This window comes from Cupressus sempervirens, chromosome 1, assembly GCF_028749045.1.
Source record: "Cupressus sempervirens isolate cs-2001-9-10 chromosome 1, ASM2874904v1, whole genome shotgun sequence".
In the NCBI taxonomy this organism is placed as follows: Eukaryota; Viridiplantae; Streptophyta; class Pinopsida; order Cupressales; family Cupressaceae; genus Cupressus; species Cupressus sempervirens.
Genome location: NC_143118.1, coordinates 218844211 through 218916299, shown reverse-complemented (window position 1 = coordinate 218916299; position 72089 = coordinate 218844211). Strand labels below are relative to the sequence as shown.

The 72089-nt window shown below is 33.9% G+C and overlaps 1 protein-coding gene and 1 long non-coding RNA gene across 2 annotated transcripts; one reads left to right on the top strand and one right to left on the bottom strand.

Annotated features, from left to right (window-relative positions):
• The first annotated feature begins 34631 nt into the window (after positions 1 to 34631).
• LOC149576934 (uncharacterized) lies at positions 34632 to 35600 on the top strand. Its single transcript, XR_016362451.1, has 2 exons — positions 34632 to 35081; positions 35321 to 35600. It is a non-coding gene; the product is annotated as an uncharacterized LOC149576934 (long non-coding RNA).
• A 54-nt stretch (positions 35601 to 35654) lies between these two features.
• Positions 35655 to 63226, bottom strand: LOC149576933 (purple acid phosphatase 2-like). Its single transcript, XM_089820878.1, has 8 exons — positions 62536 to 63226; positions 60962 to 61162; positions 60118 to 60229; positions 57691 to 57914; positions 54482 to 54620; positions 52996 to 53216; positions 36412 to 36533; positions 35655 to 36303 (listed from the first exon to the last, which is right to left on the bottom strand). Exons 1-8 carry the CDS (start codon positions 62773 to 62775, stop codon positions 36108 to 36110), a joined length of 1455 nt encoding a protein of 484 aa, XP_089677004.1. The 5' UTR covers positions 62776 to 63226; the 3' UTR covers positions 35655 to 36107.
• Between the last annotated feature and the right edge of the window lie 8863 nt (positions 63227 to 72089).

The following is a 72089-nucleotide window of genomic DNA, read 5'->3' as shown; positions in this document are numbered from 1 at the left end:
CCCAACCTTGTATTAGATTCCTCCTCTAACCCAGCTTGTACCCAGATTGTTGATAGAATCTTTGAACTTCATTCTAGTCCCCTTGAAATTTTTGAGTTTAGCAATTTCGAGTCTTGTACAATTGACAAGATTTGGGAGTGGATTCGCCTTGCCGCTCTAAAAAATGCGAGCCACATTAATATCAAAGAAAGCACTTCATCTACTAATGAGGTTCCTACCTCCATTTTCCTATGTCCCGAGCTTAGGGTTTTGATTCTCAATTATTTTCTCCTTACAAAAATACCCATCTCTGTTTCAGGCTTTGCCCATTTGGAAACACTCACTTTGGTCAATGTACAAGTGAAGAGCAAAATTATTGAACATATGTTGCAGTTGTGTCCAATTCTAAAAATTTTAGTTCTATGTGATTGCAAGGGACTTAAGAGATTAAATATATGCTCTGAGACTCTTATTTCTCTCCATTTGTCTTCTAACATTAGTGTAGTAAGAGCAAGTTGCTCACGATTGGTGGGCTTCAATTATTAATAGCAGTTAGGTATTATGGGATTGAAATAGAATTAGATTTACCAACATGTTCAAGCCTGTGGACAAATATTCCAAACTTGAGGGAGTTTGCAACTCTTAAGCACTGAAAATAATTACTCTGCTAAACTTGATTATTAGGAATGGTGTAAAGTATCTAAGCGAATTTCTTGATTTAGAGCAAATGTGCATTAACAATGGTCGTTGCGTTGCATGTGTAAGTTCTACAACCTCTTATTTGGTTTTAATTGGCACCAGCTACAGTACAACTTATTTGCACCTAGCCGCTTGCCCGTTCGTATTCTGCTCGCTTGCCCATTCGTTTGCTGCCTGACACAGTTTGTATGCAGTCTGACACTGACATAGGTTGTGCTTTCCCTAATGTTTACTTTTCTCATTTTAAGAAGGAATGCATTCAAAAGAGGTAAATATTTTGTTTTACTAAGTAAATGTCTATTCATTGAGTTTTTATTTTTCAATCAAATTTATCTTATAATATTAAAAAAATTATAATTCTGTTTTAAAATTTAAAATTTTATAATATCTTTTTAAATTCTTATATTGAGTTGCTAAAATTTTGATATAATTTGACTGTAAATAATTGAATGAAAATTTTAATTTTTCAAATTTAATATTTATTTTTAATATTTTACTTTATAAATATTTATAAGATTTTTAAATAAAAGTTTATGCATAATTGAAGTTAATATTAGATGTATAAATCTAACTTCTTAAGTTTCACTATTATATAGAAATAAATGAAAAATATGAATACATTATTAAATAAATGATTTAAAATTATTTTTTTCTAAAGAAGTAAATTTTTTATTTCTTGGAATAGAATTTATAGATAAAAAATAATTAGTTCATTTTCTTCTTCAATCTAGAAATAACAATATAATGAAATCTTGTAATAGCAATTTTTAAAATATAATATAGACAATTAATAAGCTTTTAAGTTAAGCAATGCTAAGTTTAATATTAATAGTTAAGTTTTTTAAACAAATTTTAAAAATATTGTCATTATAATTATTTTTGTTTCTAATTTTTTAAATCAAATTGTTTATAAGAATTTCTCTTTTAATATAATTTTTACCCATGTTTAAAATTTTGTTTCTTTTTACAATATAAATTTTATTCACTTAGAATTGACATTTTTTTTTTTTTGGTCTATTAGAAATAAGGGGATCAAAGTACAAAAAAATAAAATAAAAAAATACGAAACAATCACATCGAATAACAACAGGGGGGGCCAAGCCACCCCATGGAAAGGAAATATCAACTGTGCATCAGAGCAAATATGCAAGAGAGAGAAACATCAACTAATTGAGAACATCATTATGGATATCCATCCATGCTGTCCAACCTAAAGGACCCTCCAACCAGACAATGTTCTTTCGTTCTTGAGACTGGGTCATCATGAACAAATCTTCTTTTCTAGCATTCACGTTCTTTCTGATTTCTTTATTCAGCCTCATGCAAGCTTGCTCAAAGGCCGACAAATCATCCAAGGATCTTTGCAACTGGTATCCAAGCTTTAGCCCGTCATGGAGGAACCCTCTCAGCTTATCTCTTTCAGTCATAATAGTCTCATAGACCTGTAAGAAAATTTTAAGGTATGTGAGTTTTTGAAAAAACTCAGTAAGAACCCTCGGCTTACCATGGTACCTTTCCTCATTCCTGCACTTCCAGATCTGCCAGAGAATGTGAGAAGACAATATATCCCATAATAAATTGGTATCTTTAGGAAGACTAGAAATATAACCAGTAATAATGTTGAGAATATTAACATTAAAGGGATAAAAAAACCAAACATGTGCCATATCTCTTTAGCAAAAATACAATAAAAAAGAATATGCCTACCAGTTTCAGGAAGTCTGCACAAGCTGCAAGTATCAGAGTTAGAAAAACTTTTTTTGATAGGAAGCTTATCCAACAAAACTAACCATTTAAAACATCTTAACTTAGGTTCAACAGCATTCTTCCATTAGATATCAAAATATTTTTTCCATGCATCAACATTAAGAGAGGAATACTAGACAACATTAATATGGTCAATAATATCAGTGTTTTGATCAATAACTTTGTAAATATTCTTGGCCTTAAGCTTGGTAGTGATAACTCCATCAAGCCATTTACATTTCAAATGTCTATGAGAGTCAACATCACAAATAATAGGAAGGTTACTAGAAGCTTGAACAATCATGTTGTAAGTCTTCTTTTGAGAGTCTGGAATGTCAAAGTTTCTTTTAACTTCCTCCCAAGGAATAAGATGATCATGCTCAAAGAGGTCGATAAATTGCTTTATGCCCTTCTTAGCCCACAATCTAGCAGAGCATCCTTGGGAGAGGGCTAAAGGTTTACCATTTAGGTGAAGGTTCCACCAAATGGATCTTTCACCATGGAGCTGATTATTGTTATGAAAGTCCTTGTTAGTGATGAAATTTCTAACATGGTCCCAAGCCTTCCATATAGATTTGAAAACAATAGAACCTTGAACCAAAACAGGAAAGTTGCCGATGATAAGATCACAAAAGGGGAGGTTATTCCAAGATCTAGCTTTCTTAGGAACACCCCTCTCAATATACGACTTTTATTCAAATAAGTTGCATTTATATATCTATATCATTTTGTAAAATAATAAAGTAGAGGAATAAATAAATATATTTTAAAATATAACATATTAATAAATGAATAAAAGTCGTGACCAAAAGTCATATATATAATAATAATAATAATAATAATAATAATAATAATAATTTTAAATTTAAGTGAATAAAATTTATATTGTCAAAAAGAAACAAAATTTTAAACATGGATAAAAATTATATTACAAGAAAAATTCTTATAAACAATTTGATTAAAAAAAATGAAAACAAAAATAATTGTAATGACGATATTTTTAGTTTAAAAAAAAAAACTTAACTATTAATATTAAACTTAGCATTGCTTAATTTAATAGACTTATTAATTATCTATATTATATTTTGAAAATTGCTATATTTTCTAATAAGTTGTCTATATTTAAATGTTATTACAAGATTTGATTGTATTGTTATTCTAGAATGAAGAAAATGAACTAATTATTTTTGTCTATAGATTCTATTCCAAGAAATAAAAAAGTTACTTCTTTAGAAAAAAAAATATTAAATCATTTATTTATTAATATATTCATATTTTTCACTTACATCTATTACTAAAAACTTAAGAAGTTAGATTTATACATCTAATAAATAAATTTTAAAATTCAATTATGCATAAACTTTCATTTAAAAATCTTATAAATATTTATAAAATAAAATATTAAAAATAAATATTAAATTAGAAAAATTAAAATCTACATTCAATTATTTACATTCAAATTATATAAAAAAATTATCAACTTGGTATAAGAATTTAAAAAGATATGTCATGCCCAAAATCTAGGGCAAAACACACACATTTTTTTAAAAAATAATTAAACTTAAATTCACTAAGATGATAAGGTTGAGGTAAAAAGGTTAAGATCAGTTAAGATGAAAGTACATTGAAAGACGAAAACAAAATTACCTGTTAACACCTTAAGGCGTACAACTTAGTTTAAAAGAAAACATCATGTAGGTTTACGTTGGTAGACTTAAACATTCATGGATAAATCATTAACTCAAATGACTATACTCCATAAATTATATGGTGTAGCTCTTGATAATCTTTAATTGCTCTTAACACGATAGTTTAAACTTTTATTGATTAATCAATTAATTAATCTAAACGATCCAAGTTGGCATTGATTAATAAAATACCCCTTAAGCAATTATCAAGTTTATAATATAACAATTTGATTTGAGTGCCCATTTAAATAGTATTAACTAATTATATTCGAGCACATTGAATTAAAAGATCGTCAAATTAATATAGCGTAACATCCATGTTTAAACTTTATTTCCATTTTCAATTTTTTTGAAACTAAAATTTAATTGGAATGAAAATATAATTCTAGCAGTGATAGAAATATCATTTCAAATTAATGCGATTATTCAAAAGACAAACCAAAATAACCTTGACCTTTATGCTACTACCATAATAATACTAGAATTAAATATGAATACCATTATTAACGAAACATAATTAATGACAAAATTCTAATATCTAAAATTTAATTATTCTACTCGTAAATTAAAACTAATTTATAAAAAAGAACTACAATTTTTTTTTTTTAAGAACATATATTAACTAACTTAAAAAAATAATACATACACAAAAAGAAACACTAAAATCTAACATATGCTAATATCTTAAAAGACATATTAACTTAATTACAAAGGCAATTTCGAAATTAACTAATAATTAAATTAATCTATACAAAAATAATCCTTAATTTAAAAAAATAACATTAAAAAAAAAAACTTACCACTACCTACAACTACCTATACCTAACTACCCACCTACCTACCCACCCACTTGGCCACTTGGCCCCTCTGCCACCCTATCCCAAATGCTTGGGGGGAACCCAAGACCCCTGGCGCTGCCCCCAAGTCTGCGCTGGCGCAGATCTTGTCCCCCATAACGTGCATGCTAAGCCTCCATATTGTGAGCGCTTGGGATGGAGGAGTTGGGGGTGTGTGTTAAAAGGTGGAGTTAAAAGTTTTTCTTTAAAACATATGTGTTTGCATGGAGTTGAATGTCCATCTCAACCACTTTCCCTGCCCACCCACATGGTCCATGCGAAAACTTGGGGGGGGGGGGGGGGGTACAAGGCCACGTCACATTAATTTCGTTGACTTTGGTTTACGAGCTCAGGTCTGCCCCTTTGTCCAAAACTAACACCATGGAAAAGATGAGTGGGAGTGTGGGTTAAGGAATTAGGATAGAGGGTGGGTAATAAGTGTATAAAGTTATTTACCGGTCACGTTAAAAAGTTTACCAGGCGCACTGCAGTTTATAGGGGGGTCGTGTTGCACCGATTCCTGTAGTCTAAACAAAAAAAAAAAAAAAAAAAGTGTATAAAGTTATTTAGGTGAGTTTTAGGATATATATATATTTTAAAATAAAAAAAAATTCATGCATTATTTATTTGTTTTTAACACCAAAATTATTTATTTTTATATTTAAAGGATTTGAAAATAGATTTTTTAAAAAAAGGAATCAATTGGAATAAACTTTGTTGTCTCCCCAAGGATTAAATTTTGTCTCTCATACAAATTCTAGAGAGCAAAATGCTCCTGGGTGTGTACATTTTTTTTGTCAAGCCAATTCCTTTCTAAGTGTTGATTTTTTTGAAGTGAAAATTTTCTAACTTGCCTAATTTTCTAAGAGGCATATTTTTGTGTCTAATAGGATTTTATAACAAGGTGGTGTGTGTATATATATATATATATATTTTTATTTTTTTATTTTTTTATTTTTTTTTGTGTCAATTCTTTTTCATACTTGCATAACTTTCTTCCAAGAGACATGTTTTTTTTTTGTCATACATTTTAATACAAGGAAGTGTATGCTATCTTACTCCTTTCTAATTGAATTTTCCAAAATGCCAAGTTAACCAAGAAATCGAATAATGTGTTTAAGCAATAATACAAGATTTGTTTTATTTCCAATTAAGCACGGATTGAATTGAGAATTTCAACGTAATATAGTTTCCTTCTTTAGCAAGATCGAACTTGAAAATGTGTAATTGATCATCATCATTCTATCTACTCATCAATGCACATATGCAAGAACTGAAATAACATAAGCTACAATGCAAGAAAGTTTCTCAATCTTTTCTCTCTATTAATCAACCTAGTTCAAGGCTCCATCGGGAAAGAACCAGTAAGAAAACTCGACATCCTTGCCAAATACATCAAAATTTAAATACATTTTTACATAATGTTATAATTCAAATGAATTCTCTTCTAGGTCTTTCACAAGAGATCCTTTCCAATATCTTCAATGCATCAAGGGAATCATGGGAAAGACGAGAACTGACCCGGAGGTAAAACAACATAATATGATGAACAATTCAAACATGCATCCCCAACCCAGTTTTGCACAATAGGTTCAACATTGAACCCGACTAAGGGGGGGGGAGGTGGATTTTTTCAATAGGAGACGTCAATCACCATACCATAACCTAGCCCTTTCGGGGTTAAAACTCAAGAACTTTCATTCTTCTACAAATGCCCTTTCGAGGCCAATACAACAAGGATTTTCTTTCTTTCCCTTTCTTCAAGAATTCAAATTTTCAAACATGGTATGCGATGACAAGTAGGGGCCCATAACACCCTACCCTCTTTCCCTCTTCTCACCATGAGAGGAGACTCTACACTATTGAGGTCCAACTAAGGCTCTTCCCCCGTACATGGCCACTTCTTCCCTATCCAAGGGTGAGTAATGCCAAAATAATCCCCATGAAATGCCCTCAAAATTTCAAAGCAAAGCATAAGAATGACATCCACGAACAAGTTAAGATCCCTCCCAACCAACCTCAACACACATACAAGCAATACAAGAAAAACACAATGCCTTATGCATGAATCAAAGCATGAACAATATGAAGAACATGATCAAAAGAGTGAAGAACCCTACCTTCACAAAAAGTTATGGTAAAATGACAAGTTGAGAATAGCTTTTCCTTCCTTTCCTTCAATCTTCCAACTTCTCTCTAAAAACTAGAGATTGGGTAACAACCCCAAAACTTCTCCAAATGCATCTAAATATGATCCTAACTCAACTAGACTTTAGGTAACCCCAAGGTGAAGTTTGAGTCACCAACTCATGAAGGAGACAAATCAATTTTCGCAATCAACCAAAAGTAGGGTTTTTGAGTGACTCTAAAAGTCAACCAAAGAGGCTAAGGAGGTGGAAAGTACTCCCAACCCATACCCTTACCCCTAGGGTCCTTAAATTTAATGTTTTTAGGCCGTAAAGACTTAATAGGAACCAATCAAAAGCTAGGAGAATTTTAAGACTGTATAACAACCTTCAAAGAAAGACAATGCAAATTAACACAATTAGCAAGGGGTTCAGTTTCGTCTTTCCATTAGGTTTCTCGGCTAAATATCCTGCACACTCATTGCACACATCAGTAGTCCAAGAAATCACATGCATTATGTAAATTACGTATCAAAAAACTCATATAAATTAAAAACATCCATATTTCTAATAATCAATTGTTTATCTCATTCTACTCATGTTTTCGACCATTAAAATTGCATAATCAAAGTGTTAGTTCTGCATTCATTTACTTCATCATTATACATGTTTATTAAGCATTAAATGACGAAATCAAATATTTGAAAGTAAGGCATCACACATCATAAAATAGCATAATAATGTTCAATGCATCAAATAATGTCCCGACATATCGAGTCATGAGTATCAAAATAATAATGTATCAACTATGCTACGATGGGTCGAGGCGAGCCTCACAAGATATTATAAAAATTTAATTTTAAAAAATAGAGTTATAATTTTTTTCAATATTATAAGACAAATTTGATTGAAAAATAAAAACTCAATGAATAACCATTTAATTTAGTACCTATTTTGAATGCATTCTTTTCTTAAAATGAGAAAAGTAAACTTTATGGAAAGCGGAGCCTGTGTCAGTGTCAGACGGCATACAGATTGTGTCAAGCAGCATACAGATGGGCAAGTGGCTAGGTGCAAATAAGTTGCACCATAGCCACTACCATTTTAATGCAAGATTATCAAGATTGGAGGATCATGAACTCAGATTGGAAAGTGCCAGCAACTTTTTCAAGTCGTATAAGATATTAAATAAACTTTGACAAATTCATTAACTGCATACTTATCCTCTTTAATATTTTCTGTATTTTTCAAATTGAAAAATAGTAATTATGGCTAGGAAAATAGTCCTCCACCAATCAGAAAAAGTGTATTTATTGTGACAAATGAATTAAAAAATATTCATTCTAAAAACTTTAGACAAATCATGCTTGTTAGGAAAAAAATAAATAGATGGGGTGAAACAAAAACATTAGTTCCTTGTATAAGGGGAGGGACTAGTAATAATTAGCCGATAGGCTATTATAAGTGGGGACTTCAGTAGAAACCTGTCTATTCCTACAAACCAGATACCAGATACCATTGACATATTTTGTTGTTGTTAAAAACTGGTATATGAGCAATCAATGTGAATATCGAATGAATCTTTCAACACCGACCATATTTATTGCCATATTTGAGATTTGTATATTTTATATATCTATATAGATTTTTAATGATCTGTAAAATCTGTGCACTGAATTCTTTAGGCAGATATTTAGTGGAGGTAATTCCCCCTAGATTTTATATATCTAAACAGTTTGTTAATGATTTACGAGATCTGTATATTGATTTCTTTCATTCCGATATTTACTAGAGTTAATTCTCAATAGATATTTCCGACCGCCTCCACCTTGTATAAATAAACTCTGTGAACAGCATAAACAATATCTTTGAACAACGTAAAAAGTATCCATTTGCAATCTAAGGTAGAAGCTTGAATATTGGGGCAGATTTGCAAGTTGTCCTTATCAATTAGTTAACAATAACCTTTAGTTATTTAGGTATTTTATGCACCTCCATTGTGAATTTCTAATATATATTAAGAAGTAAGTTTGTATATGTTCACTCTTCTCAGAGATAATATGGAAAAAAACCAAAGAATAGAGAATATGTTACTTGAGTATAGATAACCATACAAGAACACCCTTAATTTGATACAGGTGGGGATGTAAATAAATATTAGAAATGTAGAGCCTTGTTCATTGCGAAACATAAAGAATTAAGGAATCAAAGAGTTACAAAAGAAAAGACTACCATAGGTTAGGCTTTTGTAAACTATAGACTTACCTTGTGCTGGATATGGGTTTGACATTGTTGTTTATTTACCTCAACTTTTTTTGAGTATAGCAAAGACTTTCGGTGAGCAATTCTGTGACTTTAGCTATGAAGATAAATTGCAGTTAGGGCATTACTGTGAAACAATTTGTCTCTTGTCCAGTCTTCCATGTTTTCCACATACATGTCTATCGCAACATATCTTAACACGCGTGCTATGATGTTACTTATTTGCACTTGCACATACCATAGGAAGACTCTCTGTGTCCCTATTATCTTTAGCCCTCACTTGCATTTAGTTAATCACTTCATCGCTATGTCATGAATCTTTGATAAGTTGATGCCAGTATTGTACTCTGATATGTTTACATGAAAGTGATCTAGTGCACAAAGGATGTAGTGGGCTCCAATTCTTTGGTTGGGGCTCCCGTTAAGGAGAATTTTTTGTTGGTTTGATGTTCTAGTCAAAATTCATCCACTACGAAAAAACTCTACTAGAAAATGGTAAGGAGTAAGTGATGCCCATTTAGTGTGCTTATTGTTACTATTTTAAAATTTGGTAAACGCTTCTTGTATATTTTTTGGTCAAGATGCCATGATCCATGGTGATAGGGTTTTGCACTTGCCACTTTTACCATGTTTCAGGAGTCTGCTAGATGTAATATTTCACCCAGTTTCACACAAGAACCACACTAATTCACACCAAATGAGTTGGGTGAATTATGTTATTCAATTTTACATTCGAGTCGATTATGTTATCTAATTTTAGACACAAACACTAGTTCACACAAATTTAGGTGTAAGATGGGTAGTAGGGTAACACTCAAGAAGGAATGGGAAGAGAGGATGTGTTTATTCAAAAGCAATAAACACAAAAAAATATTTGATCAAAAAGTGCCTAGATATGTGTTTTTTGTATCACATAACAATGAAACGGTCAAACAATTCATAAAGGAGTGCTTGGCTTGCGATTTCTGCCATTCCATGGCAAGAGGCAACCAGTATTTGTATCCCACAAACATGGGCCACCATTTGAAGAGTATTGTACCCAACAGAGTGCTTGTTTTGAGCCAATCTTCACTTTTTCACATGCCTCCCAAATAGACTTTCACACAAAAGAATCTACGGGTTTGACTGGTAATTGCCCTGGTATAAAAGCACAGAGTAGTATATCTACCCTGCTATAATAACAACATTTAGTTACTTATAACAATAGTTTGAATGCTCTGAAAAATGTCCAATAGTTTGAATGCTCCGAAAAATGTCCATGGTTTCATAAATCTAATTTTTAAACAAGCATTTTTCTTTACTCCTAACGTATTGGCACGAGATTAGTTTTTCTTTTCCTTTTCATTTGTTATAAAATGTTCATTCCCCATTGCCCTTTCTGAGATTTAATTACTTAATTGAGTGCTTTTAGTTAGATATGAAAAAAAGATCAAATTTTATAGATGTTATTGTGATAGGTAGTAGCAATGCACCCCCTATGTTACCAAATGAGTCACCACCATCGATTAATTAGACCGGTTTTCCAACGAACAGTATTCCAAAGTTTTCAACTGGAGTTGCACTTAGCTGCATTAGAATACTAGAGCATACAAAGGCAACATGCTCAATAATCCACGGTGTGCATGATACTGATGTCATGGTGATGGAGGCCAGAGTACTGGAATTCCACACGATTTGTGATATGCTAACCAGTTACTGCAACTTCCTACATGACATGCATGCTGATGAGTACTATGCCCTCGGTTGTGCTCCTAGTATCAAAGTTGCATTTTAGAATTACCTCAATAATGTGTAGTGCATACAATCTATACTCGTAAATATACTGTGACTGGTATCTTAAAGTAGTGAACTTGATCAACTGTACACCTTTTTCTGTGTTTTCTTTGAAGAATTGGCCACTAGCACCTACTTCTTGTCAGAAAGATCTTGCTGAAATGGGCCTTATTTTGTATACAACTAAGGAACTATGATCAGGTGTACACCATTTTTTGTGTTTTAATGCACTGGCCTCCTACAGATATGTAAAGGAGTCTTAGTTTTAAGGCAACATTGGAAGTATGTTATTACGATGTATACCAGAAAGTTGTACATGTTGTATATTGTTTAATACAGATGTCAATAAATCATATATGTTGTGTACTACGCTTTGGACATATGAATGTTTATGTCAATACAAATAATTGTTAAATATTTCCAAATCTTTTTATGGACTAGTAAGTGGACTAGCATCAGCGAGTGAGTATACAATTCTTCTAAAGTTGAATATCAATGTGACAACCATTTTTTCCTTGCTGAAATGATGGATTACCCATTGGCAGTGAGCATACAATCATTCTAAATGTGAATATCAATGTGATAGCCATTTGTTCCTTGCTGAAATGGCAGTGAGCATACAGTTCTTGTAAATTTGATTATCAATGTGACAACCATTTGTTCCTTGCTGAAATGATGGATTACCTATTTTATAAAATGACATAGTCAATATATAATGCATAAGTTCACTTAAGTATAATGCCAATGAGCTTGTATTGCAATACTATGTCCTTCAAATAGTGGAAATATGCTCAATTAGCAACAACTGTGAGAGGACAGATTTCAATCAATCAATTGCTTTGATATCAAAAGGAGCATTTCTTGGTTCTCCTTTACAACACCTTTTTCATTTTATACATGATCTTACTATCCATACTTCTTATTTATAGATTAATAAGTAATATCAGAGCCCGCAACCATCATTAAACAAGCCTTTGAAGTGTGTAGTTTCAAGACTAGCATCCAAACCCATAAGCTGGGAGGCCTAGTGTTGTGGCCCAACAGTGGATTAAATTCATTGCAGGATGCCATTAACATCGTCTTTCGGTTTATATCAAATCCAACATTATTATCTTATGCCACTTTGTCATTTGTCATAAATCATTTGTAACAAATTGCATAATTTAACTTTTTGATGTCCACGTGGTTTTTTCTCTAGTCATTGAAAACCAGATATATTTGGGATTAAATATGAAGTTCTGAAGAATCTATCATTCAATTCACTACCCATTTCTTGATAATAACAAGAGCTGCAATTTAATCAAAGTCCCTACCAAGGGCTGCATGAGTAGGTGTGAGGAAAATACAGCTAAGAAGTATGAAATCAAACTCATCAACCATAGTCAACATCCTCCTATAGGTGTTTGTTTACAAGTTGACTAAAATACACTACCATTGGTATATGTTGGGTAATTCTCTTCCTGGCCATCTATGCTACACGAAATTGTGTAAGTGATTCCTAGAAAGGGGCACCTGGGTTAAAAAGAAGCACGTGGGTTCATAGCACAACTCTATTCATCAACAAATTTATAGGACTACAGAACTCAAGTGCATTGACTATAGGAGACGTCCAGATGTGAACAAAACTTAGCATTGTGGGAAAAGTTGTGGTTATCAAGAAATTTGTGGTGGCATTCTGAAACGGGAAGGATTGTTGATGAAACCAAAAGATCATTGGGATAGAGCACATAACCGAATGTAAGCATAAGACTAAAGAGAAAACATAGGAAAAAGTAACAGAAAGATTGGACAAATTATGAGATCAATATTTGATATGATATGATATGATAGATTTTAATGACGTCCACGAGACTAAAGTAGTCTATGGGACCCATGCAATCGCCCTCCCGAGTCAGGAGCCAAACTAGTCAGTTGCAAAGTTTTGGTTAACTTGTTTCTTCTTCTCTGAATTTTGATAATCAACTCCGCTGTTCTCTTCACTTGATCTTCCTCAAATAAATAGTTGAAGTCCTTGTTCTGCAGAATTTTTGTATAATCAGATCTGATGTCGTTGTAAGCCAAGCATTCCATGACAAAGTGTTGCTCTGTCTCCACTGTTCCCATATTGCAAAATAAACATGTTCTGTCTGCCCACTCTTCCTTTGGAACTTGCCATCTACCAGTTTCACATCGCAGCTGATGTGAACTAGTTCTAATTTGTGCCATCAACATTTTTGCTTTCCAGTTAATAGGTGCCCTTATATAGGCCTTTTCATCATGACTAGAAGTGGGATTAAATTCTTTAATGTAATAAGATTTTTTCCTCCCTATGTGTCTTGTCCACAGAATATTGTGAAATTTTTCATTGACAAACTTTTTTATTTCTTTAATGTTATCCGGGCAAGCTTGGATGTTGATATCCCATTTTTGCATCCATTTGTCATTTTGTTTCATCCATGTGCTTTTCCGCCTCACAAGTTTTTCCTCTATTACCAACTTGGGCCAACGATGTGTTTCTAGACCTTGAGTTTTCTTTAAATAGCTTAGCATTCGGGTCAATGCGACGGCTTCTAATGGAAAGGAACCCACCTCCGCCAAAAGGATTTCATACGGAACATTTGAGAAGACAACATAAACATGGCCACCATAAGTTGTGTGTTCATTGCATATAATTATATCGTAAAACACAATTGCTTACAGATTGAGTCGTGAGCTATAATGCATTATCATATGTTTAGTTTTAACTTTGGGTTTTGAATGACCTTATTTATGATATTACCTAAGAATTGTTAGCTGTTGTGTCTTTAACATACCTGCAAGGGTGAGCTTCAAGGAGGAATTAGCCTCAAAGAGCTATATTTGCAGCACGGCACATATAAAACTAAACCAAATCATTGTAATTGGTACTTTCATCCTAATGAAGGCAAGATTTTAAAATATTGAATAAAACAAGATTTAAAAAATGGTTTTCTGCATCAAACAAGAGCGCCCTGCTGCTCTAAAAAAATGGTAATTAGGTAAGTTTTTTTTTTTATTGAAAAAAATAAAAATAGAAGAATAGAATCAAATATTTTAGTATTGTTATTATTATGTTTATTAGGATGGTTTAAATATAATATAATAATAATGATGACTCTAAAAAAACTAAGTACTATTATTATCAAATTATTATTATTAACGAACTTATTAATAATGTTTTAATAAATATTGTTATTTTGATATTAGTGATTATGTAAAAGAAATAAGAGAAAGGCAATGATCAAATTTTGAGATTCATAAATCCCCTCAATCAAACTATTAGAAAATTTAAGTAATTTGTTTGGTGATTTCTTTGCTTATAATTATATGAGAGTTTTAACTTTGAGAACGACTAAATTTATATGCTCCAACATATTTGTTATTGAGAGTTGTGATTATTATTTCAATTCTTTCAAACTTCGAGATTCATAAATCCCTCGAACCAAACTGTTAAAAAATTTAAGTAATTTGTTTGGTGATTTATTTTCTTATAATTACGTGAGAGTTTTAACTTTGAGAATGACTAAATTTATATGCTCCAACGTATTTGCTATTGAGAGTTGTGATTATTATTTCATTTCTTTCAAATCAAAAACATTGTTTATATTCTTTCCATGTATTGAAATCTTTTTTTTTTTACTGAGCTAACTTTTATATTTCACATTTTCAAGTGCCTTTGAAATAAGAATAAATCCTTAGAAGAGAAGAAGCACAATAAGTTATTCCCCACACTGAAAGAGCATATTCTATTGCATCTAAATTGTTTTTATCTGAACTAACTTTTGTATTTTGCATGGTCAAGTGCCTTCCAAATAAAAATAAGTGTTGTTACGTATATCTGTACTCTCAATGACCTACCCATAAAAATCTATGGCATTCATAATGAGATATAGACACCTATATGTAGAGTGCATTTATGAACACAATGATAAATATAGTATCATCTATAGTATTTACATTGTATGGTACAAAGTAATATCATACATTTACAAGGAGAAAACTTTAATGCATGTGATTTGTCATTTATAGAGCTAAATTACCTCCTATGACTAAAAATGTCTCGCTTAACTGAATCTGTAATTACAATGATTAATGATGGGAACCTACAATTGCAACCACGCCTCCAAGTGGTAGACATTGTTGAGTCAGGTCCAAATCGCAAGGCAACACCTCGATATAGAATGGACCTCTCCGATGGAGTTTTCAAACAAAGAGCAACCATTCCAAAGAAGTATAATGATTATGTTGGCTCTAGTGAAATTGTAAAGGGGTCTATAGTGTTACTTAAAGGGTATAGTTACCCTGCTATTTGTAAATCTAGGTATGCAATTCTAAAAAGTTATCAAGTAATTTCTATCTATGAATACAAAAAATTTTGTGCATCCAACCTCATTTTTTAATCCAATCTTTTTTGGTACGTTATAATGTATAATTTACTTGGACTTAATGTGCTCGTATAGGTGGATTGTTGTTTCTGAAATAGACATCACTTGTTTGAATCATGATATTATTGGTGAACCCATCTACGTATGCAAGGAACAAGGCCTGGAATTACATGCACGGGACTTGGATTCTGCATCGACAGGTGTACTTGAAAAAAATGATGTTTCACAACTACCTTCCCAAAAATTGGTGCTTGGGGTATCATCTCCGTTAAAGAATAAAGAAATCAACCCTACTATTACTCCAATTAAAAACTTGAACCCATATCAAACAAGGTGGCTAATAAAGTGTCACATTACATCCAAAAAAGAGATTCACCCATTCAAGACCTGAAATGGAGAAGGTAAAGTCTTCTCCTTTGATATTATAGATTGTGAGAAAAGTGAGGTACGTATCACTTGCTTAAACAAAATTGTAGATCTTCATTATGTAAATATCCAAGTAGGATCTACATATACAATAGCAGGTGGTACTGTCAAGAGGGTTTCACTCTTAGATGATGACTTGTCAATTCCAAAACATCAATTTTCATTCACCCCTCTTGATCAAATTTTGCATGTGACCAATGATTGCCTTGTTGATATCATCGACATAGTTGTTTGTGTGGATCCATGTACCACAATAAGGAGGTTCGATGAGATAGAAGTTCTTAGAAGAAGTGTTCAAGTGATGGATATGTCTTCGTGTACCATAAATGTAACTTTATGGGGACTAACCACTCAAAAAGAGGGGACACGCCTACAAGAAATGTACCATTTACATAATTTAATTGTTCTTGCAATTAAAATTGGAAAAGCCACAGAATACAATGGAAAGGTCATAAGCACTTTGGCTAGTACTCAACTCTTCATAAACCCAGACATAGAGGAGGCAAAAAAACTCAAGTTATGGTTTGTTGATCATGGGAAGGATATGTTACCATCATCAACACGAGCTATAGATGTGCCCCTACAAATTCCAAGGAAAACATTATTGAGATTGAGGGAGAAACTATGAATGTCTCCCAACCTTTTTTTCACATTGTAAAAAACTAATTCAGTTCACTATCCATCTTGCTCCCTTCACTTGAATGGAAAACAATGTAAGAAAAAAGTTATTAGAAATGTTGATGAAACATGGACTTGTGCAAAATGCAAAGACACATTCGCAAATTGTATTTATAGGTACATACTTCAGGTAAAGCTAGCATATCATACAAGCACACTCTGGGCTGTTGCTTTTGATGAACCTACGACCTACCTTCTGGGTATGTTAGCTCATGAATTATACATGCTTCAATTCAGTCAAGATGAAAATATTAATGCAGATATAGTAATCCAACAAAGATGTTTCAAACAGTTCTTCTTCACTGTCTCAGTTCTATATGACTCAAGTGTTGGTCAAGGTCATTTGAAGTTGACAGTCACCAAAGTTGACTCTCTAAATCTTGAAGAAGAAAATGCTTCCTTGATCAATAAAATCAATGCTATGGAAGGCAAGAGTGTTTAAATATATTTGTATTGCTTCTTCTTGGTTCCTCTTCACTATCTCAATTCTATATGATTCAAGTGATGCTCAAGGTTGTTTGAACACTACAATCAACAAAGTTGACACTCTAAATCTTGTAGAAGAAAATGTTTCCTTGATCGATACAATCAATGCTATGGAAGGCAAACATGCTTAAATATATTTGTATTGGTTCTTCTCTCATAATAGACATGCATAAGTGTACTCCCAACGTTGATGTTATGTGTCAACATATTAAATTTACAATATATTTGGTGAATTAAAATGTTTATGCTTTTATTTAGTACTCCCAACATTCGTTTATGCTTTTGTTTTTATCTCAATGAATAAATACTAATGAATGGTTACCTAGGCAATAATATTTTTCAAAGTTAGCAAGTTTTTTGTGTCCTTAGCCAATGAAAATATTTGGTGGTAAATTTTAAATGTTTATGATTGTATCTAGATCAATCCAATGAGGATCTTTAACAAAATCCATTGTTTACACTACATATTTGAATATACAAGTATTTTTTTGTTTAACAATAATACTATTCGCATCTTATTTCACGCATCATTCTCAATATGATATTTATTGTGAAGTGTGTAATGTTGTTTGTAGAAAATAAACTCTTCCTCTGGAAATTGTGAAACACTGCTATCATCATATGAAAATAAAAAGTATCAATGTCGCAAAAGAGATCATGAGAACAATGCTCACCACAAAGAAGAAATCAGTATTCATCATCATATGCTACGCAAACAAAAAAGGAAAACATGTGGCATATATACAAGGACGAGTACTCAGATACCAACTATTAATTCAAGCAATCTCATACCCCAAAATGATGTAGACTTTGCAATAGCTTCTAAAAACTTCGGCACTAGGATAGATGCATTGGCAAACACACAAAAATGCGGAGTGTGCAATGAATGTTACCCTGGCATGCACACCACTTCAACAATTTATGTCATAATTTGCAATAGATGTTCTCATGAAAAGGGGAGACATCGCTTTGCAACATCTAATAATATGGACCCATGAAAACAACCAAACGAATTAAAAAATCTAACCCAAGTTGAAGAGATGCTCATAGCACATGTAAAATTGATAGTGCAAGTAACCCATGCTCGTGGTGGGTAATACAAATATTATGGTCATACGATTAGCTTCCCATGAGACATTAGATCAATAGCAAAGTACCTCCCATACATAATTTTAGATTTGGATGTCTTAATAGTTTGCAGACTCCAAACCCATGGAACGTACTATGATTGCTATGTACGTAAAGTTTAAGTTTGGGTTGCATTAAAATATAAGATCAAATATGATCCATACTATAAGGATGTTCTAATTTCTGATGAATGTCTACACGAACTCCCAAATACAAGTATAGACATTTCAAGCTTGCTTCATACTATTGATGTAGACAATGAACATGATCTCTAAACTAAATTTGAACATCCATGTGGTGAGGATGAAAATGAAAGTGACATGACGTACACATCACATTTTTTATGGCTAACTTACCAAATAGACGATATCATCAAAGAAACAATGCAAATTTCAAATTTCAAATGATGCTCTTATTCATTGGCCAGAGCTTGATCCCTCTCTAGTAAATGAATACAATACTAAAGGACTACTCGATATGGCTTTCCCCACATTTTTCCCAAATGGTGTTGCATTACCAATGCAACCTCGTTATCAACAAGTTAAGATGCATGAATATGTGTTGCACTTAATGAGATACCATGATGGTAGATTTGGGAGCCAACCAAGGTTCTGCTATTTTGTACTCAATCTAATGATGCGACATCATACTGAAGGCCTCTCTTCTGTGTTTGTGAAGAAAAATCTAGAGGACTCCATCCCAACCACCATTGAAAACCTTCAATTGCACATACAACAGATGCCCGACACTCAATTGGCTCAAGAATTTATGCACTTTAGATCTTCCTTGCGGGGAACTCGTGCGTATCGGAGTAAACATCGCAGTGAACTTACAAATATGATCAACCAGATATGAACCCCTACTCTTTTCTTCAAGTTTAGTGCCACATATACTAAATGGCCTAAATTACAATGACTTTTTCCAAATGACCTTTGATCGATGCTTCATGTTAGGATAAACCACAAACAAAAATAAAAACTACATGCAAATATAACCAATAACAGAAAATAATAGATCACACAGAAATGAACACAAGGCACCAAGATTTAACATGGTTCACCCAATCCCTAGGCTACATCCACAAAAACAACAAGTACAATCTTATTACAATCTAGTGATTACAACCTAATTACAATTTGTAACCCCTTACAGCTCAATACTGCCGCAAGAACCAATTTCACATCACAACATAATGAAAAATACCCAACCCTAAACCCTTTTATACAAGTATTAAACTGCTTTAGGGTTATAACATGTTGGCCATATGTCGGCCATAATATGTCGGCTACCATGTCGGCCATAATACCCCACTATTTATGAAGTATGTACAGTACTTTCCTGATCAATAACCATAATCTAACAATCTCCCACTTGGGGATTGATCAGGCTCCACACTAAACAACAATCTCCCACTTGGAGACTGATCCTATACCAATACCACTACCACATGGGGCTCCCACTAGATCAAACCACCCTGGACTTTGTTTTTATGTTATTCATGTTCAGTCTAAAAGACCAACCAAAGCTAAAGAGGAGTTCAACTTCTCCCATGTTACAACCTTTGTCAACATATCTATTAGATTGTCATTGGTATGTATCTTCTCCAGCTGCAACTGTCCATCCTCCAAAATTGACCGAATGAAATGGTACCGCAACTGTATGTGTTTGGTCTTAGAATGCAGAGCTGAATTCTTTGCAAGATGAATGACACTTTGACTATTGGTGAACAAATAATTATCCTTCTGAGGATGTCCCAATTCTTCCAAGAAGAACTGAAGCCATATCATCTCCTTGGCTGCCTCTGTAACAGCAACATACTCTGCCTCTGTAGTGGATAGAGCATTAATCTTCTGTAACCTAGAAACCCAACTCAAGGCAGCCCCACCAATACTAAAGAGATAACCTGTAGTACTCCGCCTGGTATCAATATCCCCAGCCAAATCTGAGTCAACATAGCCCTGTAAATCAGTAGTAGAGCCCCCAAAGTGTAAACACTTATTGGATGTTCCTCTCAAATATTTGAGAATCCACTTGACAACAGTCCAATGCTCAAATCTTGGATGACTCATATACCTACTAACGACTCCCACTGCATGTGTAATATCTGGCCTAGTGCATACCATAGCATACATCAAGCTTCCTACAACTGAAGCATAGGGTACCTTGGACATCTTATCCTCCTCTTCCTGTGTCTTGGGACACATCTCCTTAGTCAATTTTAAATGACCAAGTAAAGGTGTGCTGTCAGCTTTAGCATTCTCCATAGAGAAACATTGCAACACCTTCTCAACATAATCAGCTTGAGATAGCGTCAATGTTCTATTCTTCCTATCTCTGCAAATCTTCATACCAAGGATTTGTTTTGCTGCCCCCAAATCCTTCATAGCAAATGCATGTGCTAATCGACATTTTAGCCCCTTAATATGATCCATGTTAGACCCAGCTACAAGCATATCATCAACATATAAACATAAAATAATGTAGCTATCATCATCCAACCTCTTAAAATAAACACAATAATCTGAATGACACCTATTATATCCATGCTCATGCATAAAACTGTCAAATTTCAAATACCATTACCGAGGTGCTTGCTTCAAGCCATATAAACTTTTCTTCAATTTGCACACTAAGTTCTCCTTACCTTTGACCTCAAAACCCTGTGGCTGAGCCATATATATTTCTTTATCCAAATCACCATGAAGAAAGGTTGTTTTAACATCTAGCTGCTCTAAATGCAAATCTTCAGTAGCCACCTGACTTAAAACAGTACGAATAGAAGTCATTTTAACAACAGGAGAAAATATCTCATCAAAATCAATTCCCTTTTTCTGTGCAAAGCCTTTTACAACTAACCTAGCCTTAAATCTTTTCTTACCTCCTTCCTCTTCTTTCAACCTATAAACCCACTTATTTTGTAAAGCCGTTTTACCTGTAGGCAACTTGCACAAATCCCATGTCTTATTTTTCAGCAAAGAGTCCATTTCATCTTTCATTGCAGACTCCCACAGAATCTTAGTATCCACCTGCACAACTTCATCATAACTTTAAGGTTCACCAGCATCAGTAAGTAAAATAGAATACAAAGAGGGAGAAAACCTTTGTGGAGGTCTAATTTGCCTCGTTGACTGTCTAACATTCACTGGTGTGTGTGGTATTTGTTGTTGCAGTTGTTGTACATCATGAGGAATGGCTGGAACATCAGCTTTTGGAGTATCATCCAGCACTACATAATCATCTTCTTTCTTCTCATGTTGCTGCAACAGATCTTTGTACAACACTTTCTCATTGAATATGACATCTTGACTTCTAACAAGTTTAAGATTTTCAAAATCCCAAAGCCTATAACCAAATTTATTAATGCCATATCCAACAAAGACACATTTCTTTGATTTAGCTTCTAGCTTGGTTCTATTTTCAGAGTCTATATGAGCAAAAGCTTCACAACCAAAGGTCTTGAGAAAAGAATAACTCACCTTCTTACCAGTCCATGCTTCCTCTAGAATACCATAGCCCAAAGGAGTAGAGGGACCTCTATTAATCAAATATACTACAGTATTGATAGCCTCTACCCACATGTGTAAGGGCAACCCAGCATGCAACCTCATGCTCCTTGTGCGCTCCATTATAGTCCTGTTCATGCGTTCAACCACTCCATTTTCCTGTGGAGTCCTTGGAACATTTTTTTGTCTACGAATACCATTAGTGGAGCAATAATCTTCAAATTCATGACTACAATACTCACCACCATTATCAGATCTGAGACATTTTAATTTCTTATCAGTCTCATTTTCAACCAAGCATTTCCATTTCTTAAAAGTTTGAAATACATTAGATTTATGTCTAAGGAAATAAACCCATACTTTTCTAGTTGCGTCATCAATAAATGTAACATAATAATGAGAGCCACCAAGGGAAGATACATGAGTTGCTCCCCATACATCTGTATGCACAAGCTCTAATTTCTCCTTTTTGTTTTCCTTCCCAGTCTTTACAAAACTCACTCTCTTTTGTTTTCCATACACACAACTTTCACAGAAATCCATATTAACACATTTTAGACTTGGTAAAACTTTCTTTGAATGAAGTACTTTCATACCTTTCTCACTCATGTGCCCAAGTCTATTGTGCCACAACGCTGTATTAGAATCTACAACAACTATTTGTTCTCCCTGCTCAACTGCAACAATTGTTCTTGAACATTCATTTTTCTCTGAAACAATCAAAGTAGTAGGAACAATATGACCTATACAAAGATATAAGGTGCCTACTTTCACACCTTTTGCTACTACAAGGGAACCTTTTGAAACCTTCCAATTTTTATCATTAAAAGTAACTACACAACCCTCATCACTGAGTTGCCTGGCTGAAATTAAATTTCTACTTAGCCTTGGAACGTGTCTTACCTCATGTAGTAGCCAATGATTCCCATTTTGTAGCTTAATCTTAATTTTTCCCTTTCCAACAATCTGACAGGGTTCATTATCCCCCAAATAAACAAGCCCAAAATCCCCTTGGACATAATCAATGAAATAACCTCTATGAGGTGTAGCATGAAATGAAGCACCAGAATCTAAAACCCATGAATCATCAACACTCTCTAAAGCAGAAGCAAAGCATCCTCTTCGGATTTGTTACTTACCACATTTGCCTCCTTGTCTCCATATGATTTATCTCCTTCATTTTTCTTTCGATTCCAACAATCTTTCTTTTTGTGCCTTGGTTTCCCACAGTACCAACAATCATTTGGTCCTCTCGATTGAGACCTACTCCCCTTTGACTTTCCTCTTGATTTCCCACGATTTCCAGAGTTACTTCCTCTTTCAGTCATTTTGCCCCTACTTTGTGCATTCAAAGCACTTCCTGATGTAGATCCACCTGAGGATTTCCTATGAGTTTCCTCACTCAAAACAACACCAATCACATCATCATATTTTAGGGTACTAGATCCAGGAATAGAATTACTCACTGCCATTACCAAGCCATTCTAGCTTTCAGGCAAAGAACACAAGAGAGCCCTAATTTCTTCATCAAAATTGATACCCACAGAAGATAACTGACTAGTAATAGTATTAAACTCATTTAAATGATCTGCAATAGATCCACCTTTTGCCATTTTCATATTAAATAAACGCTTCATGAGAAATACCTTGTTTGAAGCGGAGGGCTTTTCATACAGTGTCGCTAGGGTTTTCATCAAATCTTCTGTCGTCTTTGCTTTTGTGATATTAAATGCCACCGATGGTGCCAAGCATAACCGAATGCTTTCGAGTGCCTTTCTATCCAAAAGATCCCATTTAGCCTCTGACATAGTTCCCTGATTCTTGGCTTTGCCTTCCAACGACTTCCATAAATCCTTTTGATATAGATAGTCTTCCATTTGCATCTTCCATAATTGGAAGTTCTACCCATTAAACCTATCAACCCTTAGCTTTCCCTCATCTGCCATCACTCCCACTCAACCGTGAGACTCCCACTTAACCGTGAGACTTTCTTGCAGAGGATAACTGAAAGACAACCTCGCTCTGATACCACTTGTTAGGATAAACCACAGACAGAAATAAAAACTACATGCAAATATAACCAATAATAGAAAATAATAAATCACACAGAAATGAACACAAGGCACCAAGATTTAACGTGGTTCACCCAATCCCTAGGCTACGTCCACCAAAACAGCAAGTCTAATCTTATTACAATCCAGTGATTACAACCTTATTACAATCTGTAATCCCTTATAGCTCAATACTGCCGCAATAACCAATTTCGCATCACAACATAATGAAAAATACCCAACCCTAAACCCTTTTATACAAGTATTAAACCGCTTTAGGGTTATAACATGTCAGCCATATGTTGGCCATAATATGTCGGCTACCATGTCAGCCACGGCCCAAACCCCACTATTTATGAAGTATGTACAGTACTTTCCTGATCAGTCACCATAATCTAACACTTCAGACCAACAAAGAATGTACAAACAACATTATCAATAACCCACACATGACTTCTCTATTCTTGCATGAAAGGTTCACAATATTTCATGAAAAAGTAATAGAGAAATTCTTTCGTGTGACAGATTATTGGTATAGGTATGAATGGCAACATCAAGGACCAGGACATATACATGGATTCATTTGGATTCCAGGTGCACCTGACATGGAGAAGCTTGACTAGAATAATCATGCAGAGGTAGAACGAGCTAGATGGTTCTTTAACAAATATGTGAGTGCATGGAATCCCTGCACTTCGTCTTGTAGATGCAACACACAACATCGATCATTGCAAGAAGATCCTTGTCTGTTGGAAACAAATACTATCTTCTCTAGAGATATGTGTGTTGACTATGAGGAATTGATCAACCGCGTTCAACAACACACACAATAAATTGAAGCAACGTGCTTACGAAAATGAGGTAATATTTTACAGTGTCACTACAAAGCCCCTTGGTTAGAAAGTGTTAATTCATCCTTGGCTTGTGACGAGTTTGGAAAAAAAAACCTATGCTCCAGCTCAGAATGATGATATGTTGAATATACACAACCCATATATGATTTCAATATGGAGGGCCAATATGGGTTGCCAACCGGCTGTATCAAAGATACTTGTTCTTAACTATATAGCAAAATCCGCATAAAAGGCCAAAAGGAAATTAGAGAGTTGTATTGATATGCTAACGTGCATATGCAAGCAACAAGTGGGTGAAGACCATGCACTATCAACATATCGTAGACTTCTGTCTGAGATAATTGCAGATTGTGATATTGATGCACAAGAGACATGCCATATGCTACAAAAGTTACCAATTGTTGTTAGTAGTCGCTCTTTTATAACACTAAATGTTGGATGTAAATTTTTGCATTGGATTAACACAAAAATAGGTGATAATACAATAGTAGTGAGTTATTTATAGTCCTACATAGAACAACCCATTGGTATGGAACTAACGCCATTGATTGAGATTACTAGATCGTTCTCATTTTCAGCTACTTGCAAAGGGTGCAAGTGGATGGTTAGGAAACAAAAGGAAATTGTCAATGTTTTTCCTTATTTCTATAGTACCCCTGATGAGGAATCTAAACAATTCGAGTTGTTTTGTTGGAGTGAGCTACTTTTGTACAACCATTATTGCAACATCGCTATAGATATTGGTCTCACTAAAGATGTGATTGTTGCAAATTGGAAATAATTAAAATTAAATAACTACCATGTCTGGCATATGGACTGCCTGATAGTTATAAAAGCTAACTATGAAGATGATTCAAATGATACAAGTGAGGTGGATCCAACAAAGACAAGTGACCTAGATGAATGAGAGTTGTTATCACAGATGGGAGTTGCTGGTGGTGAGAACTTGAATGCCCTTGAAATGCTAGGATGATGTGAATTTGATAATATCAAAAATTGGGATGAATGTTCTATACCTCCCCATTTGCATAATACTGCATAACATTTCATAAGTACAAACAAGACATTCAAGAGAGATGACCACTCCATATTACAAGAGCATGCTCCACTATATCCATTATCTTCCAAACAAGAACTAGCACCTACCATTATTGTAAGAAATGATAAGATTGAGCAAGGAATGAGAAACAATCCAAGTAAGTTAAGTGTGAAACAATGTTACCATAAGATAAGCAAAATCCAAGAGCATACACCAAGATGGTTCAACAATGGAGACAAGGATTTATAAGGGGAAAGCAAAGAAAACCCCTTGTGAGTATTATTAATGAAGGCAAATGCCTAGAGAAGAGAGAGAGAGTGTGTTGGAGCAAAATAGCTCAATACAATAACATCAAGTGCTAAGAGTGAAGAAGAAAGAAGGAGGAGCATCTCTTATATAGAGATGAGAAAGGAGTTGCATTTGTAACTCCCATTTCTATGAATGCCACATTCATAATAGGTGTGTGCAAAGTGTCACAATCCTCTTAAGGAGGATAAACTAAATAAAAGAATAAAAAAGAGTTGTCCTTACATGTGGAATAAAGGACAAACAATGACATGTCCTCCACATGTGTACAATAGGACAAACTACATTTAGGGATCCTTGGAATATCCCAATTAATACATCCAAGGAAAGATTAACCTTTCTAACACCCCCCCTTAATCTTTACTTGGGGAGTTTACATCAACGGATTGTAAACCCAAACTTTTACAATGGAACTGAAATCTCTCTTTAGAAAGTGGTTTGGTTAAAATATCAGCCACTTGATCTTCTCCTTTACAATAAAGAAGAGTAATTTGCTTGTCTTCAACTTGTTCTCGAATGAAGTGATGTTGAAGTGAAATATGTTTGGTTCGTGCATGAAAAATTGGATTTTTTGCCAAGGCAATAGCACTTTGATTGTCACAATGTATAGGGGTAGGTGATTGTTGAGGTAGACCCAAATCTTCAAGAAGTCTTCTAATCCATAAAGCTTCCTTAGCTGCATTGGTACAACCTTTGTATTCAGCTTCAGTTGAGCAAAGGGAAATATAGTGTTCTTTTTTGCTTTTCCAAGAAATTGCACCTGAACCAACAAAGAAACAATAACCACAAGTGGATTTCCCATCATTGGGATCTCCAACTAGATCGGAATCAGTATAGCTATGTAAAATAAATTCAGAATTTGCATCATAAAATAATCCCATATTAATAGTTCCTTTAATGTACCTTAAGATTAGTTTAGCAACTTTAGAATGAGTTTGTTGAAGTTTAGACATAAATCGAGAAACTAAACCAACACTATAAGCAATATCAGGTCTAGTAAGAGTTAAATAATTTAAACTTCCTACCAACTATCTATACAAAGTTTCATCAACAAAAGGAGTATTCATATCAGCCAGTAATTTAGTTCCTAGTTCACATGGAATTGAAACATGGTTAGAGTCATTCATCTTAAATTTTTCTAAAAGATCATAAGCATACTTACTTTGAGAAAGAAAGATACCCTTAGGAGTTTGGAAAATTTGCATACCTAAGAAGTAATGTAAGATACCTAAATCAGTCATCTGAAATTTCTGTTTAAGTTGGAACTTGATATCAGAAATCAAAGCGTCTGAACTAGAAGTGAGAATTAGATCATCTACATAAACAATAGCAATGATAATATCATTGTTAGTATGTTTAATATACAAATTAGGATCATTCTTACTTCTAGCAAAACCTTGAGAAATAAAGAAAGAATTAATTTTAGAATACCATTCTCTAGGTGATTGTTTAAGACCATAAATAGATTTGTTCAATTTGCAAACCAGATTTTCACTACCTTTCTTAACAAATCCAAGAGGTTGAGCCATATAGATTTCTTCATGTAAATCACCATTTAAGAAGGCACTTTTAACATCCATTTGATGAATGGGCCAATTCATTTTAGATGCTAAAGCAAGAACTAATTTGATAGTAGGCATTTTAGCAACAGGAGCAAAAGTTTCATTATAGTCTAATCCTTCAATTTGTGAAAAACCTCTAGCAACTAGTCTAGCCTTAAATTTACTAATTTCATTATTAGTATTCAATTTTGTTTTGTATAACCATTTACATGAAACTATATTCTTGCCATGAGGTAACTTGACTAAGTCCCAAGTTTGATTAGCAATTAAAGAATCATATTCCTCTTGCATGGCTTTCTGCCAATGAGGTTGAGAGTTAGCTTGATCAAAAGACTTAGGATCGTTAGAATTCATAATAGTAGTCATCAAAGCATAATTACAATAATTAATCCTTCTATGTTTAATTCCACCAAATCTGGAAATGTAGTCGTCACCTTCATTGATTAAGTTTTGAGCCCATTTAGGTTTACGTTTAGTTGCAATAGAATTATCACTAGAGGAAGAATCATTAGTAATAAAAGCATCATTAGTAGCTACTTGAATATCATGACTTGTAGGAGAAAAAATAATAGGTGGAACTTGAGTTGAAGGGTTAAGAGGAGGAGTAGGGTTAAGAGAAGGAGGTTGGTCCTCCACCAGCACAATTTTAGTGCCACTGAAAATTGCATCATGTGTAGTAGAACAGTCATGGACTCCATTTTCTGCAATACAAACATCTCTAGCAACTTGAACTTTGTTAGTAGTGGAATCATAAACACGATAACCTTTAGTGTTTTCATCATACCCAACAAACATATAAGGAGATGACTTAGCATCTAATTTATGCCTTTTCTATTTAGGAGTATGAACATAAGCAATAGATCCAAAAATCCGCAAATGATGTAAATTAGGTTTCCTACTAGACCAAGCCTCTTCTGGAGTAATAACCTTGAGAGCTTTGGTAGGAGTCCTATTAAGAATATAAGTTGCACAAAACATGGCTTCAACCCAAAATTTATAATGCAAATTCTTAGCATGCAACATGCTTCTAGCCATTTCAACAATGGTCCGATGCTTTCTTTCCGCCACACCATTTTGTTGTGGTGTATAAGGAATAGTAAGCTCGTGCTTAATTCCACATGATTTCAAATAAGAATGAAAAACATTATTCACATATTCCTTTCCATTATCAGTTTTAAGAATTTTAAGTTTAAAACTAGATTGCCTCTCAACATATAACTGAAATTCAATGAATATATCAAGAACTTGATCCTTGCTTTGCAAAAAATAGATCCAAGTACGTCTAGAAAAATCATCAACAAAGGTAAGTGCATACCGAGAACCTTGGATGGAGTTATTCTCCATGGGGCCCAATAGGTCACTATGGACAAGGTGCAACTTATGAGTTGCCCGCCATGATTTTCCACTTGGAAAATGGCTCCCTATGCATCTTACCACTCATACAACCTGTACAGGCAATCTTAGAAGGAATAATGTGAGGCAAGCCATCAACCATATTGTGCTTTTGCATGAAAGTAATATAATCTGAATTTAAATGGCCAAGTCTTTCATGCCATATATTGAAATCAATAGAAGTATGTAACGAATATCGTGAACTAGCAAATTCATGGAATTTAAACAAATTGTCATTATCCATTTTAGCATGAGCAATCACTTTTTGAGTTTGAGGATCTATGACATAACATGTATCTTTGTAGAATTCAACTTTATAGTCCTGACATAACTGTGAAACAGAAAGCAAATTAGTTTTCAAATCAGGTACATATAATACATCATGCAATTTACCATTAGGAATAGTTACATCACCTAAACCTTCAACTTTACAAGTCTGATTATTAGCTAACTGAATAGGAATGTTAGCAATATCAGGTTGTAGAGAATCAAAAATTTCTTTATGAGAAGTTACATGTTGTGATGCACCACTGTCAACAATCCATTCTAAAGGTCTACAAAGATTAAAGCTACAAGTAAAAGCATGACAAGAATTAGAACTAGTAGAATTACCTTTTTTATGATTTGATTTTTGATTATTGTTACTATTGTTCATAGGTTTTTTATCATTTTGCTTTTTAAAACAGTTATTGACAATATGACCATCTTTTCCACAATAAGAACAATGAGGTTTAGAATTGGAATGATTCCTTTGATTATTAGTATTACGATTGTTATTATGATGATTGTTATTATTGTTATATTTGGCATGAAATTTATTGTTGGAATTATTTGAATTAGTATTATATTGTTTGTTGTTATTATTATTATTATTGGAACGAAAATTATTATTTGAATTTCTAGACACAAATGCATGTTCAGTTGATTTAAGGGTACCAAACTGGATTAGCTTAGCTTCTTCCCGTCTTAGTAAAGTTTGAAAAATAACATAAGTTAACTGAGAAGTTAAAGTAGGAATAACAAGCTGTGCATGAATATTAGTTATAAACTGTTGAAACTGTCTAGGAAGACACTTTTTAAGAATAAGATGAATTAAACGAATGTCCTCTAATTGAACACCTAAGGCAATAATTTGGCTTTTAAGAGAGTCAAATTTTAACAGAAATTCATCCATACTCTTAAAATCTGCATACCTGAGATCTTCAAGTTGATCCTGCAACTGTATTTTGCAGTATTCATCTCCACTGTCATACTTGGTTTGCAAGATGGACCATGCATCATGAGCTTTAGAACAGTGAGCAATTAACACATATAAATCTGGAATAATGGAAATACCAATTAAACCTAAAGCTTCTTCATTTTTAGATTTCCAAGTATCTTTTTCGTCTTGGGTAGCCGCTAAACCAGGTTCAAGAGAAGGATCAGTGGCTATTTCGAAGAGGTGTTTAAAACGAAAAATGAATGAGATATGAGTTTTCCAGGAATGATAATTAGAATAACTAAGTTTTATTTCTAGAATTAAGGTTGACATTTTTATGAACAAAAATGCCCCCCCTAATAGAAATATGACTTATACGTTAACTTGAATAAAAAAAACGTGATGATGAAATTGAACAAAAAATAATAATATTTCTGCAACAAAACGTTAGTACAAGGATAAACCTGAAACAGAATCCTGCAGAAGCGTTATTAGGATGATAATAGCCTAAAAAAGACAACGAATCTAATTTTCTAGATTTAGGATGCCTATATTAATGATACCTAATGATATGCCAAATAAAAATAATGATTGAATGCAACACAATTGCATGCAAGAGGGAAACGAAATTCAAATGCTTCTAATGATAAAAATAGCACCCAAAACGTTTAAGATGCAACACTTGAAACAAAGTTAAAAAGGAATCTTCAAAAAAAAAAATAATGAAAGTGACACGTATCAAAAAGCGTCACATGCATCAACTTAGGATTTCAATGAAGATTCAGGCCACAAACCTGACCTCGAGGGTTTCAATCAAGATTTAGGCGGAAAACCCTACCTTGAGCAATCTATTAGATGGTTCAAAAAAATCCCGACTCTTCTCCAAAACAACGGAGCTTAAAAATGAACAGACCCGCAAGCATAACAGGTCAAAGGTCGCATTATCCAAATCCTAAACTATCCGATAAATTATTGAAGTAGAGCGGTGGATGCTCGTAAGGAAGAAATAAGTCGAACTAGATGTGTTTCTAACAGACAATTCTCCTGAGTCACCAATGCTTGCATTTAAAGGCACCAGCAAGCTAAGGCTTGCAATGACCATAAGCAACACCAGTGGAGTCGAATCCCCTACAGTGTCTATGGTCAGAAATGTCTGGTTATCTACCAGAAATGGCTGGGCGTTCTTGGAAAAAAAAACTCATGCAATAATATCGAATTAGGGTTTCTAATTAGAGTTCTTTTAAAAAACTAAAAGAATGAGTTTTTTTAGAAACAACAATCGATCAAGGATAGATAAAAAAAAACTGAATGAAGGTAAGAATTTAAAATCTCATAGATTTTCTTTCTAAAAGAGATAAATTTTTAGAATAAAGTTTTAAATTTTAAAAGAGATATATTTTAAATTTCAAAAGAGATAATGATTAAAATATAAGTTAAATTTTAAAAGAACTATAAAGAGGTTTAATGAACCTTTTGTATGAAGGATTAAAAAGTAACACTTAGGGTATTTAAGAATAATATTAGAGAAATAATTTTTTTTTAAAGGAAATGCACAACTTTATAATAAATGAGTAATATGAAGTAATTTTTCTTGTTTTGGCGGCTCGCCTTCCAAAACAAATTTTTTTTTTTGAAATTTTTATAGGAAAACCCTTTGGCGGCAAGCCTTCCAAAGAGGGTTAGTAAGCAATGATAAAAAAAAATACACTAAAATCTGCACACAAAGGATGTTAGAATGAGCAGAAAATTGCAACACAAACTTCTTCTCTCAATGACGTCTCCAAATAAGGTGTGCTCCAATGAATGGCAACCTTCAACACAAAACTTAAAACAAGGATTAGATAGCCAAGCTCTGATACCATGTAAGAAATGATAAGATTGAGCAAGGAACGAGAAACAATCCAAGTAAGTTAAGTGTAAAACAATGTTACCATAAGATAAGCAAAATCCAAGAGCATACACCAAGATGGTTCAACAATGGAGACAAGGATTTATAAGGGGAAAGCAAAGAAAACCCCTTGTGAGTATTATGAATGAAGGCAAATGCCTAGAGAAGAGAGAGAGAGAGAGTGTTGGAGCAAAATAGCTCAATACAATAACATCAAGTGCTAAGAGTGAAGAAGAAAGAAGGAGGAGCATCTCTTATATAGAGATGAGAAAGGAGTTGCATTTGTAACTCCCATTTCTATGAATGCCACATTCATAATAGGTGTGTGCAAAGTGTCACAATCCTCTTAAGGAAGATAAACTAAATAAAGGAATAAAAAAGAGTTGTCCTTACATGTGGAATAAAGGACAAACAATGACATGTCCTCCACATGTGTACAATAGGACAAACTACATTTAGGGATCCTTGGAATATCCCAATTAATACATCCAAGGAAAGATTAACCTTTCTAACAATTATAAAAGAGCATTATAATGATATTTGCTCCAAACAACCCCTCTGTATGATCATACAAGGAACAATGGGCACCAGTAAATCATACTTGATAAATTGCATCAAACATGCACTTTGGGTTTTAGCATCTAAAAGTAATAGCCCACTCCTTACTGTTGCACCTACAGGAGTTGCGACATTCAACATAAATTCCTCAACCATACATGCTACCCTTGGAATACCAATAAGAGAAATGTACCCACTGTGTGGACAATCACTACTAGTCTTTTAAGAGGAGATGAGATATGTCAAATACCTACTTATTGATGAATTTAGCTTCGTAGGGCTAGAGTTGCTTTTGAAAATAGATAGTAGATTGCGTGAGGCTTTCCCCCATCAACAAAAACAATGCTTCGACAACACATCTATAATTCTTGTTGGTGACTTAGCACAACTACCCCCTGTCATGGATAAACCAATTTATGCATCACACTCAAATGCCAAATACCTTTGGGATAAATTTACAAAGTTCATCACATTGACAACCATATTTTGTCAGCAAGGTGACACTCAAGCTCAAATTGACTTTTGTCACATGTTGTACAATATGCGAAATGCAAATCCAACTGAGAAAGATTGGGAATTACTCATGCAGCGTACAAATAAAATGATACTTGCTTCCGAACGGATATCATTTGATCAGTTAATGCATCTTTACTCTACAAACAATTTAGTCGGGATACATAATCAACAAATGCTTAAATTGCTCAATCTTCTTGTTGCACTCAGTATTGCAAAAAAAATACATTTACAACCAAACCTTGATAGTGATGTCGATCGACTTCCAAAAGAACTATTGCTATGTAAAGGCCAAAGAACAATGTTAATGACAAAACTTTGGATTCGAATGGGCCTTGTAAATGGATCGCTTGGAGAGGTGGTAGATATTGTGTATACACCAGGATGTAAGCCCCCTGACCTACTTGTATATGTGATTGTCTGATTTGATAATTATATTGGTCCACCTTGGGACCAAAATGCCCCAAATAGTCTACCTATAACACCTATAACGTTGGGTAATTATAGACAAATCCCACTATCTATGTCATGGGTACTTACCATACATAAATCCCAAGGATTGACACTTCAAAGAGCAATAATTGATATTGGTACAACAGAACGATAGGGTTTGACTTTTACAACTATATCAAGAGTTAAATCACTCGACAACCTACGTATAGAGCCATCATTCTCCTTTGATCGATATTCAAGAATGAAAGATAATCCATATACCATTATCAAAAAAAAGGAAGAGTTACGATTGCAACAACTCTCTCTATAGAGTGGATAGGTAACAAATATATTACTTTTCTCTAATTTATATGACTATGTTTGTGCTTACATCATCAATTTTGAAATTGGCTACATTTATGCATTTCAATCTCATCGTACACTAATGTATACAATTGTTGTGTTACATGTATGGTGCCTAAAAAAAAATCCCTTTTGATGATCTGTTGAAATTTACTTATATATGAATACTTGTATATATCCAATATGATCTATAAGTTGTCTTGTTTAGCATATCTCTATTGTATCTAATGTGTAATACACTTTCTGCATCTATTTTGTTAATGTATGATGCAATTGAATAATAAATATGTTGTCTTTGTAGAGAAACTATTGGTATCATTTTTTGTCTACACAACTTTAATTACATATATGTTACTTGTATCTCGCATGGCTTTCAATGGGTCCATATTTGTGGAGGCTCCAAGACTTTGTACTTTCAAATATTGTAGATTATTAATGCTTTTTTATTTTTAAATGGTGTACTTCAAAATTTTATATGTCCATGTACATTCTCAAAGATGTGATCTTCAGGTGATGTAAACATACTATCATTCATCATAATTTTTAAATAATAATAAATAAATTAAAATAATTGTATTCAAATATATTTTGAATTGTAAAATATTAAAACAATGGTTGTTAACATGCAAAGTTTGAAATAAAATTATTGATTCCTTTCATGAATTGTTTTTAACCTAGCATTTTTGTTGTTTATATTCCTTTATCGCCTTATTATATATATGACACAAACTAGACGCAATCATATATCTTACATGTAAACTACCACCTTTTCTCACTATGGCATATCCCTTGCTCCTTCGGGTGCAAGTGCTAGTAAATAATAAATAAAAAATAAAAAATAAAATAATCACAGCCATATTGTCCGCTGGCCAGATGCATTTATCTACTTCAGTTTTTGGCTTACTGTATTTTCTGAGTTGCTATTCAATTTTCTTTATCTCTTTATTTCTTTCTGGAAGGATATATTCCCAGGTCGAAGATATTTGTAAACCTGTTTTGATATTGGAACGGAAGAGTATTAGGGTTTCCACAAATGGGCGGCGATGATGACCTTGTAATCTTCTCAATGAACGCGAAAATGATCGCTGCAATAGATATCCAAGGGACTGAGTTGCCTATGCTTTAACATCTGTGTAATCTCACGCATGCAAGATCCGATGCGACGATTATAGCATCCTTTGGATCCGTAAACGAAGTAATGTGGTTTTTAAGGGTTTGTTCTTCTGCAAAATTGCTTATTACCGCAATTGCAATATTTTTCGGTTATTCTCGTTTTAGATCAGGGTCCTACTAGGAGTAGCATGCAGGGCGGGATTTCAGCCTGCCTTTTTGCGGCTGGATTTGAATCGGGGCCATCCATTCTTAGTTGTACTTTATTAGCAATACTTTGAAGCCCTAGTTTAATTGCATTTTATACAATTATTTTTGATATGTTCTTTTGGGTTTATACAGCACAAGTTATTAAATGTCGTCCTGGATACAGGGTAGTGGGCAAACTCATTATGGTTTGGCGATTCAAACATTGTTACCTCGGACAGAACCATTCTGACACCGTTTTCCTGTTGCTCTTCTCTTCCTCTTCTGCATAACTCCTGTTGTGTTTATTATGCTTGAATGGTACTCTTTCATGGATTTTTTTTAATCCAGAATATTGCAGCTATTGCTCGTTTAAGTTTTGATTATTGAAAAAAGCTGTCTCGGCTCTATAGAGCGAGATATTTTTCCACGTTCTTACCATATTGAAATCAGTTATGCTATATGGAGCGAGATATATTCACAGTCTTGCTACATTGAAACTGGCTCTTCTATATGGTACATCAAAATTTATAATAATCAGCAACCAATATAATAACTTTCTCGACATTTTGCCAGAGTATATACTTGTGGAAGATATGAGAGTTACATATTTCTGTCTGTTTAAGCAGTACATTTCATTAATTCCCAAGATGGATAGCTGAACATCTTTGTTGCAAGGACAATTTGGATGCTAACGAGCAAGGAACTGACTAAATTCTTTATGAGAGTTGCCAAGAACCGTGTTTGCATGCCTTGTTACGCATCTCTGATGCATCAGCAGTCCTCATATGTTGGAGCTCTGATATATGCTTTATTAATTGAATTAAAGTGACGATACACAGATGCTTGCAACAATGGGAATATATGGCCTAGATTGAGCTCCACGTCTTTAGAATGCATGACCTCGCTATCTTCACCTAACCTGTCTGTGAAATTGACAGCTTCATGTTTCCATTGTAGGCTCCTCTTGGGGATACCAATATCTATTATAAAACCATTGAGAATCAGCAGCTACAGCTTCTCCATCTTGATTACGATGCCAATTGTAGTAAGCATGTGTCTTGTTTTTTATTTCAAGAACTGCATGCCCAAAACTCGCTTCTCTGAATTCTGAATAGTGCGGTTGTGGTTCTGTAAAACTGCAGCCCAAAACATTTGATATTCATAGGCATTAGATACATGAATCCATTTGATTCCTAATGAAAAAAAAGTAAAGCGAGTGAAATGATGTTCAAATGTCAACTTACTTAGCTGCGAGGCCTTCTAGATTTCCTCCATCACCAATGGTAATGTAGACAGGAGAAGATGGATCCATGACAGGTGTACATTTCCCATTAACTACGTTGTAAGCCACATTTGATATGCGTTTCTGCAGTGACAAACAGTTTGAAATATTACTCAGTGTCAAAGAGCTTTGTTAGTTTGTTACTAATTAACGCAATAGAAATCTTCTACATGCCTAATTAACGAGATATGGGTCCTATTCTTGGATTAACTTTGCTCATATCAGATAGAATATTAAATACACAATGTTTAATTTAATGTGTAATAGAATCTTAAATTATAAAGAGCAGACACATTTATGTCTTTATAATCTTCAAAAATGATCGTAATAAGGCTGGGGTGTCTGAAAGATAAATACACGCTTAAGGCAGAAACAGAAACCCTGCGAGGCTAGTAGTTCAATCCTAGAGCATTTCAGAACGCCCATCGCAGACTGCAGGTTCTAGTCCTAGCTCATACCTGCTTTTCATCATGGTTTTATAGCAAGTCCTGAAGAGTTCAAGTTTGTGACGTATTTGGAAAGCTGTTGTAGAATGCAATCAACATTCAAGGCAAAAACATTAACCTATGAGGGGTCCTTAGCTTAGGGTGCAATGTCAGGTGCCCCAGTATGTTCAATAGGAGGTCTAGATTTAAGTCCTAGTTATTCTATGCTTTTCAAAGAGAAGAATACAGTACAAACTGTTTTTAAATGAATCCAATTTTTTGGATTGAAGAAAAATATCAAGTAAAATTAAAACTACATAAAAAATAAGACAAGCGTATATTAGGGGAGGTCCCCATGTGGCTGCTAGGCTTATTTTGGCTAGCAGCCACTGCTCAACATTTCTAGCAACAATTTGTGGAGGGGTAGCCCCATGCTTATTGATTTTTGTTTCTGCTTTTTTTTTGGCAAGCGTAAATAGAATGTATTAATAAAATTCTGATAATAAATATTGCAGAAAATGTATTGAGAAACAAGAGGAGAAATAAATGAGAGGGATTTTTTTTTTTTTGATCGGTAAGAGGCTGAAGCCAAGATTAATTATTATGTATTATTATTAATCATTATTTTATTAAGCATGAGTAGATTCGAACCCAAGACCTCTTCGATAGTAGGCTCACAATTTACCGTTGTGTTGTAGGCTCTTGCCTAAGAGGGAAAATATTTTGTGGTGCCATTTGTCATTTTTTTCAATAAGCAGCTGCTGCTTATTCCAGCCCCCCCTTTTGTCAATGCTTATTTTTAAAATTTAGGTGGTGGCTGCTCCAGAAAAGTAGGGATAGATTCCAAATTATCCTTTTCCCGTGATTACAAAATGCCATGGGAACACTCCGGCTGCTTAAATTTAAGCGCAAAGCACACTTAAGCAGCTGCATGGGGACATGGGGTTATAAAAAGAAACTTTACAAGTTTAAATTTAACAAACAATATACAATAAAATAAAACAATTTTTAAATAAAAATAAAATTGTGTAACTAAACTATCTATACTGATATCAACATTATTCCGGAGGAGGGATCATATGTTTAACTTATGATTCAAATTTCAGAACATTAATATAAAAATGTTTGAACTGTGAATACAGTTTTATCCTTAGTTACAGATGCGTTCAGGAATTCCTTGGATGCTGGCGCAGATATAAAAATGTTTGAACTGTGAATACAGTTTTATCCTTAGTTACTGATGTGTTCAGGAATTCCTTGGATGCTGGTGCGGGTGCCTAAGGGTGTGTTTGGGTGCTGCATGGATGCGCACAGGAAGCATCGCACAGGATGCGTCCGAGAGCATCCGGAGAGAACCTAGACAGCATCCGGGTGCATTAGGAGAGCATCTGTATAAAAAAATCTATAATGTTTTCTTTTGATCGATGGAATGTTATTCATAACAAAATAGCTATGTATAAGAATTCTGAAGCAACCTTTATCTATTTAATAGATGACTGCAGTACTAATTTGCAGAGCTAAATAGAGAGAGAAATCTGCAATTAATTGTCTGACCTTAATGAGCAGCAAACTGTCAATTCTATATATATATATATATAGATGGATGCACCGAAACACATCCAAAATTCCCACCCCCCCCCCGCAAAAAAAAAATTGCTCATCAGCATCAAAACCCGCATTGGTAACTTAGGTTTTATCCAGAATAACTTCAAATAAATGGTTGTGAACTGTTGAAGCATCATATATATATATATATATATATATACACACATATATAAATATTTTCGTTAATTTTTTTAAGAATTCCAAAGTTATATAAATGTGCTTGCACGGTTTTGTCTAGACCTTTTTCTTCCTAGTTGATGCAATATGCTGTGTCATTGAGGTCCGGGAAGCTTAGGTTTTATGATTATGTCATCTATTTGAGATAGTTTCTATCAAGAATTAGAAACAGTATACGTAGAAACTTTAGAAACACTAGTATTAGAAATACAAGCATACAAAGGGGGAACCTCTCCACTAGAAAATGGAGTGACTTTGGGGTAGACTTTTGAAGAAAATGATCTAGGAAATAGGAACTATTGGGATTACTATTTCAAACCAAACGGAAGTTTTAGAAGCTACAGTATAAAAAATTAAAGGATTATATTGGAAAGCTCAGTTCTGTTGATGCCAGTTTTGTACTACATAACATATAGCGATTAAATACTTGATATGGAATATCAAACACTCAATCCCTCTCTTGAAAAGTAAATACTCATGAAGAACATGAGAAAAACTCCAAGGTTCCTTACACCTGTGGATACTAACTCAATTGTATTAATGTGATTTGCTGGTTAATCACGTAGGCTGCCTTACGTAGTTCATTCAAGGATAACTTGGACTTTCGTTGTGATGATGATGATGTCTGGCTTTGTAAAGTATATGAGCACCAAATAATGTTGATGGTGATGATGGAGGGTATGTCTACCAATGATGCTTCTCCTAACTTCCTTCTCGATTGAACTCCAACTACTATACTACTTGTTGCTGCCTTACTCCTACTCCTATGAATGGAAAGATTAGCAAATGGATGGGGATCGAATCTGATGAAAGCTTACTAGCGGCTCTACCTCCATAGATGCAATGATTCAAGGGAAAAAGACTAGATTACCACACAAGGCTTCCTAACTAGCCACTAGGATGCTAGTGGCTTAATTTATAGATCCTTATCAAACATCCACTAATATCACCATGCAACTATCCATCTATTCTTAATCTTAACAACTTTTTGAAATAAAATCTACTTTAACAACTTCAAAGAAATTTAACTCTAACTATTGGAAGTGGAAACCATGCAATAACACCGAATGTTCTTAATCACCATGCAAGTCACAACAATGATAAAGAGAGGCAATTTTGGTATTATCTTAAGCAACAATTTTCTTCAACCCTTTACAAATGAGAGCAAATGGCCTTATATAGGGGCCAAAATTACAACCAATGGTAGAGATTAAAAGGCAAAATCAATGATCCACATTAGATCCTAGAAACCCTAATTAGGGTTGCCACCCCATTGGCCAATGAGAAGACGCCCCCTATCTTAAGCAACAATTTTCTTCAACCCTTTACAAATGAGAGCAAATGGCCTTATATAGGGGCCAAAATTACAACCAATGGTAGAGATTAAAAGGCAAAATCAACGATCCACATTAGATCCTAGAAACCCTAATTAGGGTTGCCACCCCATTGGCCAATGAGAAGACGCCCCCTGATCAATGGACCAATGAAAAAAAGGAAAAGTGACAAACAATGACAAGGCACCAAAATGGTAACCAATCTGAATCAGACATCTATCCTACCCAAGAAGGAGAAATTGCCACTTGGGCTTACATCAAATGATCCTTTAATATAATTCTACCCTTTTCTTTCATCTTTTTAGCCAAGACAATGAACTTGGCTAGTCTGTCGTTGACTTCCTTCATGGGAGGGCAAAGCGCATGTTTCATCTTGAGCTTGGCTAAATTCATCATGTTGCTCGCTGCGTGCAGTGTATTCTCATGATTCTTCTCATATTCTTTTGCATATCCAATAAAGGCATTGATGGAGGCAAGGGTGCCCAAATGTTTCTTCTTGATGACAACCTTCTCCAACTCATCCAATCTTGATCCAAACTCTGTCTCATTGACGTTCTCCTCTTTGATATCTTCAAAATCAAGTGCAGCCTCAACATTGCTCGTCATGGTTGAAATGGACGTATCAACACCTAGGTTGTGCTGTGTGATCTCATTTTGTATCTCTTCAAGTATCCTTAATTTGATGGTCAAGGCAACAAACCAAGACTCACACCGTACTTGTTCCTCCTTAATCTACGAACTTGTTCTCTCCAAATATCTCTCCGGTAGCTCGATAAATGCATGTAGCTTGGGAATGGCTAAGTCCTTGACTGGAAGGAAATCCTTCCACTCCCCTTCAAATGTTCTGAATTTGTCTCCAACAATCACTAATGGCCTAAATGTCATGATAAAGGAAGGTAAGAAATTTTGCCCATCTTGAATTATATCATGGATCCAATCCTTGACTTTGTGCAACTGAGCCGATATCTCTTCTATATTGCTCCCACTATTTTGTGGAAGAGTTGCCTCATGCAATTGTTGGATATGCTAGCAATCTCTCCAATACTTGTTTTCGGCCTCCAACTTTACAATCCTCTCATTTGCCTTCCTCAACCTTTCTCTAATTGAAACCATGCCTTCTTGTATCTCCTCACATTCCATGTCATCCGTGATTCCTCCCAAGTTATGCTCAACTATCTCATACTCCTAAGCTACAATCTCATCCACCGCCTTGCTAACCTTTGGTATAGCAATTTGAACCTTTTGGTGACCCTTATCATCGCTCCTGATTACCTTTGCCACCGTTTTTGCAACTTGTTTCTGTTTCTCGCTATCTTTCTTTTCCACTAACCCTTGAACATCTTCAACTGTTCAGACAGTCCCCACCTCGCCTTTTGGCATAAGCATTTACCTTGACCATAGCGGCGCAGTGCATCTCCCCAAATTTGGATTTGGTTCGACTAGCAAAGCATCACCAACGACCCTGGGTGCCTGGCTTATTTCCTCAGTATCAATTGGCCTATCCTCTTCTTCACTAGTGACTGTCACATCATCTCCATGTTATTCTCCGAGAGAGGAGAGTACTCGGTATTGTTGTTGTAACCGCTTGATTCTGAATCAGAGCTCACCTCTACCACGACCCCTTTCCTCTTGTATTATCCTCTTGGCCTCTAGCCTTAATTATGCTCTCTTTTGACGGTGTTGCATTTTGTCTCTTTGCTGGAGGTTCTTGGTGTTCTTTACTTTTCTCAACCTTCAAACTTCTCTTCTTGCTTTTAACTACTCTTTGTTGCTGGCTATTGCCTCACCTTTCTGTCCGACTGACTCTGTTGGACCTTTCGACTTTGTAATTGCCTTAACTTCTCATTGTACCACCACTCGGTGTGTAGATCAACTGTCCTTGTAACTGCCTCTAAGGAAGGATCTTGATGATCATCCCAATCCATTGGACCCAATTCTGTTCCATCTACTGTCTCATAATCTTCTCTTAGCACATTTTCATCATGTTCCAGTTGATCGGGAATATTAAGGCCTCTCCATTTGATTGCTCTTATCATGCTCGCTAACAACCTTGAGAAAGCTAGCTTCCTCACATGAAAGTCATCTTGTGCATTGGCCCTGAAATCTTTTATAGTAGGAATATGTGTGAATACGTTTTCGTGAGATGCCTTGATAAGACCATTAGGATCGAATCCTTGTCTTGCTCTATACCATCCTAGATGATACCATTCTAACTCTTTCTCCGTAGCTACAAAGGCGACAGGATTGGGGCAAGTATCATTGCCTATTCCAAATGAGAAGGTAATACCTGTCTCACCTTTAAGTTTCATCATTTTATCATAATGCTCAAGTTTCCTAGCCAACTCCAGCAAAACTAACTTGTCGAGTGGGTACCTTGGAAGTCTCTTGGGACAAAATGTACTTCCTGCTACTCTAATATATGTGAATTGTGGAAATTGGATGAACCAACTCCCATACTTCCTAACTTTTGCTTCCGCTTCCGATGAGAGTCTCTTAGCAGGTGTCCCTTGTAAAATCCTTACTGTCTTCATGGCAAAGGCATCATAAAACATTTTATAATCTTTGGCATTGTGCAAATGAAGCTGTGGATAATACTCATGCATTGAACATTGCTCTGGCCCATTGCCAATCACTCCTAAGGCCTAAAGTCTAGGATTTTCATATAGCTTTGCAATTAGATAGAAAAGATAGGATCCCATATAGAATTGCTTTTGATTTTGCATTGTCCTAAATGGCAACTCTAAATTTTCATTTTTGATTCTAGCCCAATCAAATTTTCTCTTTCTATTTTCAATTTCATCAATAAAGTAGTACATCCAGTTCTCGAATTGCATACCTTGAGCTACGCCCATGATTCGGTTGAGAAGCACAAAAGATCGTCGTACTCTGATTTGAAATTTGACTTGGTGAGCTTTGATGACTTGGTAACTCCCTTCTTGCCTTCGTGCAACCATTTTTGCTTTAGATGAATGAAATAAGCCTCTTGATTATCTTGAAATAACTTAGCTGCCTGATCCATCATTACCACTGCCATGCTTTTATATTGGGGAATATTAAATACTTTTTTGAGCACTTGTCTGCCGATGTTGGCTAACACTCTCTTCCCTTCATAAAAAATGATGGACTTAGTAACAATATCAAATCGGGATGCACATTCTATTACCAATTCCAAACAAGGCAATGTAGGAGGGAAAGCCGCCACGTGTACAATTCCGCTCTTATAGATCTTCTTTGCCATGGGGGATTGTCCTTCCTTCAATCTATCCATCAACTGTACCACGCTCATTATATCGATATTGGTATCACTTATTTGCCTCACTTTCAAGAAGGTGGTGGTCTTAGGCATCACGTCTTCTTTGTCTTTTTTGGTATTCGTTCCCTTTGGATTCTTGTTGCACTAACATCTACCATCCTAAACATTTATTTCTGCCCCTTTGTTCTAAATGATATGGACTACACTTATCAATCTGCAATCTTCTTTCTATCAATGTAATCTAGCTTATTTCTGCCTCTCCAAGTCCTATCTCTACACTTGTCAATCTCCACACTTCAATCCTAGAGATGAGACTATCACTTATTTTTGGCTCTTCGTTATCTTAGGATGGATTACACTTATATCTCCCAATTTCAATCTTAGGGTGGTCTAGCTTATTTCTGCCTCTCCAAGTGTCCTATCATGAAATCTACACTTATATCTCCCAACTTCAACCTATCAATGGAATGATGAAGTGTTGGATGATGCGTGCAAGAAGAAAATAAGGGAAGCAAACTAAGCAATAACAAGGAATAGAATCCGCCTTTACCAATCTTCACCCTAAAAAAAAATAGAATTTTACTTTAAATCTGCCTTTACCAATAACCGGGCCCTCTTCAGATTCAGATTAGATCTCGGAAATTTCAAGCTTCTTTCAAAATATGATGCCCTAGCCAAAATTAGAATTTCGACTTCCTTGAAATTGCCCACACTTGCCAAAAATTAGACCTTCAATCACATAGCCTCTTCTGGAAGGAGAAAATCACTGCCAAGGATGGAGAAATCAGACTAAAAAAAAATCGCTCAAGCTGGAAAATATCAGATCTGCTCCAAATCGACCTAGGGCAGAAATCTGCCCAAGCAAGAAAGAGGAAAATGCCGCCAAGAAATGGAGAATCTGCCCCAAAAAATCGCTTGTCTGAACTTCGCCTCCAAAAGAAAATTGCACATCCAAGGAGGAAAAAGGAATAAGGAAATAAGAGGGGGGGAAGCCCCTCTTATATGACACTTTTTGCCTCTTCAAGTGGGCCGACCTGCGTGGAGGGAGAACAAAATTAAATTAGCCCCTTAATTAATGGCCCAGATTTAAATGCAACATTAAAATTACTTAGACCTATAGTGAAATTGGCCCATTTAGTTGCTAGTTTTGATCAAAATTGCAAAATAGAAACAAGGTAAGCTTAGATGTCAAAATTTTCATTTAATAACGTTTTGGCAATTAAAATATCATTAAATTGAATTTAGCAAGCCAAAATCAATTTTCAATTTCAAATTACCAATTTTTTTATCATTTCTAAAATCCTCTAGGCAAAATTTTAACCAAATTATGAGATTATGCAATTTAGTCCACTTTCAATTTTGCAATGCAATTTTTTATTTTTATTTTTAACAAAAATAAATCTTTGTCCTAGTAGTTGAAATTCAAACTCTAAATCCGATTTCACTATCAAAATTTCTTTTCACCAACAAAAATTTCAAGATTTTCCAAAACAACTAAATCCAAAATTCATTTTGAAAATGCTCAAGCTTATACAATTATATCAAATTTTCAAAATCCATTTAAGTCCAAAAATTTGCAATTTTATCCTGCCAGATATTCTTGATTTTGAATCCTATTTGGCCTAAGGATAAAATTACATGCTTTGGAAAATCAAGTTTCGCACTGGGTGAAAACAAATCAGATCACATCTCTCCTGGCCTGAACAAGGCATTCAAGGTGTAAAATTTTCAAATCGAAAACCTCTGGACAATTTTGAAAAATTTGCTAAGGCAACTGAAAAAAGGGGGTCCCTAAAAGATTTTGGGGCAATGGTGTGAAAACCTCACAACAAGTTCCAGTGCAGAAAATTTGCAAGAATTCTTGAAAACTGGCCAAAAGCTTCTGAAAACATTTTCAAATTTCAGGAGTCTTATTTCTGAGACAAGAGGATGTCTCAGAAAACTAGAAATAGATTTTCAAATGTCACGAGTCTTATTTCTGAGACAAGAGGATGTCTCAAAAAACTAGAAATAGATTTCTAGCCAACTAGAAATACTTATTGTGGAGCCAACTCTTATGATTTCTTGAAAATTGGTTGGAATTTAAAGAAAAAAAGCAGGTTCAATTCTTAAGATTGTAAAGATCACTCTCTACTTAAAAACCAATCAAAGGACGATATACAAGATTTGGATCTGAAACTTGTATGCAATTCTGTAAATTAATTTCAAGGTTGCACGGGTATGTGGGTACAGGAACGGGAACGGGTACGCATATTTTTCGAAATAGGGGACGGGGGTACGTGTGTATGCCTAATTTTTTTCTATATAATTAATATTTTATAGAAAATATAAAAATCAAAATATATGTCACGAGTCATGACATTGAGCATTCAAAACAAGAAATTTGAAAATATGAGCCATAAGTCAAATTATTACATATATATATATATATATATATATATATACACACACACATACATATATATATACATATGCTATTGCTGAATGTTTAATGTTTAAAGTATTTTTCATAATAGGGGACGAAGGTACTTGGGTATGTCGAACTTATTTAAAAATTATACTTTTATATTTATAAAAAATCTGAAATTATGAGTCATGACAATGGTTTTTCAAAACAAGAACAGTGATAAAGTTTGCAAATGTAATGTATTGTTTTCAGTTTCAGATTTGCTATATGTTTGAAATAATAATACATGATAAATGCTTAGATGCATAACAAAGAAGGCAGACTTTAAACATGAACAAGAAGATCCTAAATCATGTGACAATGACATATTGCAAATGATAAATTTATGACTTGAACAGTAATAAAGTTTATTGTTAACGAGTATCAAAGTTTCAAACTGATTTGGTATTGAATTAAGTTTGATAAACAACAAGTTAATACAAAAATAAAAAAAGCAAAAAAAAAATCAAAGTCTTAATCAAGGTCCTTAGCTATGATGCTCTCTACCGAGTACCCGGTATGTGGGATACGTGTACCCGGTACTTGGGTACGTGGGTACGAGTACTAGGGGTGTGGGTACGAGTACCCATGCAACCTTGATTAATTTGCCTTAATGTGGAAATCCATGCTTAGATCTATTTTCTTAATGATGATAAAAAACAGCCTAGATACATGCCTAATAACACTATCTTATGTAAACTTATAACAATAATAAATTAAGAACAATATCACCATAAAATAGAAGCAATGAGACACAAATCAGCAACATAAGAACACCATTTAATAGAAGATCTACGTAGAGCCTTGTGAAAAAAAATTCCATCAAGAAGAGAGGCCAAATATGCATTATCGATAATAAGTATAATCACAGAATATTCACGTCTGCTCTCATCTTTGCCTCCAATATAGTATTACTTGTGTACCTACGGACAACCTCCTTATACCTCTTGTCCTTTTTCCTGCAATATAACTCTACTTTTAATTGTTCCTCATTTTTTCTACATCCAAAGAGATGTATTTATAGAATGGCAAGAGCTACATAACTATCAATAAAGGTGTACAAAATAGGCTTTTCATTAACAACCACCACAACCCTTGGAGTACCTCCATGGAGTTGGCTATATACTTTCCCTTCAACTTGGGCTCTCAATCTGAACATCACATCAAATATAATAAATGATGTACCAAGGGACACATGTCGCCTCTTCCAAGCCCCCACTTGGAGAACCCCAAAGATCAGTAATTTATCCACTTTTGAAGTCATTTAAGTTTCTCTTCCTAGGTGTTCAAATGTAGGAAAAATAATATTAAATAATTTTTCTCACAGCCCACCTTTATTGCTGCGAGCGGAACCTATCACCCTTTGTGAATGTATTACAATGGAGATAAATATTACAAAATATTTTTCAAATACAACCCCAAGTGCGTTCCGATACTCTTTAAAGTTAGACTTACAATATATCCTAACAAAAACTTCTAAAAATGTATCTAAATTCAACAGTTTATTTTTGATGACTAATGGGCTGAAGTCGAGATTAGTTATTATTTATTGAATTAATTATTAAGATTGATTAAATTCTTAGTTACCAAGTTCGGACTCTGCTGCCCGGATTTAGGTCCGGGTTTGCAGGGGTTTGCGTTTGAGCGCAAACTCGGGCAGACCCATAGTCCACAAATAAGGACCCTGCCTAGATTCACAGCAAACCGAGCAAACCTAGATGGACCCATGGCGAACTTGAGAGGACCCGTGGCAAATCCAGACCCACAGTGAACCTGAGAAGACCCGCAATGAACCCAGAGGACCCGCTGGTTTCTCTTTTTTTTGGTATATATAATGCATATCATGAACCCACCCATGAACTAAAATGGGAAATTATATTTATGCCCAAACCCCCGAACCCGAATCGACAACTTAGATTAAATTTGAGTAAACTTTAACTCAAGACTTCTTAGATGAGAAGATCACAACTTACCATTGTGCTATAGATTGTTTCCGAGCCAATATTTGATGAGAAATCTAGGTACTAGTTAAGTACCTATATGAAAGCTTAGCGACAAAAGGAGGGGCTATTGTTTTTATTTCACTACAACTTATCCCCTGAAGTCTGCCTATTGCAAACTGTTAATGGTTTGGATCTCTACAAATGTAATAATATTGCCACTATAATTGATATTTTTCAAATGCAGATCCCAAACTCTTATAAAGATAAGAGTAGGAACATGTGTCTATGATTAATCATTATTAGTTAATATATATTAACAATATAAATCACAATATAACATATGTATTATATATATCAACATTGTATCTTAAGATTAAATCAATCTGATTGTAGCTATAATCTTAACACTCCCTCTTAGCTAGGGAGGATTTGTTATGGAACACAATATGCTCTCAAGCGTATAGAGATATATCATCTCAAAGTGATATTCCTAGAATGACATATTTACAGATATCAACATAAATCCATCAACACACACATATATTACATATGAAATTTGCTTCAATTCAACACTCCCTCTTTAAGAAGGAGAGAAATAAAGCAATTATAATACAAGATTTGAACCCCAACTTAAGTGTGGTCTAAGATAGATTTAAGTTATGGTGTCCGGCAAGATTTGGCCCGAAGAACCATAACAAATTGATTTTCATGGTGTTTGGCAAAATCCGGCCCGAAGAACCATGATGAGTTGATTATCAAAGTATCCAGCAAAATCCGGTCCAAAGAACCATGATAAGTTGGTTATCAAGGTGTCTGGCAAAATCCGGCCCGACGAACCAAGATAACACTTGCTCCATCACATTTTGGTGTCAGGAGATAGGTCAACTATTGATAAAATTGTCACCTTACAATAGTTACCTTCTATTCGTTATCATTTCTTTCGACACTCTGGGACAACAACTTAATGTAGTCTGTTATGATAATAGGTCCAGCTATTGATAAGATTGTCACCTTTCAATAGCTCCCCTCACGTGACATCACAACAACATCATGTAGTAACTCACATGATATCCACTATGAACCAAGTCAGAGGGTGGAACAAGGATTTTCACCTCAAACTTTCCTCTCATAGAGGAGAGCACATTACAAAGAGTTTCACTTATAACTTCTCCTCATAGAGAAGATATCATCCACAAAGGATTGCACCTCAAAATTCTCCCTCTGAACAACGATCCTGTGAAGTCAGGTCCTTTGGTTACTTCCTCAGAAGCTCTCTTCACCCAAGGATGCCTGTCAAACTCACTGTGAATCTGGTATCAATCTTTTGATGTTATAGTGATAAGTCAATACTTCCTCATGATGCACTTAAGAGTATGCCCATCAAAATTATGCAGTCACAGACATGTATTTCTAGACTTCCTCTGAGTATCAATCTTCTAAGTTCTTGCGTTGTCTTCGAAGAAGCGTCATACTCCCTCTTAATGTAGAAGAATCTCATAATCTTAATCATTAAAGATGTTCAATTCAAAAGCCTCGTTTTATCCATCTTGATCATCAAGGTCTTTGGAGCTACTATCATTCTGCAAAAAATCTGGTAGCATGTGTAAAATACCAACTTTCTTTTCCTGCAAGAGCATCCTTGTGCATAAAGGAAAAGATCAAGGCAAATAATTCTTCTAGTATGGATACAATTACAAATGGGAGAGAGACTACAATAAGTAGATGAATGTAAAAGAGAAGAATAATTATCTGCACATGAGGGTTAAGAAGTTGCCTTCTTAGATTATTTGAGAATGACACATCTCCCCTCTAAAGATGGTGGGAATGAACACATTTGTTATTAAAGTGGGAATGAAACATTTGTTATTCTCCCCCCCCCACAATGTAAAATTCCCACTCATTCCATTTTGAGGTGTTGATTCTAATCTCATTCCATTTTGAAGTGTTGATTCTAATAATGACCAAAACATGGAGTTTTAGCAGTTACATTACTACAAGAGCTTGCACTCTCCCTCTGCTACTCAAGTTCTAATTAATTCTTTCTTTGTCCGATGATACCTGTAGTGGATTAGGTGACTCTAATGACGGGCGAATCAATATGCTACTAGTAAGAATGCAATGAGATCTATTTTGACCTCCATTCGAAGACCAAGAACATATTCTTTGACTATTTCAATCAATTTTTGTTCCCCAAGATCCCTACATCATTTTCTTTATAGTATTTATTCCTCAACTTGTCTTGTTTAAGACACTCATTTTTTATTTTTATTTTTATTTTGTTTGTTTGGGTTGTAAGGATGAGGAATATCTTTCTCATCATTTCTATAATTAGATGTATCCTCTTAGTGGCAATTGGTTTTCATTTAATTTAGTGAATTGTTGAACTTTGACTGACTATTTGACTTCGAAAAAGTTTTCTTGCATATCAGAGAATTAAAATACAACCGGGATATTGAATAAGAGTTTCTGCATAGAACTCCTGCTGTAATCCTTCTTTTTAGTTCCTTTAATAGCTGCGCTCAGAATAACACCAATGATTCCAGTTGTGTGTAGCTGTTAGTATGGTGGTTTTCTTGATGATACAAAGATCAATGTGAGTTTATTGAGGTTATCCAACATATACATATAAAAATGTAATCTGCAGGCTCCTGTGATATGAAGCAGACTCATATTTCTTTATTCCAAAAGATTTGTTGTTGAGCTAAAGCCCAGTATATAAATTTCCTCTGATATAAATACATGTATATGCTGCTTTATGATGCTATGAAAAATGAATGAAGTCTTCCACGCTGTCTATTTGGTGCATTGTGTGCCTCCACAGGACTACTATCATGGATAGTTCCCTCCAAAAGATATTGTTAACTATACCACTCAATAGTTGTGACTAGGTCTCATTATTATTTCTTCATCGTTCCTCAAACATATCAGTTTACCTGTCACTTCTATCTTGATGATGATTGCATTTTCATAGTATTCACCCTCTTAGAATCATAAATTGTCTATTCTGGATAATATCAATTGCTCATCGTCATCATCATGGATGCTATCTTTGACCCGTGTGTCCCTTGGCTCTACATCTGGCTAATGTGTGTTTAAACAGATCCTTCGTGATGTAATATGCTCGTATCTCGCAAGGTCTACTGAATCAACATTCGATAGCATGTTGACCACATTGACTTCATAGGAGTTGGGTACTACATAGTATTGATGTTGCGCTGAACTTCAAGAATGAAATTTCTATCTATGTTTGACTGTCTATACATTTCCTTCCTATTTGTTCTGCGAAGAGGGTCTATGCTCGATGTCCTCCTTTGTTGATGACAATCTAATCATCTTTTTATTATTTGATTATCGTTCTTTGTCGTACGTTTGTTCCTTTCTTATGGTGTTGCCTCACTGTAGACCTTATGTGTTATGAAGATTTGTTCAGGCTTTGCCTGTCTTACTCCCAGAACTTATGCTAAACCACACAGTAGGCATAGGCCAGATTTTTTCCTTAATGCTCAAATGTAACTTCACAAACATGATTCCTGTCCACAATAAAGCATTTAACTACATTAAGATCTGCCTCATCAATCTCAGTAAGCTTGACAGTGCAGAGCAATCAAAGAAAGACTTCCACATCAACTCTTTGATGGTACAGTTCTGTCATGATTTGTAACCAAGCCGTGAGAAAGGAACTTTGAGAGAATCCTAAACTGTCCGTCGCTTATGGCTTTCATAAACAGGATGATTTTGTAGAAAATAATTCCAGGTCTTTAAGACGAATGCATATAGCCTCTGCGAATCATAGGTTTAGATTATCTTGATCTCCTTTATCGTAGAACAACCCTGTGCTTCAACCGTCTGATGCAACTTTAATTCTTCCAAATAAACAAATAATATACCTTTTATTCTCTTACTCCACACCTCATTTCCTATGACTTCACACACACATATGTAGTCTTATTTTATTACAGTTAACAAACTGTTGTCTTACTCTTAACCAATACTTAAGACGTGACACTTTTTTGGAAAGGAGACGTTGATTCAATTTAATGCTCACCGTGTTAGACAAAATAGTTCCGTTCCTTTCCAGATAAACCTGTTACTTATTTGTAAGCCCGAAACGTAATAGAAAAACAATATACATCCCTAACACACTTTTCTCTTCTTTTCAATTCTTTACATTATAAGAAAATTCCTTATTCCATCATTGCATTAGAGTTTCACGCTTGTGTCATTATTTGATATATTGCATAACATGCAAACACATTCGGTATGAGAAGATGTCTTCATACTCAACGTATTTCAAATTATCCATGGATCAAAACTGTCAATACGTTTCAAGAGATATTAACCTGCTAGGGTGTAAGCCCGATAAAAGAAAAGTATTGACCTATCTGGGTGTGTGCCTGTTAAAGCAAGTTAAAACTTGTTTCATTTTGTGTAAATATCTGATCTGATGTATTCACAACAACATGATTACTTTAGTCAAAACATGCACAAATAATGATGGAATAAGGAATGCCTACAACGATGCCCTTTCCATTCCCGTCTATTTTGGGAGTATTCTATGTTCCCTTAGTTTCTTCTTAATCTTTCTCCTGCCCTTCTCTATCTCCTTTTCTACATTTGCAGTTTGGCTCTGATACCATGTTAATGGTTTGGATCTCTGCAAATGTAATAATATTGCTGTTATAATTGATATTTTTCAAATGCAGATCCCAAACTCTTATAAATATAAGAGTAGGAGACGTGTCATGAAGAGACATGTCTCTATGATTAATCATTATTAGTTAATATATATTAACAATATAAATCACAATATAACATATGTATTATATATATATATATATATATATATATCAACATTGTATCTTAAGATTAAGTCAATCCGACTGTAGCTATAATCTTAACACAAACATAGTATAAAAGAGAATCTCTACAAGAGGAGTGACAACATTTTTGGCTGGAGAGTTTGTGGGGAAACTGCAGTGCGAGATTGCAGCTTGCTTGTTGATCCCAAGTGCAATTTACAGAGGCAGTTTCTCAAAAAAAGATCCTAAATTCACCCATTCAATATGCTGAGAAAATTTGAAAAGACCACTCAACCACTCCTCATGCAAAAGGCTAGAACATTTCTTAGAATACCCTCTGCAGGTAGCCTCAATTACATTCCAGGCCCACAAAAATGATTGTACTTGCTATTACATTACTCTTAATCTTTTGAATCTTAATAACCTAGTTTAGAAATTGAGAGACATCAAGGAAACCGATTGCTTGAAAAATAGTATGAATGTTTACTTTACAGTTAATAGAAAGAACATGAAAAATCTTGAATATGAAATTCAATTGGAAAGTGTAGGATATTTAGAACTTACAGATCTTTCATAAGCATGAACATGACCAGCAAAGACAATGTCAACCTTGTATTTTATAAACCATGATTCATATTGCACTCTCATACTCTCCCCTTCCATGAAGTGGTAGTTGTTGCTGTTGTACCATGGAGTATGCATGAGCACAATCAACCACGGAGTTTCCTTTCTATCAACTTTTGTAAATTCCTTCTCAAGCCACTTATACTGGGGAGTATACTTCCCTGCACATTGGTTGAACAATTTTGTTATACCTTAGAGAGCAGATAAAGTTTAAAATAAGGTTGTGTCATTAACTTGTGCAATTTAAATAGTTTTAGATGTCTTTGAATTATTACAGTCATTGTTAGAAGTGTAATTTTTGGCCGCTACAGTTTAGTGACAGTGATGTAGTTGTTAGGAAGTTGGGCGTTTAATTAAAGAAGCATATTTAGTTTGTTGTAAAGTTATCATAAGGAAAAATATTATATTTATTAAAGAAGTATTTACAAAATATAACTCCATTTATTAGAGATAGGAGAATCCAACAGCCATTACTTTCTACTGCCATGGTACTTAACGATTAATATACAAAATCAACCCTAAAAAAATTGCCTTTGAGAGCACTCCCCAAAGGCTCATGGTTGCAGAATCCGATAAAATCAGGGAGCATTTTGGTTTCTTAGATCTAGCCTTCCATCATAACCAGTCTAGGCATATGGAAGCATTCTAGAACAGAACCACTAAGATTAAAAGTATGGATTAACTGCAGAACATGCTTAGCCTTATTGGTATTTTACAGGGACCTGTGTTGAAGGTGCATAGATTTATGGCTTCTAAGAAGGCAACAAACTTCTTTGTTCTTGAGGTTACATATGTTTGCCCAGCTTGGCAGGAATGGGTCAGTTTATTAGGTGAACTGTGATAGTTTTTACCAAGTTCATTTTACCAATCCATATTTATACTGTTGTTTTGGCATTGTAAGAAATTCAGGGAATCCTATGCATGTTGTTACTTGTTGGTGAGCATCTAACTTATCAAACACTTGGTAATCAGTGTCAAGAATGTGAAATTTGGATTGGCATTAGGTGGTATACGTAATTAGCAAATACAGTGAGGCATTATTGAAGGCAAAATAATCCAAGTCGAGAAGCAGTGTATGACAAATGAAGGGGCTTTAAAAGTTTTTTTAATTATCTCTGACCGCATAAGAGAAGTGGGGCAGTGTGTAAGGCTTCATGAGGCCGATATTCTTGCTACAATGCCTGGATGATTATAAATTTCTCATGTTTAACTTCATTGTCATCAGTCCATTGTGTCTGTGAGTTGTCAATTATTGTATCTGCGCAGTGTGTTACTGCAATTCTGTTGTATTTGTTTTATTATTATTTATTTTTGCTTCTACCTAGATTAGCTTACTTAAGTACAGATGTGATTAAATTTTAGTAGCTTGAATAAGATTTTACTTCTATATCCAGTAAATGAAGAAGTTTCTTGTTGAAAAACTCACCATACGCTGAATATGAGGAGAGAACAATGACGTATGCTGATGCACGCTTAATTGAATACCAAAATGGAGCTGTACTCTTTGAAGCACGATATGGAACATGGTATCGATGCTTGTATGGTTTAAAGGGCTCTGTTTCTCCCTGCATACAAATAAGATCAAATGAAAAAAAAATTGTTTCACTTAGCCATGCTTTATTCATACTACTGAACTAGTATATGTACACATGTAATTATCAATGTTCTAACAGGAAGATCACAAGGAAAATTAGGATGCAGAATCTTTCTTTTCCATGATATTCCCCAGAGAGAAGGATATATAACTTTTTCTATAACACGTGTGGAGGATAAAACTACTTCATAAGCCCTTCGAATGTTTCTTCATTGTAGAGTAGCTAATAAAATTCATGCTTTACATGCTGGTTCAGGTTTTCTATCACACACAACCCTTTCCCCATGGATATAAACATGTTGCACTTAGCAGTATGTTTTTAATAATTATTTAACGACGTACCCAAAACATACATAAACCCCTCCAAAAAACCTTGCCTAATATAGATGAAAACTCCACAAGTAGTCATAAAGAAAATTTACTAGTCCTTTAATAACTAGTTCCAAGACACACTCAATAGAGTTGGAAGTAAATTGTAAGCTTTGACATCATAGACTTGAGCACTGCCATCCTTTCATTACAGAACTCTATTTTGGGCTTGCACTTTGGGTTCTGCGCTCAGAAGTAAGGGCTTTCATCATTAATAGTACCAAATAGCAAAACAGAGAATTCCCATCCATCCATGGAATGTGCAAGATAGATATATGTATGTCTATATATAGTTTTCAAACTTCAAACACATAACATGCATATAATTAACATAATTATCTATATACTTTGTGGGAGTTGTGTGTTTTGTGTAGCCCCATCTACAATAAACATTAAAAAATCTTAAATACATACATATGTTAGCCTTAAAAACAGGAATTAATTTCAGAATCCACAAAACATACATATAATAAAAAAAATGCAGTCTTGAATCATTGGCAGGGGCAATAGAAAGTTTCAGAGTCTAAGAATGTAGAAGTACAAACTTCATTTGCACTGGATGAACAGGATGTAAAGTTCTGAGGGTATATGATGCAGTAATAAATCTCAAAAATAAATAAATGTTCTCTAGTTCACGAAGATTGTTGTTTAGTTCATGAGGTATCGGACTTCTAATCAACTCAAGTGAGTTCCAGAATTTGAAAAGACTGAAGGTCCGTCTGATTCACAGAAAGAGGTAAGTGAACTTTTAAAGATGGAATCATTTTCATTCCTTTCATGTAATTTATACACCCATGAAAATTAGACGCGCCCATGAAAATTAGATGCAGTTACCAAGGCTGCAGATTGCTCAGATAGAGACCAAGAAGAGTCTAAAAAAGATCTCTAAAAGCAGGGCCATTGTTTGTCATTGGTGCTATGATAGCTTACATGTTTGTCATTTGGAAATTCAGAATACATGAATGGAAAAAGAAATTCAGAGATTTGAATCTTTTCTATACAGGTGTGAGGGTATGGGTATTGATGTACGAGTAGTCAATTGGTTTGGGCATTGATGCTCTACACTATAGGAGAGTCATGGGCTTAACACTTCATTAGCGATTCACAAGATTGTGATATTAGAGAAGTTTATCACTCTAATAACGAAAACTAAAGTGGGGGATTTAGATGTTTCATGGTTTTGTTTGGAATGCAAGAAGGGGACTTCTAACAGTGCTTACGTAAACTAAATGATATGGTAAGTCCATTTCTCTAAGGGATGGGTAGACATACATGATGTTAAAAGGTTTAGATGGGACGATATGCTTCTTAATTTTTTTTTTCCATATATTATGTAGGACATTACATGAGAGTTTGGTAGTTTATCATTGTCTTTGCATTTTTGTGGAAGAGGGAATGGTGGAATTTCAAAACACATTCTAATGGGAGTGAATTGATAACCACTCTTGCCCTCGTCTTTCTTATGCTATTCAGAGGGGAATACTACGACAAGACTAGGACCCTGGGTGATAAATTCAAATCTTGTCCACCACGAAGTCTCTGTTGGAACAAAAAAAAAGTTGAGGATGAATCCTATTCCAGGACATCTTGTTGGATGAGGTTATATTTGGGCACATCTTCTGGGTTTGCTGGGGTGTGTAGGTTTAATAACCAGTCTCTGAACTAAATGATATAAATCCTCTTTATGCTTAAATAAACAAGTTTCAACACTCTATATTTTTTTGTGTCAAAAGAATTTGGAACCTAGTAAACTTCTCGGGTTCATAAATTTCTGCTTGTTCATGCAATATGGATATATAGGAATACTCCATTTATTCTATATGGATATATAGGAATACTCCATTTATATATATTTTTTGTGTGAAAAGAATTTGGAACCTAGTAAACTTCTCGGGTTCATAAATTTCTGCTTGTAGCTGAACTCTGCTTGTTCATGCAATATGGATATGTAGGAATACACATTTTATGTATGGTTTCCTCTATTATCAGGTGATTAAGCAATTTAAGTAAATTGTAGGGAAGTATAGTAATAGCACTGATGAAGAGTTTAAAGATTATTTTAAAAAATATATCAATTTATACTGGCATTGCTATTGTCTCTCTTTAATTTTTTGTTTCTTTAACTTCTTTTTGTGTTATTAAGTACCGGCCTATGTTGCTGGGTTCATCACAAATTATGGCAATGGATTATCATTTACACAAGTTATAGAAATGACTTTGGGAAGGTATGGAGCATTTTATTCCTAGCAACTTTGCTTCAAGAAGATGAATATATTTTCTGGCATCATGTTTTTCATAAGTCTTCTGTGTTATTTGTTCTTTCGAAGCCCTTACGGCTTACAGCTATGTGACTGTATAATCTGACTTTGATGTTGCCAGGGATACACAAAACTTTCAGAAAAGGGTTATTTGCTTACAAAAATAAATACTAACATGTTGAATATTATATTATTATTTTACTTCTGAAATCAGATTTTCAATTAAAAATTGCAATTTTCTTAAAAGATTGATATTTGGACTCTAGTTGAAAAATATAAGGGCCAGAAAAGCTAAAAGAAAATAAACAATTACACCGAGTTACAAATCAATTTCTCAATTATGTTAGTAGTGAATTTTTGATAAAAACATTAAATTATCCTCAAAGCAGTAAGCTTAAAGAGAAGTACACATACAATGTCAGGTTCGAAATCAAGCTCATGATTTCCTGCTGTCCAGATCCAGGGTTGATAAGCTGTACTTTTTTCAACAAATCTTCCCCATGAGTCCCATCTCCTATTATCATGAAATTCATAATTGTCTGCATAGGAAAGATCTCCTACGAATAAAACTGCCTGTCCTTTGGAATTCAAATAATGCTGAAGGGTCTTATTTGAGTCAAAGGATTGACCGAGATCCCCTGCATACACATTTTGTCTGTAAGGTTCCACTTGCAACTATAACGAACTCCATAGAAAATAACAATTTCTGGTAATTCGATCCTAATTAAAAGAGCATAATAGTTCGTAATAATTAGCTTATAGAATAGCAGCAGGCTCCAGTAAATGACATATAAGGGACAGATAAGGTTTAAGGTTAGTGATCTTTTGGGTAGATTCCTACACTGAAAACTAAGGGTGCACCGTTCTTGAATGAGGTGAACATGCTTTCTATCTACTAATATCACTGATAAGGGCATTTTAAATTCTCATTGAGGTGCTAATAATGAGTTAATGATCCAGCTGGTTCCTGACATTACAATCATTACGAAATAATTAACTATTCTTAGTTAAGTTGAGACTTTAATTAATTCATTAGGTCAATTGAATTTTTAGATTTCAAGTTCCTGGAAGCTTCTAACAATACCGGATTAAGACGGTTGACTTACTAGTGCTCGTTTTGGAAACATCAAACAAATCCACATTATCTGTGAGGCAGTTAATTTACTCATCGCATACCTATTCAGCAAGGGCTTCAAGACTAAACTTCTCCTACTACTAGTGCCAAATGGAAGAGGAGTCATCTACAAGGCATTACTATCATTTGTACTGAATGCAATGGAATGGCATTGGGCATTACAATGCGATGCTAGATGGATATTTTACTTTTTCACATTCTCTTTGGTACTTGATTGGGTTGCTCTCTGTGTTAAAGCTCTTCGATTCCATGGGAGAATAGGTATGTAAGTAAAAACGCATGTTGGCTTCCAGCCATCTTCTTCAGAATAATATTTGATTTAGACATATACTTCACTGAGTGATATCACTATTTCATAGCTTTTCCATAGGTATTTTACGATAATGGAAACTTTAAGGCATATAGTATTCATAAACAGTTAATGAATAGGAGAAAAACTGTTAATGTTTTGTAACTTCCTGGGTTCACACTTTAAAAAAGGTAAGTTTGCAGTCAATCTCTTAAAGAATCAGGTTATTATCACCAATACGTTAAGTTGTGTGGGCTTGAGATTTTGGTTAGAAATTCATCTAAATATTTTTGTTGAATTTGAATTTATTGTTGGAAATTTGTTCAGCGCTCCCCTTAGGATTCGTGACAAGGGCTTAACCGCCTCGTGAATACTATAAGTTGAGTGGTTGTATCGGGCATTGACAGATTGGTCTTTTGGTGCAACAGCAACCCCACTCTAACAAGTGGTATCAGAGCTTGGTCACAGGTTCAAATCTTCAGACCCTAGTGTAACACTGAGGGGGAGATTGTTGGATGTTATTTTTGAACAGTGTCTTTGGACACTTGAGAATCAGAGACAGTTGTTGCAGAGATTGATGGTTGCTGAAACCTTTGACATTGATGTTATTTTTGTTGAATTTGAATTTATATGGGTTCATCTGAACAAGTTATATATATGTTGATGGGAATAAAAGAAATGGCCAAAGTTACACATGGATTATGATCACTACATATATACATGCACTGATAATGAATAGTGTAAGGGATGAACAAAAAACAGCAGCCAACTAAATCACAAGGTTTAAACTTAAATTCGACAACAATAAAATTCAGATGAAGTTTGACGAAGGTAAAAAAAAATTGAATGTTACATAATTTTTTCAAATTATTTATTATTAGATATGTTGGCACATTAGTTTTATGTTACATATTTTTTACAAATTTCGATTGTTTTCGATAAACCCTTACTGGATGCTGCAAAAGATGATTGGATGCAGCCCAAATATAGGCCCGCATACGGAGACATTAGCGTTAGGATATTATATCCAAACTGTATGTACAGTATCTTATCCATATTTGGCATCTGTTACACAAAATATGTGTATTCAAACAGGTCGAGGGAAGTATCTAGTGACTGTAATTTGCGATCGATGTTACTCTCCAGTTTGTGCTACACAGGTATGCCAATTTATTTTTCTTTACAAATTTTTTTTTTTTTTTATACATTTTCTATTGAGGAAGTATATGGCCGCCCTGTCTATAACAAGCTGGAGTCTACGAGTGTTTCATTTGAATGAGGGTGGTAAGCCAAATCAAAACTAAACAGAATAGGAAGCATAATCTAATCAGCTAAAATTTAATAAGTTAGACATATCAACAAAAAGTTGTTTTGGATCCAAATTTACATGAATCAAACTAATGTCACGCTGACTTACCGATAACACCAAAAGTATATGGAGCATCAGGACCAGGTCTTGGAGGAGTTGAGAATGAAAATTCACGTGTTGTATTTCCTTCTCCAATCTTGTAAAAATATGTTGTGTCAAACTGCAATATGAAGAAATTAATAAACTTTCAACATATTCCTTTGCACTGAAAAACAATTTCTTTTTGACCAGTACATTACTAGAACCTGCCTCTGAAAAAAATTGAATGCAAATTTCTGGACACAATTATAAAGTTTAAGGCACCAAAGGCATGATGGAAACTTGACTTGAGATTATAGCTGAGATTCAATATCAATGCTTGATTGCTTTAAAATAGAATATACGATCTGTCTGGCAGATGATTTAATAATTTTATAAACATTTTCTAGCCACAGCTGTGTCTGGTGCCTGGTAAACTGAAGAAAACAATTAAAATTCTTGTAAGCTTTCACATTGTGCATTTATGTGTACTTGTGGTGGAATCCTCTGAAGAAAATTTTAGCAACTACAGGTAAGCTTCTGTATATGCCAAAACCCATTAATTCATTAGTGGATCAGGCATTCACTTGTCCTTTCTTGACTTACGTGTGACTAGTTTGCACTATCAAAATCCCATTTTGGTCCCAGGCCTATGAAGCAGAGTGACATGAATTATCAGATTAGAAGGGAATATGTTTCGGAGGTATTTTAAAATTTTCTTTAAAACCTTTCCATGCTACTTGGACAAGATGGTCTAAATCTACTTCGGTCTGGCAATGTAAAATTCTCTCTGCAGAGATGAAAATTACACATTCCTCTGGAAGGGAACGGTAACTATGTTGATATGTTGTGCAATAAAAGAAAATCCCCATACCTTTAATTTCTTCAGTGTGCAATGATGAATATACCCCGATGTATAATTGTAGTACTTATAGGTTGTAACAATACCATTTGCTGCATTCTTGTACTTGTTCTCCTTGGTTCCATATAAAACAGTGCTTGATCCAGGTTCTGATGATGTAACCCATGATACAATTACAGCTTTACCAACAAGGTCTCCTTGAGTGATGTGGACCTGGAAATAAGGTGTTTAACAGATCAAAATCAAAATCATTTAACATATAATCCTAAATAGAATGAGTAGAATCAGAATCTTACATTTAATTCTTTATAAACTCTCCTTCACATTTACTGGAGAATTAGCACTCGAAAACTCTCAATATCTTTGCACAGAACATTGGCCCCTTGTTCAATGTGAAACAATGTGGACAGGGGACTTTATACAAATGTTCAAAATCAAGCGTATCATGTGGGATTTGTTGTTTAAAGAATGAGATATTGACAACAATAATATTTCAGTGCAATAGAACCAAGGGGCAGAGAAGCCTTTATACAATTTATGCAAATTTTCAGTACCGTGATGGCTGTAACCAGCAAAGGAATTGGGTACAATCTTTACTTCTAATACTTCCTCAAATAGTCAAGATGAACATAGTAAGATATTCCAACGTTTATATTCCTCATATACTGAGTACTGAATCTACAGAGAAATCTGTTGGACCTAGGTGAAAAATAATTTATTATTATGATTCAAAACACTTTTTGGGGTAATTTAGCATATTGTAAACAATGTCAACCTAACCCTGATTTTGATCTGTTTCTAGATCCCTGGTTTAGACTGTGTATTAGTTTTTAAATCAACATTCCAGATCATGCTTTGTGATCCATCATGAGGATGTTAGAATGTGATCTGAAAAGTTGATTCAAACTAATACACAGTCTAATTCAGAAATCTAAAAATAAATCAAATTATACATTATGGAAATCTGATATCATTAATCCTGATTTTTGTTTAAAGAGAAGATTAGCTATTATATTTTCAAAATTATATTGAACCAATATGCAGAAAACAATTTTCATCTTCAGTTTCATTGGTAATACAAAACTTAAATTTTTTGAGTACAGTAACAGTAACTGTAGTTCTGGTTAGTAGCTAGAAACTAGAATGACAAACATGATGGCAACAACAATGTCAATAGGATGGGAAATGATTTGTTTTATTTTATTTGAGAGAATAAGATGTAGGGACTTGCTGGGCAAGATATTATCTCAGGTAGACTCTTTGTGAGCTGTATAACGACTTCTCTGATCGATTTTTGGAGATTCATTATTTGTGCACATTGACAATAGATTAAATTTGTTAACAGTCACATTAAGTTGACTTGCCAATGTCTTACCATGCCAGAGAGTGGGTCAACTTGCAACTAGCCATGCTACGAAAACTTTTGACAGACTGAAAAATATTGCAAAATGTTGAAAGATTGATAGGCAAAAGACACAGCTTGTTCACAATACAATGTTCATTTCCATAATAGAAGCCCGATCTAGAATGTTAGGGCTGAGTTTCTTACTACTGACTCCAAAATTTTATAGCAACTCATTTGTTACCTGTTGAGGAGCATTGTAACCCTCGGGAACTTTGAAAACATCACTGTACATGGGCATATCCACAGTTGCTTCAAGCCTTCTCACATATCTACTGGTAACTCCCGCTGCCGCAAATGATACTACAGCATTCAAGCAAACGACTAAAATCAATAAACTTGAAATTTTCCTCTGGTAATCCATGTTGTGCTCTGATCGGTTGCAAAAAACTCTCTGCACATCATACACTCGGGATCTGCCCATAATTAATAATGGTAGATGAGACCTCTTCACTCCCTAAAGCATTGGTGAGGATGACACCTAAATTGGAATATACAGAAAGTATATGCTTTCAAATACTACATTATAATAGGCTTTGACTCGTAGAATACACACAACGGGTATTCTGAGTTTGAAGTTACTCATTATTAAAGCATTGAATTCTCTTGGAACCCAGAGATCGGACTTTTCCAAATGCTAGATTATTCTGTGTTCCGCGTAGAAAAGTTTAAAGCGAGCCACTGTTTTATTGAAGACAAGGTGGGCAAAAGTCTACAAAAATTAAAAGGTCAGACATGAACGAAGCAAGTTGTGGGCTACCAATTCAGATTCATCATGTGAAAATGTCATGAATCTAATGACTTTGTGCACAGAATGGATAACTATGTGCCCACATATAAAGCGAGGTAAGTCACGTATAAAAGACAAGGTTTCATTGTAACGTATTTGTCAGTTTGATCTCATTATCTGATGATTGAGTCGTGATGGGTGTGGTGGGAGTTAATAGCTTTGACTCGGGAATGAGATAAAAGCCTAAGAGACGTGCGAAATGGGATGAAAACATTATGAAGTCGAACCTTCCACCACTTCATGTAATTCGTCATCTTTGAAAATAGTTCCGGTTCTCTTTTGACTCGGATTATTCTAAGAGTGTGTCCGTCAGAATTGAATGGATTTCAATTGAAACTAGCACTTGCACCTGAGAGGGGAAAGACGTGCAAGTTTATATAAGATGGTTGTATTTTTTTGGTTTTTGAAATTGTTCCTAACATCATGAAGACTTACTATAAACAAATATTAAAGTCGTGAAAGAATAAAAATCACGCAAGTCATTTGTTCTCTTACTCAGAAACCATAGTTACAAATAGATACAAATGAACGATGAAGGTTGATTGAGTCAATCATTCAAATGCTAGTGGTAAAAGAGAGTCATTCCCATTCCATGCTATCGAATGTTAATTATTGCATTGTATTTTTATATAATATTGAGGATATATAAAATAGTATGAATTTATAGGTGAACAAATCTAACAAATATATTATTTAACTTTATAATATTTAAATATTATTAACAAAATTAATTTATAAATTTATTATTTTAAGTTCATGGAGAAATATTAGTGACTAAATAAAAATCTTATTTTCAAAAGAGAAAATTTTATTTTTAGTATTAATAGCTATTTTTACATATTCTAATTCTTTTCTAAATATTATAAAATATTGTACATAATCATGTATTTAAAATTAATATATAAAAAGTAATAATACCATATATTTTGACATAGCACCATGAAATCTAACAAAGCTATTAATTAGAACATCACATATTTTTAAATTTTTTAATTAGACATAAGTGAGCCTCGAGATATAGAAAATACATAATTTAATAGAAGAAAAGAGGAAATTATCTAGGGGTTTTCATATGTAAAGACAACTATTTTATAATCATACACCTCACATAGTCGTTATTCAAGCCATCTTTTCTTTTTTTCATTTTCTCCTAAAAACCTTAAGGTTTTAAGGGATTTAGAAAGACTCAAATAAAAGCAAACATCAGTGTCTATGATGTAAACTAGTTTATTGATATGTACTATAAAAATTCAAAAGTTTTTCTTGATCGTTAGTTTTATTGGTGTAAATGCCAAATGTATATGGTGAAGCCCCTCAAGGGTGTCCAGATCATCGAAAACTCTTCTAAATGGGTTTGCCACCTACAATTACTCATGTAACTATTTATTATTCTACCTTTGTATTTGGTTCCTATCTCGTGGCTAGTTATTTTAGGAAGTGACTTAGTGTTATATCTTCTCCACTGCTTAATCCATTTTTAGATTTTCAACAACTAAGATTTGTAGGATATTTATTTTAGATGTTGCAAGACGATGAGAACTTCATAATTTGGTGCACTTTGTCTCTAATTTCCTTGAGTTGTTAAATAACAATTTTGTTGCTTTGTGGTTAGTCATTGTAAAATGATGAAAATAGTTATTGGGTTAGGTGGTGTTCCTATTTCAATGGGTTCTTGAAGGGTCCTCTTTTGTTTATGCTTGATTCTTCTTGGATTAATGTGCAGTAATGGATATTCCCCTTTGGTTTGCGTTTGTAAGTGGCTCGTGAGAGTTTTTGTAGAGGGATTGGGTATTCATGGAATTTGACCATATGGGTTTTGAAGAGTTTTCTTATCTTTGGAGGGTGCGAGTTATTAAAACAGCCAACATAATTTTTTTAATGTGTAGATACCTATAGTATTGTTCTCGGGATGAGTAATTGTTTGCTTTAATCCAAATCACTCTAGTCGAATAATGTTTGTTATTTCTACTATTTGGGTTCTTTTAGGTTATTGTTTATTTATATATTGGTCTTTGAGTTGATTGGCCCAATCTAATGAAAATTGTTGTTGTGTTATTTGTCTACATAGCTAGAGTCTTCTTTGATAAGGGATGACTATTTGATGAAACTTTTAAAAGTTGATAAAATTGGATGCCATTTTTTATTTTCATTGATGCATTTCCAAAAAATCTTGCTTTACATGAGAGAATTTGGGAATCTATAGTTGACATATGTTGATTAAAACTGTATTAGTTGCTAGTTTTAAGTTTAACATCCAAGCTAGCAAAGTCTTATTTTATTAAGAATGAATATTTTCTAAAAGTATTAAAAAACAATTATGAATATTGTAAAAGAATTTATCATGTATTTTTATGTATTGTTCATTAGCATCAATATGTAAAATTTTGAGGGACTTTCGGCAAAATTATCCAATTAAAAACATGTATTTATAAGAGTCCATGCTGGCACACAAGAACACTAAGTACCCTAATAGTGTATACTCCCTTAGAATGCAGAAAAAACAGTATCTCAATTTTATAAAAATGTAGAGAGAATTCTTTGATTGTATGATAGTATCTCAATTTTATAAAAATGTAGAGAGAATTCTTTGATTGTTGATCATACAAGATCTTTTACATTGGTTCCCGTTAGTTCTTATTATAAAAAAAATTGGCTTACATTATGTAGGACTTGACACTTACGGAAAGAGACATTTGAGGTGTCTCTATTTTGTGGGCGTTTGAGGGTTGAAGTTTGTTGGGTAACTATTAGTTTTTTTGTATTGAAGAGTTAAGATCATTGATCTTTTTGGTGCCTCTATGTAATACATAAATTTTTAATGTATTCTTTTATTTTGTCTATACCCTTGGTATTAGTGGATTTATAAGGTTTGGTTTAACACCACACTAAAATCCAAAATGTGAGCCTATCATACCTAGATCGATGTGGTTTGTGCAAAGATGGTGGAATTGAAAATGCAAATGTAAAACTAAATTGAATATACATATTTAGTAGAAACACTCTAATTATTTTAGTGCAAAATTATGCAAGTAAGATAATTCATTTTTGTTAAAAAGTTTGGAACTTTAAACTCAACATTTTTCCTCTTTCATATGCTTGCAAAATCATATTTTCATTGTGAACTTCAATTTCAATTTGTACACTATTGGTGTTGTATTTTTTTTTGTAGAAATTGCCCAAACAAATTGTTTTGTTTTGATTATAAAATTAGAAACTAAATAATCACCTTTTTCTACTATAGAAACTAAGAACACAATTCAAAGGATGATACAAACAAAGTTCGTAAAATTCTTCTAAAGGCAATTGTATGGCTCAACAACTTTAAACTGTCAATAAAATGGTGTACACTATTGTGCCAATGTGCATAATTACTCTATCCCAGTGATAATCTACCTTATATGTATACGAATTGTAACAACACTTCCAAGAGAATTATGTGCTCCTTTTTGTTCCATTTTGTTCTTAGCTTTGAACATGCTAGATTGTTGTAGTGCAACTTCTTTGACCATATAATTTGGTAAGTGTTGTTATCTATCAAATGAGTTATGTGTTTGTACATTCCTTCCAGGTCATGCTTATATAAGGATCTAATATATCTAGCACCATAACTATGATACACTTAATCTCTTGAAGGAATTTTTAATTCAAACACAAAGAAGTTCAAGTTTTTAGTTCTATTACTTAAATCACCTCAATTTTAGTTAATCATGTTGTGATAGGGCTATTGGGTGATCACACCACTTTCATGAAAATGGAAGAGCCCTCCTTGTTATATTTCAAATAATTTATACATGGAAAATTTAGTGCAACACAAGAGGTGGTTTTGCAAATTCCAAATTTCAGAAAAAACTCATTGTTGTCCATTATTTTAGCCATAATGTCACTTTTCAATTCATTCATTGGATTGGGGTTTTAGAATTCAAATGACCACAAGTGATTTAATGATCATCTCTTGTAGTGCCTGCCCCTGGTTCGCATTTTGTTATCATTGCTGAACTTTTTTAGGGCTAGTGTTATGTTGATGGTTAGTAGCATTGTTTTGAGATTATCAGATATTGTGCTATGGATTTAGTTTATTATGTGATGAGATTACTTAGACTCTACATTTTATGTATGTATGATGATTATTTTTAGTGTTCACAAGTATTGATGATGATTATTACACTGCTTTCAGTTATTAATGATGATTAGTAAGATGATTTATTATCATATGTGTTTTCTTATGGATACTTACCCCATACTTGCATGTGTATGGTGTGCGTGTTTGCTTTGCGTGTTTGCTTTTCTATGGCGTGTCTGATGTGGTTAAGGAAGGGAGTCGTAGTCACCTGCTAGTCGGGATCTACACGATGCACCACTTCCTGCCATTGCCTGTTTAGTTTAGTATATATTGTGTTTGTACATGCATGGTTTTTATGCAGGTTGCAGGTACCGGGTATCGACTTCCCTGAATTGCCAGGATGAGCGTACCCTATCACATTATCTCAATGATAAGAGAGGGGAGATAAATTCTCAAGTCCAAATTTCAACCCTTTAAGCCATTTGTCTTAATTGAAAAATTAGGACAAGTATCCGAGTTGAGTACTCTCCGAATGCATCAGATGACGTAATTCGTGATATTAACCCTTGGTTTGATTTTGTATGTATTTTGGCTATAATGGGTTTTCATATTTTTACCTTATGAGTCTTTGATGTATTTTCTATTAATTAAGCCTAATTAAAAGATTTAATTAATGGTTTAATTTAATGAAAAATTAATATGATAACTTAATATTTATTTTATTTAATTAATTGAGAAATTAATTAAATAAAATAATTAAATTTGAAAATAAAAAGGTAAAAGTTTAAATTTAGAATGTGACAATATTTATTTTAGTAATAATATATTTGAAGTTCATTTTTAAATAAATGACTAAATAATATTATTATTAAAGCTAATAAATATTTTAGCAATTAAGTTTTGGGAAATGAAATTTAAAAGTGGAAAATATATTTAAAATCATTAAAAGATTCTAGATTTCACGTGATTAAAATATAAATATATTAAGATTAAAAAGTGGAATTATTAAAGTTAGTGCATGAGATTTAATAAATAAATAAATTAAATTGGAAAGAGTAAAGTAAATATTATATTAATGATTGTGCATTATTTTTATATTTAGGAGTTTGCAAATTCTCGAGAGTTGTCATGTAGACAACACAGGGGTTCGTACTCTAAGAATGCACAAGTTGTCTACACTTAGAAGTTAGCATTTTATTTGAGCACATGGTGTCTACAACCTTAAGACTTATCTAGAAGGTTGGAGAAGACTCGTGCTTGGTTGTCATTCTTATCTTCTAGTTGTTTCTAGAGACACTCTAGATGCATCTTAGAGGCCTTTATATAGAGGCTCTCCTAGTGTGTTTGGACAAGCTTAAATGAAAGCTTAATGGAAGCTACAAGCTTAATGGAAGCTTAATGGAAGCTACAAGCTTCAAGCTAAAATGGAAGCTTCAAGCTTCAAAGCTCACATGCATTGGAGAAGTTCATATGCTCATATGTTTCTACATGCTACTATGCTTCCTCTAGCATTTCTAGTCACTTAGAGGATTCGGTTGGCTTGGATCATGGAGGAATTGCGAATGTTGGAGAAGGAAAGGATTTTCTATGGACTTCTGAGGCAAGGCAAATTAGCTTCAGTGTCCAGGTGCACTCGTGATATTTGCATATTCTCTTTGCACTATTTCTCTTCCTATCTTCATCATGTCTGTCTGAATACTCTTGTGTTTGAATCTACGATTAAATTGGAATCTAGATATGTAGAGTTGCAAATAAAACAATAGAAAAAACCCCTAGTTCTAAATGAGAAAGAAATTAGATCTTAATCGGGTTTGGGTTCGAATTTATATTGTGAAATTGGATAGACAAGATTTGAAATTAAAATAGAAATTCTAAGTTGAAAATTTGAATGGTTAGATGTAATCTTTCTATCAAATTATATTTTCAGATGCGTATGGACAAACCTATTAGATAGATGAATGGGTAAATTGAGAACAATTACCTTTTAGGAGAAATTCTTAATTCATCACAAACTGCCCTGTCACTGCCCCTTGGATAGACTCAAACTCAGTCGTTCATAACTTTTTATTGTGATCAAATTTATTCGATCGCTCCGATCAGAATTGGCGCAACTTGGCCCTCTCCAATATATTTCAATTTCAGCTCGATCCAACGGTTCATTAGGGAGATATGGCCATCGTACTGAGACTGTTTTATTCAAAGACAGATATTTCTCCATTTCCCATAACCAAGAGTTCTTTATGCTTAAACTTCACAAAAATAATATATCAAAGCATGAAATGAATTAAAGATATTATTGCAATCTTCCCTTAGTAAAATCTTATTTTTATGCATTAGTTTTATATGATTTATTAACTAATCTAATTTAATTAAGATTAGTTAATAGTAGAAGAAGTATAATTAATCCTTTTATCAACCAACATAGGAGGTATTTAGTTGAGATATTAATATTGGAGATTTATTATAATTTTTATTAGTAAAGTAATAATTTGAACATTGATGGAATGATACATAGTTGACTCTTAATAAACGAAACTATTATCAACTGATAATCATATAGTTATTGACATAGCTACTAGTTAATTTAATCATAAAATTAATTAGATTTAATTGATAATAGAGTTTTAATTGTTTTATCAAGGGAATATTAGTATTCATTGAAAGTATGACGAATGTGGTCATTATAGATTTATTAATAAGATTCCCAATATAGCTTTATTAAATATTAACAAATTATTATTATTGAATTATTAATATGATCATTTGAGTATTGAATTATAGTTGACTTTTATCTTACAAAATTCTAGTTAGTTATTAGTCAATTGATGTTAATTGGAACGTTGCTATGGTTATGCAATTATTAATTAAATCAATTAATGAGAGTTAATTAAATTTAATTAATAATTATGTTATGTAATAGAGATTTAATTGATATAATTCTTTTAACGAGATTGTAGATTATCTATATTGAAATTGATAAGTCTTATGACTTGAATTATGACTTTAGATATTATATGATTGTCAATGATGATAACGATTGAATTAAGAGGCTTAAATTTTAATAATATTTAATTAAGTCTTAATTAAGAATTATTAGAATGATAATAAGTCATGGATGGTGTACCTATGTTAATTGATGGATTAATTAATAACGTTATAATCTCTTATTCGAAGAATGATAATTGGACCTCTTATAATATAACGAATAATGATCTTAGAAAAGTTGAAAGGTTAATCAATTAGAATATGGATCATAGTTAAATAAAGAGAACAATTTAATTAAAAGTCAATGACGATCAGTTTAATGAGTAAATATTTATCTTTAAGTTATTATTAAAATGTAATTCTTAATAATGGAAGGATAATGCTATCGGGGAACAAACGGGTTGACATGTAGGTCAAATGATAAATTCTATACACTTGAAGTATACTTGCAAACAAAAAACTGAAAACCTCTACACATTATTCAACTATGTGAATTTAGTAAACCAAAACATGTGTTTGCATTGTGTATTCTCTATGCTTCTTGTTTTGGGTTTTTTTGGGTTGACTAGTGTGGACCAGTCCTAGGTTGTGACTAGAGGCTCGGGGGTTATGAGATATGATGACATGTTGATCTTATTTGGTCTCGATCTTTATAAGCCTAACCATGATTATGTGATCGTATGCTCTATGAAATGTTTGTATTATTGTTCATCAGTCTTCATGTGTGAAGTTGAGATGTATATGTATCTGAGACACCTGAGCTAATCATTTTTGAGTCATCGATCAGTTATCCTTGGATTATTTTCTAGTCGCCATGATGGAATTGAAATGTGGATTTATTTCTTGATGATGTCATGTTGTGACATGTTTGACTCAACCATTTTGGAGTCTTCGATCAGTATGATTTTGAGATATTCTTGGTTGCTTGTTGAGAACCAATGGATATTGTGATTTATTTTGAGATGTATTTTGGTTATTGAGAACCAATGGATACTTATGATTATCAGTGATGCCTTCAGTTGCCAATAGAGAACTGTTGTGGTCATGATTTTCTATAGATGCTTTTCCAGATGCTCATGGAGATTTGATGATTCTTATCTTGGAGATTTGATGATTCTTATTATGGATATTTGATGCTTATATTGTGGATATTTTATGATTCTTTTTATGGATTTTCTTTACAGTTCCTTGTACAGGACTGTGGTGATTTTATAATTCCATGAGCTTAGAGTAGGTAATCTACTTGTAGTGTCGGGAAGTGGCTTGCAATGGGGGCTGGGGCCCTAAGTGGCTGCCAGGGTAACTCATTGTAAGTTTGGTTAATAAGCGATAATATTTACACACTAAATGAGGATTAAATGAACCTAAAAGGATAATTGTTTTAGTTCTCGCCCATGCCTTGAGTGCTTGTACAGGCTAGGATGGGAGTAGTGAGAACACATGGTTATGACCTTGCATTCCGTAGTATGCCTCGTTAGTATGAGAGGATACTAGTGGCCGCATGAGATCACTATGGACCCGTGAAGTTTAGCTAACTGCCAGAGTAACTTGTATGTGATAAATGCGATGACACTTTTCCGCTTGCAGAGTAGGTTTCCTACATGTCTTTGTGTGCCTCTGAGAATTAGAGGTCGATTTTGTGTGTGTTGGAACTTTTGAGTTAGTATACTTTTAGGATTCTTAGATTTATAGAGATTTATGCTTTGTGATTTGGATAGCCTGTTTGAGACTTGAGATTATCTCTTCAGCACGGTGGGAGTGGACCACTTAGGTTCCACGCGGTCGGGTGACAGTGTTTTTCCACTCTTATCATTTGAGATCCGTCTGAGACACCGTGGCTGGAGTATTCTTGGTTGGTATTTATCTTCATTATATTCTTGGATCATTATGATAGATGTTATAC

Excerpts from the sequence above, each read along its gene's own strand:
- LOC149576933 (XM_089820878.1), bottom strand. The coding sequence starts at position 62,775 with ATGGGCAGATCCCGAGTGTATGATGTGCAGAGAGTTTTTTGCAACCGA. Across the intron at positions 61,163-62,535 it reads GTTACAATGCTCCTCAACAG|GTCCACATCACTCAAGGAGA; the intron begins GTAACAAATGAG and ends CCTTATTTCCAG. Across the intron at positions 53,217-54,481 it reads CTCCTCATATTCAGCGTATG|GGAAGTATACTCCCCAGTAT; the intron begins GTGAGTTTTTCA and ends ACCAATGTGCAG.